This window comes from Rattus norvegicus, chromosome 1, assembly GCF_021556685.1.
Source record: "Rattus norvegicus strain SHRSP/BbbUtx chromosome 1, alternate assembly SHRSP_T2T, whole genome shotgun sequence".
Lineage (NCBI taxonomy): Eukaryota > Metazoa > Chordata > Mammalia > Rodentia > Muridae > Rattus > Rattus norvegicus.
Window position 1 is genome coordinate 113,540,302 of NC_141534.1, and position 72,089 is coordinate 113,612,390.

The 72,089-nt window shown below is 38.6% G+C and overlaps 1 pseudogene; it reads right to left on the reverse strand.

Moving 5' to 3' along the window:
• Positions 1 to 31,537: 31,537 nt before the first annotated feature.
• On the reverse strand, positions 31,538 to 32,486 carry Trim25-ps1 (tripartite motif-containing 25, pseudogene 1; annotated as a pseudogene).
• Between the last annotated feature and the right edge of the window lie 39,603 nt (positions 32,487 to 72,089).

Sequence of the window (72,089 nt, forward strand, 5' to 3'; positions counted from 1 at the left end):
GCTAAAGAAATAACAAATCCTGGTCTCACATTCTGCGGAGGAAAAGGTTGTGACTGTGAATTAAAGACACACGTGTGGATGTTTGATGTGTTCTCTTGTACCACAGAGCATTCATGTGCCTGCTATCTACTAATTGAACATGACTGACCAATGAGATCAGTTGTGAAAATCACACACCAAACCCAGAAATCCACTGGAGTGAGATGAATCCAAGTAGGAACTTTCTCTGTAGTCATCTCCTTGGAGCCTGTTACTCACCACTTCTTTATATATTCTGTAATTAGGCTCAAGATTCCTCTCTTGAACATCTGAGACTAAATGAGGTTTCTACTATTAGAACCTGAAAAGTTTCTTTTTTCTTTTTCTAATTGTAGCCTTTACTGCAGTTTTGTTGATTTCCTTTTGTTTCTTTTTTCTTTTCTTTCTTTCTTTTATAACATCTGTCTCTATTATTTCAGGCTTGTGAGCTAGACCAAAGGGTTTCTACAAAAATTGATCCAAAAGCAAATAAGTGTGTTGTGTGTCACAATAAAATTGGAACATATTTGCTTTTAACACATCTCAAATCTTATTTAAGAAACTTTCATTATTTTTCCCTACTGAGGCAACATAAGTAATATGACCTATACTGTCTTTACTTCAAATGGTCCTTATCTAACGACATGTGGATTCTATGTATCCTGTCAGTTTTCTGTAAATATACTTTGAGAGAAAGTAACAGAGCTCGTTTATATACATCTGAATACTACCATTGAAGGTCTACATTAGGAAAGTAAAAGGGTCACATGATAAACTTGGAGAGGCACAACACGATAAGTAAGAAGAGATGTCTATTTTAACTTATTTCTATTAAGGGTAAATTAATTGAAATGCAATTGAATAGATATTGATGATGCAGATGATGTACAATTAAAGAACAGATTACAGCTGTTTAAAAACAGACTGTGCCAGGTGCTAAGCAGGGACACAGAATGAAACTTCAGAAGTTAATGCTTTAGTACAATTCCAAGTCAGTTCATTTTCTTATCACGTGAGCAAACCAAGGATATTTCCACCAGATTGTCTCCTTAACTCATATTCTAGATAACCACCTAGTGTCACTTTCTTTTTAGAAATGCCACTGGATGTTTGCCTGAGCTACTTGATATTATGTCTGAAAATACCATATTGTGCTGGATTCTCTGGTCTAATTCATGACCAAAATACCTGTTACTATGAGAAATATCTCACAAATTTAAAAAATCATTGTGCTTAAGGGGTGCAGAAACAAGTGTGGCCAACACAAACATATAGTATAGCATCCCTACTGGATGAAATTAGCCAAGGAACTATGAATTCACTTTACCACTGAAAACATGGAGACTCATCACTGTCCTAATTTTGCCTGATGTAGCTTGTCTCCTGGCCTCTCTTTCTAGTCTTAATAGAGTTATATGACACTCTGTCACTTTTCACCTTTATCTTGGTTAAAATTTCCCTCCCTACATAGCCTGCTTGTTGCTCGTGCCACAAGAATAAATTCCAACACATCCCAAAGCTTCTGAGAAGGATACAACCTGATCATTTCAATTTCAGACATTTCACACATTTTCTTTAAGCATATATATCTGTGAGCCCCACAGGAAAGCCCAGGGTCAACATCAATGGCTAACTAAATGCAGGGAGTGCCTGTCCCCTCACTTGTATTCAGCACACCTGGATAATGTCTCTATGTATCATACTTCTGGTCACATCCTGAATATCTGGGTTTGGCTTGAAATCTCTTTTTTCTGCTTTTGGATATATTGTTTTCCCCCTCCTTATGCTCTCAAGAGTAGCTTGCTTTTTCTCTGGCTGGAATATTTCCAGAAAATTGTTATTCTGGCTATGTTGCATTTGAAAGCAATGTCAAGTCCCACCAAGACAGAAATTACAGCAATCAAATGATTACACCCAAGTTTTATACCAATATTTTCAAATAACAAACCGTCACTGATAATTGCATCTATGTGAGAGATGAACTTGCATTCTGTGGATATAAAAGCAAAACACAAATTGAAATACTTACTCAAGAAAATCCTATTTCCTCAGAAAAGGCGGATAATAATGTGCATTAATGAATGAAAACAAGATTCACTATGAAGAAATAATACACATAGAAAAAAAAACCCAGAATTCAGGTTTATCTGAGGAAAGCACACAAAAACAGACTTATATTGTGAGAGAAAAATACAAATATTTGGGTTATTTTATTTAAAAATGAAGATTTTATAGATCATAGGTGAGAATGTGTGAAGGCGTGGACCAATCAGGAGTCCTTAGCGTGTGGAGGAATGTGTGGTGTGCAGCAGCAGCTGGAGATTTACTGAGGGGGCCAAGTGGAAAGAGCAAAGCCAGAGGGTGCATTGGACTCAGATTTACTCTTTCACAACTGCCTTGTGGGTGAGAGCTGGAATGTTCCCTGTAGCACCCTGACTGAAAGCTTGCAGGTAAATCTGTGATAATATTAAGAGACAAGACAACCTTCAGATGTTCATTGTCCTTCCCACAGTCTATACCTGATGGCTCTGGACTGACATCCTCTGTTATATTGGCCATTATCTTCTTTTTACATGGCCCAGCCTCTATTTAGATGAATGCATCCTCTGCCCACATATAATGTCCCAAAGTAAGACATCCCCTGTTTCAATTAGTACTGTCCTCTCTCCATACACACTAGCTAGTATTCTGTTAATAAATACTAGTCATGGGAAAACATCTACTTTTCCATGGCTACTATCCTCTCTCCACATGCACCAGCCCCTCTTCTGTTGATCCTTGGTCTGTCTACACACTCATTAACCTTATACAGGGCAAACCCTGTTCCAATGACCACTGACCCTCTCCACAGACACTGTCTCTGCCTGGTGTAGTTGCTTTCTGGTGTTTGTAGGCAGACATCTTTAGTCAAGATCCCGCTACTAATATATTTGGTTGGTTTGTTCAGTGTGTGGCCATAGACTCTTGTATTCATTAGGCAGAATGACAACTAAAACTAGACAGTAAGGTGTAATGACAATGAACCTGGAGTTTATAAACAGAGAGAAGCACAGGAGAAAAGCAACAAGAGAGTTTTATATTTTATATTCATGTTTAACTGGTTCTGTCTTGTTCCATTTGGTCTGACTGTGGTCCAGAGCGGTGCGCTCTGAAAGCTGTCAGGGCACACTTGCTTCTCTACAGCTCTTGTTATCAGGCAATGAAAACTTCTCATCATTAAAATGACAATGAGTTGTCCCCCACTATTTTCTTATATTAAAAAAAAAAACCTGTGCATTGGCTAAAATTTCATTATATAATGATATATAAAGATTTATTAGGTATGTATATTCCTAACCCTTCTTTGATTTATATTGACTTTAACACTGTATAATCATTGCTATATATTTTTATTTATCTTCTGTCAAATGTTAAAAACATATCCTTTAATATAAGAATGGTCTTCTCACCAATGACTTGAGTTTCCTGGGTGTGCCTTTCACTTAACAGCATCTGACTTCTTAGGACAAATAGCCATTACTGTTCCACAAAACATCATCTCTTCCAGTAAAACATTTCTCTCTTTCTGAGGGAATCTAAGTTACACATCAACATGTCCATATGAAAATGTCATTCCCTCTCTTGCTACAATGACAAGTAAGTGTATAGGGTATATTTTCTACATAAAAATATAAAGCTAAAAACTACAATTTATGTGTGTGATTTATTGGTTTTTTTCACAATTACTTGGATCCATGATGTCTGTATTTCAACAGAATAAAGAAGTCCCTTTTCTACAAAGTAATTCTGTGTCCTTGCAAAGGTCTTTTATCAACATAGCTTCATTAGGTTTTTTTCTATAATTTAAATAAATAAGCATAATCTTTCAAGTCTACTATAGTCATGCAGCATTAAGATTTCAAGTTGCCTAAAATTCACTAATTTATCAATTTCTTTGATAAATATTTGCCATTCACTTTAGGAATTTATTGCTATTATTCAATTAATATCCTGCTGAGGACTACCCTTGCTATATGGGAACTATTATGAATAACGTATCAACGTCTGTGTATAACAGTTACTGTGAGTCTATAGTTAAATTATCTGCAGCATATGGCTGAGTTACAGCATAGATAACTCTCGAGTGAGAATTTTACAGGCTCTCTAAAAATGACCTCATTTTCCTACTGGGATGTGCAAACATCCTTGGATGGCATACGAGTGCACAGGAATCTTTCTGTCCCAGTAAAACCTTTTTTATAAGAAAAATAGATAGCAGGCAAACTTAGGCAGCATGTTCACATGAATCACCACGTCTCTACATCTAACATTGGAAGAGAACACCTTCTTTCTTCATTTACCTAAGTAAATAGACACTTCATTTTGCTATGACAACTGAAAATATTGATTGTGAAATCATTGTGGTTAATGGCCAGTCACATAAATTCTGTCTCCATTATCAGTTCAAGTTTATTTTCAATTCTAATTGTGTTGTTTACTTATTAGGAAAATTAGGAGAAAATAGACAAAGTTTTCTTTGAGAGTATATGTGAAGGTTCAATTTCTTTGTTACCATTTATTACTTTTAATATTTTACAGTCCACTAATTACATACTCTTGGTCTTCCCTCCCACAGTTTCTCATCCTATTCCTCCTACCCCATTCCCAAGAGGATGTCCCCACTACCCACTCTACCCCATCAGGCCTCCACACTCCCTGAATCCTCAAGTCTCTAGAAGGTTAGGCAGACCTTGTCTCATTGAGGCCAAACCAGGCAGTCTTCTGCTGCATTTGTGTTGGGAGGCCATTAACCTCCAACCAGCTAGTGTATACTGCTTTGCTTGTGGCTCAGTGTCTGCTAGATTTCAGGGATCCAGGTTTGTTGATACTGCTGATACTGGAATATGGGGAAGCTTCCTCCAGTCTTTCCCTAATTCAACCACAGGGATCCCCGACTTCAGTCCATTGGTTGGGTACAAGTATCACCATCTGTCTCAGTCTGCTGCTTCACAGGTGTCTCTGAGAGCAGCCAAGCTAGACTACTGTCTGTAAGCACACTATAGCATCAGTAACAATGTTAGGCCATATAGCCTCCCCTTGAGATGGTTCCCAAGTTGGGACAGTCACTGGAACTCCTTTCCGTCAGTCTCTTCTCCATTTTTCACCTGCAATTCCTTTCAACAGGAATAATTCAGAGTCAGAGTTTTTGACTGTGGGATGACAACCTCATCCTTCACTTGATGCCCTGTCTGTCTACTAAGGGTGGACACTACAAGTTCTCTCTCTCCACTTTTGCGCATTTCATTTGCGCATTGTCCCTCATTTTGAGTCCTGAGAGTGCCTCACCTCCCCATTTTCTGTTATATATTCTAGAGGGTCCCCTCACCACCCACTCCACCCTGAGATCGCATATTTCCATTCATTCTGCTTGCCATCAGGGTTTCTCTCCTGTTCCCTGATACCTGATATTGCTCCCTTTTTCTCCATCTCCTCTCCCACCCAGGTCCCTCACTCCCTCTACCTCGCATGATTGCTTTCTTGTCCTTCCCAAGCATCCTCACTTGGGTCCTTTAGCCTGTTAACATTTTTGAGTTCAGTGGATTGTATCCTGGACATACTGCACATTTTTGCAAATATCTACTTGATTTTATTAGTGGTAGACCCTCATTAAATTGCATTAATATTTTAATATTTTTGGAATTATAATCTAATTACATAATTTCCCTCTTTCTTTTCATCTTTATTTACCATTTCTTAAAACAAATCACCTTATACCTTCTCCTGACTCTATGTAGAATTTATGCATAGTAAAAGGTAGAGACTCTGTAATGATTTTTCTATAATTTTATAAGTTTCCTGTTAATGCAGACTTACTTTAATATTCAGTATCTGTTAGAATGGCTCTCCATCTTCTACTTTAATTTGGAGGTCAATAAAGCCTTTTTGTCTAATTGTGATAATTTGGAAAATGACAAATTCAAAAAATTTCTACTAGTTCTCAAGATGTTGATATGGTTTTAAAATATGGAATCAATGTCGGATTTTTCTGAATGTTTTATCTTAGTTTACCAAATAGCAATGTGTAGGGATTGATTAAGAACCAGACCTACAACTAAAGTATCGAGTCTCTAGAGCCCATGATCTTTATGACTGTAATGTTCTATAAGTTTAAGAATAAATTAATATATGTCAAAAACACATTGATTTGTTTCTGCTTATAAATCATAAAACTTGTAAAAAGATAACATCTCTTGGTTCAGCATGTAAAATGATTTGGATTTTATTGGGAAATTTAAATATGCTGGTCACTGTCTGATTTGGAGTCTTTGTTTTATAAGGAAAACCTTATAAAACAAAGGGATTAATCATTTTCAAGAGCTTCTGCAATGAGCAAACACTGGAAAGACATGTGTGTCAGTCCCTTTCCTCTCATGCGATAAATGAGCAGACATTAGGAGGAAGCTAAGACCCTGCATCTCTCACTAGAACAGACTTGCTAAGGCATTAAAGCTCTCCAATTTGACACTGGCTACCAGCCTAGCCAGCACTTTCATATACTTTCTCTGTCCAGACCTTAACTTGGTTATTTCCCAGTTGTAGTGATAAAATTCACTAACACAGTTTTATGGATAAGGGTTGTTTGTTTTGGCTCACTGTGACAGAGTAATCCATCATGGCAGGGAACTCCTGGCATAGGTACTGCAGGCAGCTATGGCATTGCCTCCAAAGTGAGTGAACAAAGAAAGGACAGCTGGGGTCACCTTACTTTCTTCTTTCAATCAGTTCAGGGCCATGGCCCCATGGGAAGGGGGTACCCACTTTGGATGTAACATTTTCTCACCTCAGTATCCTGATCTAAATAATCCTTCCCATTTTCAGTGATTCTATCTCCTGCCAAGTTGACTATGTTAATAGCAGCAATCTTCTTATACTCTCTGATTACAAACAGCCAGTCAGTGGCAGAGGCTGACAACAGTGAAAAACTTTCATGTTGAAAATTTCATGAATGATTCCTAGTTATTAAGATGAAAACTTGCCCTTAAGTTAACGCCTTCAATTTCCAGTTGAAGTAACTACCTTCACAACATAAATAAAGATGGCCAGCATATTTACCCTATATAATTACTGTGTCCATAGATAAAATTACCTTAAATCTGTAAGTTACTTTCAATACACATGCAATATATTTATCCCCTTAAAGAATTATATATTTCCTGGTGGTGGTGGTACATACCTTTAATCTCAGCACTTGGAAGGTACTCTGTGTGTGTGTGTGTGTGTGTGTGTGTGTGTGTGAGAGAGAGAGAGAGAGAGAGAGAGAGAGAGAGAGAGAGAGAGAGTTGAATTCATTGGAGATGTAGATGGATGCTTGAGGGATATTTTTCGCATTCACAATATCATGCATTTCTAATACATATCTCTGAAAATACATACAAACTGTGCACCAGTCAGTATTGCTGTATTCAACACAAGTGAACAGTCTAGAAAAAAGAAAGGAAGGAAGGAAGAAAGAAAGAAAGAGAGAGAGAGAGAGAGAGAGAGAGAGAGAGAGAGAAAGAGAGACATGGGAAGATGCATATCTATTAACCTTCACATAAAACAATGTACCAAGAATAATAACAATAAGGGTGGAAGACTGTATTGAAAAGACAAGAAATCAAAGCATTAGTGGAGATATATTTGCATTGTTATTTTTTCAAGACATAAACAGAGCTTGCTATGTAAGTGTTCAATTAGAGGTAAAGTAGTAAAAGTCATTTCCACAGATTAAGAGTACAGAGATAGGAATATGTTTAAAAACCCAACTGTTCTACAATGGCCACGTTAATTACACATCATCATCCATTCATCCATCATATAGGTTACACAGAATTGAAATTTCACTTGCCCCACACTTTGACATTGTGCTACTTAGCACATACTCTGCTTGATGGCCTTGACAACTGCACACATAACTACTTAACCTTGAAAACAGACTTCTAAAAACAATGATATTTCATTTTTTTCTTAATAATGAGAGGCTCTGTTCAAATTACTATTCATAATAAACATGGAAAATCATATTTAAATTATAAAAAGTCATGGAATAACTGAAGAAACATTTTGCTAGATGATTTGGGAAATTTAAAGCTAATGATTTTCACGTGATTTTGTTTGTTTGCATAACAAGTTGCTATTTTGTTAATGAAAGTCAAGATTAGCATTGAGGCTTCTGATGCTGGAGCTAAATGATGTAGCCTGTTTATACTATGATTGTGGCTCCCAGAAATGCTTGGTCTTGAAATGGGCAGCATGTGACTTTTCAGAATACTAATGGGAACAAAAATCCATGAGTTGAGGTCACATAGGAGACAACTGACCTTGAAATCACTTTAGCCAGAATGAGTAAATATTCCATTCAACAATCATTAATCATAAGATCATGAAAATTCTTTAAGTATACCAGCTCATCAGGACAGTTTCCCATGGTTAGGGCTCATCAGGACAGTGTCCCATGGTCAGGGCTCATCAGGACAGTGTCCCATGGTCAGGGCTCATCAGGACAGTGTCCCATGGTCAGGGCTCATCAGGACAGTGTTCCATGGTCAGGAAGGGGTAAGCTACGACTCATATTATCTTCACTCTAACTTTGTTACTAGAAGCAGACACAGGAAGTATTTTTGTAATTTAAAGGCTTTTTTGTTTTTCGTGATAGAATGACAATCTAAATCAGAATGTAGATTTAGTCTATTTTATATTTGGATTTCCCTCGCTGCCTTAAAACTAATATTTACATATGTTATAAAACCACTGAGTTTTGCTACAAACTCTGCAAATCAATTTGTGAGTGACAAACAAAATGACTTTTTGAGATAGATAAGGAGGAGCTAAGACACAGCACAACTGGACACAGTGATTGCCTATGGCATGTTCTGCATTGCTTCCATGATATCAACACTAAGTAAATGTGTGTGTGTGTGTGTGTGTGTGTGTGTGTGTGTGTGTGTGTGCGTGCGTGTGTGTCTGCTTGTTTGTTTGCTTTACAGGCTTGCATTGAGTTAAACTCAGTTCTTCTGTAGAGTCCACATTTCCCTTTGCCTGAGTGAGCAGCAGATACTGTTCCACACTAAACTACTCCAGCGTGTCTTGTGTGTCAAACATCATATTTTAAATCATGGCCTACATTTGCCTTTGATTTCTATTCTAGGAGTCTATGGATGTGTTTAAAGTTATTGACATTGGTCCCCTGTGTTGGCAGAAAGAAAGAAATAAAACTATCCTGCCTTATTTAATGTTCAAGGTTGTAGAGGAATCCGGGGGAAATAAGTGCAAGCACTTCAGGACTTTTCAGGACGTTCTTGTAGAGATTGCAAGAACAACATTTCTCTCCTGGGGATGATTCACTGGAATTAAGTGTTGTCTAGGAAGTTCATACTCGTCTTGCCAAGTCTCCTTGTTGAGACAATCTTTTTTCTTTCATAAATGGAACTATCATGTCTCTCTGACCAGTGCTTTTTGAGAATTGACAGGAGATCTGTTTTCAAGGATAGCTATAATTTTATTCACAATTCTTTAACAATCTAAAATGACATCCTCATCTACAATCATTAATTGGCCTTAAAACTGAAAGACATTTAGCTATGAAGTGTAACTTACTCACAATTTCTAGAGATTAGAAATGAAATCATTAGAAATTTCAAGTGCCTCCCCACAAAAAAGACCACAGGAAAAGGAAAAAGAAAAATCTAAGGAATAGTGATGGTATTTACCCTGGTGTTATATTCCCCTAATCTGTGCACAGAAACTTTAATCCAGAAAATGATCCCAGCAATATGCTATCTCTAACAGGATGATTGAGGCCAAACAGAGTTATGCTGGCAAAAGCTAATCCATGCATATAATGTCCAGGAAAAGCAGAGAAGAAAGAAAATTAAGGAGGAGAGGGTGAAGAATAGAGCCATAGAGAGCATGAAAGTTTGTCATTCTAATTTTATGAGTGTAGATGCATGGTCACTTCAGAATGTTTTATAAATATGCTTCTTTTCTAAGATGCTTCATTTGTTCATTTTCATGGATTTGAGACTCTTAAACCTTAGTACTTCAATTACTGAGAATCAATATGTGGAATAAAAATAGTTTGCCATGAAACAAATTTTAAATGGTATTGTATCATCATTGACTTTGAGCCCCTGTCTCCTCACCTCCATTTCAGTTCCAGTGAGAAGTACTTTAAAAAAGAAGGAAGAAAAGAAAAAGAATCACTGATGACATTTTTTTCTAAATGTCCACTGACAGTGTGTTCCTATTTTTTGGTATGAGTTACAGACAGCCTGGGTGTGACATTCATAGCAGTCAGACTCTTTCAGCATGGATAGATTTTGCTCTTACTTGGAGTTTCCACAGAACAAATGGGCAGTGAGAATATCTGTAGAAATACTGGTCAGTTATTTCTCCTCTACTATCCATAGATGGTGCTAGGTTCTCATCAAAATGAGTCCTCAAGGCAATAAGAAAAATTATCAAAGACTGTTATATGAGAACAATGTAGCTAGTGTGTAACACACCAGGAGAGGGCATCAGATCCCATTACAGATGATTGTGAGCTACTATGTTGAGGCTGGGAATTGAACTCAGGATCTCTGGAAGAGCAGTCAATACTCTTTATCGCTGAGCCATCTCTCTAACCTGACAGTTTAGATTCACAGATGGAAAGAGAATTTTCCCAACTTGTGTTCCCAAAATGGGCAGACTTCACAGGCCTAGGTGAACTTAAACATTTCTCAACTGTACTAAGAAATCAATAAACACTCAGACACATCCCCCTGCATGCACATACAGCAATGATGGGAGTGAATTGCTACATTTGAGAAATGGTGATTAGTAATACATTTCAAAGCCTAAAAACTTAGGAGAGATGAAAACCTAATATTCATATGTAACAACAAGTGAAACAGACTAGTAGCTTTTGGACTTGACTGAATTCTTGATACCTGATCAATGTTCTTTGTAACACTCTGAGGAGCCTGACTAACTGGATACAGACTTCCTTAAAGTGTATTCATAACCACAATTTGGATATTTTATTAATATTGCCAGGAACAGGGTCAGAAATAGATGTGCTTCACATAATGTCAAAGACAATTTGATATCCCAGCACTATTTTTAAAATTCAGTTATTTTTAAACGCTGTGGCACCAGTGCTCTCATATTGTGTGACTTGATGAAGATATTCATGTCTATGAAAAGAAATATACTTCATGATTTTTATAACTCATAGAAAGTCATAAAAAGACTCTAAAATGTGACAGTTTAGAAATAATTTGCCAGACTTATTTAGCTAATATTTTTTGTTTTTCTGTACATGTGAGTGACATAGATAAAAAGGAAGACTAAAGCAATACTTACATCAGTACACTTATCTAAATGTTCATAGAGATAGATAGATAAATAGATAGATAGACATTGATAGAGAGATACAAATATACATAGATAAATGACACATAGATGATAGATAGATGTCATTCCATGTAAATGTATGAAATGGAAACTTGGCATAATATAAAAGTCAGATTTTCTATTTCTTATGTAAATCACAGGGCCTAACTCAAATTTCATTCTTTCTTAGATTTTTTAAAATACAGTAATTTCTCTTTCCAAACCAAACAGTTGAGATTAGATACTTAAATATGAAACACATTAATGACCTGTATATCTGGCCTATAAATTGCAACATCTAAAGTATTTGAGATATCTAATAGGAGAAAGTATTTGCAAAACATACATCACATAAGGATTGATATGCTAAGTGTAATGAGTATTATTAAACATGTTCAACATCTTTAATCTTCAAGGAGATGCAAATCCAAACTGTATGAGATGTTGCCACATGGCTGTTGGCATAAATGTTACTATAAAAAACAAATTTGGGTAAAAATTTAAATGAAGCCTCTATATTGTTTGGGAATGGAAATTGGCACAGTTGTAACCCAAAATGATCTGAAAGTTCCACACACAATCAAACCTCCATGTATAGCTGCCATCTAATCTGGGACCTACTTCTGAGTTCACATCCCAAGCAGTGAGATGAGGATCTTTAGCAGACAATTGCACCCATGATCATTTCCACTGTACAGGAGACACATGAAGTTCATAAATCTACCTGTAATTGAATACAAGAAAGTTCACATATGTAGGATAATCAGAAAGGGCAAAGGGAAAAACCAGAAAAAAATGAAAAAAAAATGAAATAAAATTACCAACATTTCTCCACTCTAGCATATAAATACCTTGTATGTTGGAATATCCCACAGCTCTAAAGAAAACTTGAGTCAGAAGATGAATGAAAATGCACAGAATCCTACTATATAATACTAGTGAGATCACACAATCTCAGTGGAATAAAAACACATGGTCTCCTTCACACACAGAACCTGGTCCATAATATATGTTCTTTTGTGAATGAAAGTACATGTGGTTAAGAGTAACATAGAAACATCTACACTATAGATGACAATCAAAGACTAAACACAGGAATGGCTTGGGTTATGAAAAGTATGTAAGGTTTAATTGTTTTCTTCTAGTTCTAACTCTAGTGGATTTTTCACTACTGGTACCTCATAAGTGCAAGAATATATATTAAATGGTGAAAGTTTAAAGTCCAGCTTGAAGTTCCATGGCTTCTATTCCTAATGGATCCTCTAACTGATGTTCATAGTCTCTGGATCTGGTTAATTTTAGTGTGTGATTATAGATAGATGGATAGATAGATAGACAGACAGACAGACAGACAGATAGATAAATGATAGATACACATAGTATTATTTATATTATATGCATAGTTTTTATGATGCCTTGAAAAGTAAAGTTTAAAAAACCTGAAGAGGAGGATAACAGTGAAAAAGTAATTAATCATCTGACTGGTCACATTTAGACTAAAATACCCTCAGACCTTTTTAAATTTATTTGCATTTGCATCACTGAGTTTGACCCTTCAGACATACTGGAAAGCTACTCTGTCATTGATCTTCAGCCTGAATCTTGAAACTGATCTCAATGCTATCTTTAGAGAGCAAGGAAACCCCAAGAGTACTTGGAAAAGGATTTCTGACATGAAGAACTGAAGTCATGAGTAGCCCAATATGCTGAAAAAGTTTCCCAATCCAGGAATATTTGCTATCTGTTGAAATGTTCCCAAGAAAAATATCCAAGACTGAAATATCCAGAGTCAGAATCAAGGTTTCTGGCTAGGAAGGTAGGTCAGTAGAAGAGAGTTTGCAGACTATATGTAGTACCCCATGGTGTACAACTCAGTCCTGCTGAAAGCATTACCCCATTTTAGCTATGATGCCTTAGGTTGTTTTCAGGACTTCTATCCACCTCATCACTGTGCATGATCATGTTTCGTTTTTGTTTGTTTTTGTCTGTTTGTTTGTTTTGATTTGAATATAATCCTAGAGACCCCATAGCTATAGAAATGATGATACACATCCTCTCTTTCTTGAATATCACACAGTTTACTGGAGGGAGTGGCTCTAATTCAACTATTAAGCACTAAAAAAAGCTTGAGATTACTGCCTTAAATGTAGCAAAATTACAATTAACATTGTGCTAGCAAAGTTTGCAAGAGGAACAATAGTGTTCAGATCCACTTTTACCCACATAGTTATGGGTTCATTTTGTAAAACTCACATTTTGTAAGGGGATGTAAAATGACTGCTGTACCACCTCCCATAGGGCATAACTTCCTAGTCTCCAGAATTAGTTCCTCTAGTTCTCTAGTTGGTTCCCCTCCTCTCTCTCTTTCTCTCCCTCCTTCCCCCTCCCACTCCCTCTGTCCATTCCCATCTACATACTCCCTTCTCTCTGTCCCTCTCTCTATCCCTTACCCCTTTTCTCTCCTCTCTCTCTCCTTTCAGATACTATTTAACTATTTGTATTATTGCAGTTATGTATTTTAATATGGTCAATCAGGCATAATGTATTGTAATTACATTTTAAAAATTTATATTTCTTATTTTCACTTGTGTGTATATTTCTGAGTGTGTGCACATACATAAATGTGCCCGTGCCCATGGAGTCCAGAAGAGGATGTCAGATCCCTTGAAGTTGGAGGTATGGGCAGTTATGTGTTGCCCAGCATAAGTGCTGGAAAATGAACTTGGGTCCTGTGAAAGTAGTAAGAGCTCTCAACTGCCATTTCCCCACATTTTATTTTGTTATATTTTGAATGAATTTAAGCTATGAGACAAATTATTTCCTTTGCACTCACCTCTCCTGGTATTCTTTCTTCCTTCCACTCCAGCCATAGTTTACCTGTTGTCATTTCTTCTGCTGGTATGTTTGTTCTAAAGAAAGTCTTGTGGAAAGAGCAATGCTAGACACAACTGCACCACACACTGTCACCCAGGTTCTCCTCAGTTACTGTAAACACCTCACATGAATGAAGAACTTACAAATGGTGAAAGGAAAATTTTCAGAGCCCAGAGTCAAAAAAAAAAAAATACTTGAGTCTGGCACAGTCCTTCTACTAGGAGATCAAAAGCACTCAGTACCAGTGAGTCCAGGTTAAATGAGAGAAGCAGGAGATTTGAGCTTTAAAAGGGAGAGTCACCAGCTGCAACAAGACATCAAACTAAGACATTTATGGGGACAAAATTTTCTTGTCTTACAATAAAAATGCATCATTACAAAATTAGTAATAGCTCATATACTGTCTTTCCTTTGAGTCAGAAAATGATTTCACTGTGCTTTAGAAAGGTAATTATATTTTCTTTTTTTTTCCTTTTCTTGTTTTCGGAGCTGGGGACCGAACCCAGGGCCTTGAGCTTGCTAGGCAAGCGCTCTACCACTGAGCTAAATCCCCAACCCTATATTTTCTAAGCTAAGGCAAAATTCTCGGTTAAGGAACCACATCTCTGCTTGTATAAACAACACAGAAGATTCTGTCTTCTGCCTGCAGCACTGAGGTAAGCCCTACATCTGCTTCTTCTCTGAAGTCTCCTGTTTAAGCAGGTTGAGCTCACAGCCTTCCAATCATCTCTCTGTGCCTTTTCAGAGAGCTCTTTCCCCCCAGTGTTTGACAGATTTTAGTGATACACGGCTCCACCATGTGAAATAAAAAAAATCAAATACAGATGTGTGCTTCAGTGTGCAGAGGAGAATATTTTTGTTATGTCTCAGTTTTCTTGCTGTGATTTAATAAGCTATATAGAACCTAAATTTTATCAACAAAATGGAAAGGGTCAGAATAGAATGAGGCGCTGTAGATGAGGTAGTGGATACATTGTATATAAAGGCAAAAGAAGTAAAGATACATTAACAGCACATTTATGTTCATTGAAGTCAATGCAGAATAATGGTCTTTCCACTTTCCAAAAACTTCTTTCTCTTGACAATGAACTAAAAATATGTGGTCATCATCATAGTATCTATATTAAGGATTGAACTGTATACTTTAAAAGACACCATTTTATAAATGAATTATCTGATCCATTCTTATCACCCTGCACAAAGCTTAAGATCAAGTGGATCAAGGACCTCCACATCAAACCAGACACACTCAAACTATTAGAAGAAAAACTGGGGAAGAGTCTCGATCACATGGGCACTGGGAAAAATTTCCTGAACAAAACACCAATGGGTTATGCTCTAAGATCAAGAATCAACAAATGGGATCTCATAAAGCTACAAAGCTTCTATAAGGCAAAGGACACTGTGGTTAGGACAAAATGGCAACCAACAGATTGGGAAAAGATCTTTACCAATCCTACATCTGATAGAGGGCTAATATCCAAAATATACAAAGAACTCAAGAAGTTAGACTCTAGAGAATCAAATAATCTTATTAAAATGGGGTGTAGAGCTAAACAAAGAATAATCAGCTGAGGAATATTGAATGGCTGAGAAGTACTAAAGAAATGCTCAACATCCTTAGTCATCAGGGAAATGTAAATCCAAACAAACTTAGGATTCCACCTCACACCAGTCAGAATGGCTAAGATCAAAATCTCAGGTGACAGCAGATGCTGGTGAGGATGTGGAGAAAGAGGAACACTCCTCCATTTTTGGTGGAATTGCAAACTGGTACAACCACTCTGGAAGTCAGTCAGGAGGTTCCTCAGAAAATTGGACATTGCACTACCTGAGGACCCAGCTGTACCTGTCCTGGGGATATACCCCAAAGATGCTCCAACATTTAACAAAGACACATGCTCCACTATGTTCATAGCAGCCTTATTTATAATAGCCAGAAGCTGGAAAGAACCCGGATGCCCTTCAACAGAGGAACGGATACAGAAAATGTGGTACATCTACACAATGGAGTACTACTCAGCAATCAAAAACAATGACTTCATGAAATTCATAGGCAAATGGATTGAAATAGAAAATATCATTCTGAGTGAGGTAACACAATCACAGAAAAACACATGATATGCACTCACTGAAAACTGATTATTAGCCCTAAAGCTTGAATTACCCATGATAAAATGCACAGACCACATGAAGCTCAAGTAGAAGGATGACCAAAGTACAGGTGTTTCACTCCTTCTTAGAAGGTAGAACAAAAATGTTCATAGAAGGGAATATAGAGGCAATGATTGGAGCAGAGATGGAAGGACTGGCCATTCATAGCCTGAACCACATGTGGCCCATATATATACAGCCACCAAAACTACATAAGATGGATGAAGCTAAGAAGTTCAGGCTGACAGGAACAGGATATAGATGTCTCCTGAGAGACACAACCACAGCATGTCAAGTACAGAGGTAAACACTGGCAGCAAACTACTGAATTGAGAATGGGACCCCCGTTGGAGGAATTAAAGAAAGGATTCAAAGAGCTGAAGGGTTTTGCAACCCCATAAGAACAATGCCAACTAACCAGAGCTTCCAAGGACTAAACCACTACCCAAAGACTATACGTGGACTGACCCATGACTCCAGCTGCATATGAAGCAGAGGATAGCCTTGTTGGGCACCAATGGAAGGAGAAGTCCTTGGTCCAGCCAAGCTTGGACTCCAGTGTAGGGGAATGTTGGCAAGAGGGGGAGTGGGAATGGGAGCTGGATGAGGAGGGAAATACCTTTATAAAAGAAGGTTAGGGTGATGGCATAAGTGTCTGATGTCCAGGAAACCAGGCAAGGAAATAATATTTGAAATATAAATAAAATATCCAATTAAAAAATAAATTATTTTAATATAAATAAAACCAGTGAATTAATCTGGTGGTTGCTTTTTGTTACCTTATGCTAGTCCCCAATAACCACACAGAGAAACCAAGATATATTGCAAGCTACACCTCAATAGCTGAGCACTGAAATGATCTTCCTTAACATCTTATGCTAATCTGGCCCCATTCCATCTCTATTTCATGCTGCTTGCATATTATTATTGATCTGGCTCTTTGGGCTTCAGGTGTGTTTCCAGGATCTCTACCTTGACAATTCATGTGACACCTCATGGTTCCAATTCTTCCAACTTCCTGGCTGACTCTCTCTCTCTCTCTCTCTCTCTCTCTCTCTCTCTCTCTCTCTCTCTCTCTCTCTCTCTCTCTCTCTCCTCCTCCTCCTCCTCCTCCTCCTCCTCCTCCTCCTCCTCCTCCCCCTTCTCCTCCTCCAAGTTGTCAAATGCCCTAATCTCTCTCCATTTGATGACCTACATTCACTGACAAGGCAGAGAATAAATGTTAAGAATTGTTTACACAAATTAGGGACAAGAGATTATTGGTATAATCATTACAGTGCTGTGTCAGGATTAAAATAGTATATGAGTGAAGAAATTCAGCATTTGAATAATAGAAGGGTAAACTTTACACAGTGTATAAAACCATTATGGCTACACCATTTGCTTCTGAAGACAACTGAACTTAAAATCTCTTTAGATTCTTAGGTTTACTTTGAAATGATTCATAAAATGTCTACAATTTTCAAACACAATATTTAAAAATTTTAGTATGATATGTATTTCTGATTATTAATATTGACTGTCACCTTGAAATGACCTAGAATCAGGTAGGAGTCAAGTCACTGGAAAAGTCTATAAGGGAAAATCTAGATTAGCTTAATTGAAGTAAGAAGATCTACCTAAATGTGAAAGATATTATTTCATAGGCTGACGATTTGATTAAACAAACAGAAGAAAGCAGAGGACCAGAATTTTACTCTCTCTGCTTCCTGACCGTGGGTGTCATGTGATCACCTGCTTCACTGTCCTGCCTGCCATGCTGATGTCTCTCCTCCATGATGCATTACCCCCTCAAAGTATGAGCAAACAAACTTCCCTTCCTTGCATTTGTCATGCACTTTGTCATAACAATGAGGAAAGCAATTCTGTCATTTGTCATTAACCCACAATGAATGCCGTAACACACTTAGGCAATATGACAGAAATATGATTAATGACATAATTTTTCCTTTAAAATGAGATTAATGAAAATTGCAAAATGTTGACTCTTAAAGTATGTGTATTATTCATTGTTTTGAAAAATCCACTACTGAAATTTTCTGTTCTTTCATTCAGCTTGAGAGAAAAACCACTATACTGACATTGCCCTTACAAGACAGATTAATTTTCAGAGCAGCTGTGCAGAACAGACCTCTTCGGCAAAGCATGTAGCTGCAGGCTGATTTTGAACTCTGGGGTAACGGTATGAGCAGTGGCACACACTTCAGATGACAGAAGTGTCAACAAGTAATGAAGTCGTCACATGCCTCTGTGATTAGTAAGGCAGTTGGCCCACAGGATTCTCTAATCTTATTTGTGAATGAGGGTTGAGCAATGTACTTCCCACTGAGATGCAAGGCTAAACTTCAGATCATTGATGGTGCAAAGTTCAAAGTACTATGATGATGGGAGGACAAGAGTCTTCTAAGGCGTCATTGTTTGAAGGTATGGTGACAGATGGATAAAGACTGAGAAAATAAAATAAGGAATAGCAAACATACGAGAAAGAAACAACTAATCATGGATATACATGGGCTAAATCTGAAGATACAAAAATGTCTGAAGATGAAGAAAGCCAATGAGTAGTGACTGAGAGCAGTTGGGGAAGGCATTTAATATCACTTTTATATTGTACTCCCCTTTCATATTCTCATGGTGTCTACATGCAATGGAATGCAGCCTATGAGGCCAGCATCTAAGACATCAAGACCTTTCCACAGTCACATAACTTCAACTGTTAATCATGGCTTCCTTTTACTCACTTTTCTTGGAATTGTTATCATTAGTTTTGAGACATGGTCTTACTATCCTACCAGGATAGTCTCAAACTTGGGGTGATCCACCAGCATCTACCTTCTGAGAGCCAGTGTGAAAATCAGGCCCCAACATGCAGGAGTTTTTCTCTTCATCTTCTTTGCTTCCTCCATTTTAATGTCAGATGCAACAAAATGAAATTGGATTTCTAACAAAAAGGATACTATCAAGTCAAAAAATAGAAAGCATGGATATTACAGTCTTTCCATAACACAGCCTACTGATTAACTCAGAAGCTGCCCTGTCTCAGGTACAGCTCCACTCTCTGTTGCAGGCAGAGGCCAGTGCCCCAGCCTATGGCCTTTTACCACATTACAGAGCTCAGGAAAATAGATCAAAGTAGGAATAGAAACCTCAGGTCATTGACTGGATGTGCAATCTCAAACTGAAAAGGCTTCTAGGAAATGCATTTAGTTTTCATTCTTAAAGAAGATGGTTCTTGTCATTTGTGAGGGGATATTATATTATCTGAAAATGTGTTCTCACAAATCCTCAGACTTATGTAATCATTACACAGCCTTACCTACAATTTCTCACTTCACTTGAAAGACTGGACATCACCTTCCCTGAATTTGGAGGACTTGAAGATTAAAGAACATCTGCTTGGGGTCAGGATGTTATTATGAGAGATTAATCAGTGTGTGGTGTCACATTCTGCTTGAATGTATTAGATAATACATTAATCAATGCATAGTGCCTGACCCACTTGATGCACAAAATTATTTTATTCTCTGACCCCACTTTTCCTTCTTGCTGCCTTCATCTCTCTGCCTGCTTTGATGTTGTTTATGTTACGTTTTGTTTCATTTTATTTTTTCCCTAATTCATAAGCACAGACCCTTACCAGAAGACTCAGAATAACTTTGTATCCATGGTGTTCCAATTTTCTCAGGTGTGCTATGACCCATATTTCCAAACATGGGGAATCATTTTGATCTTATTAAATGCAATAAGGAGTACTAGTACTGTTAGCTCACTTGGCAGAATAGTTCTTTAATATGTACAAAATCCTGACTTCCATCCCTAGTACTGTGTAGAACTTGCTTCATGGTGGATGCTTGCAATTTCAGCATACAGATATGGAGTCAAGAAGAGCAAAGAATCTTTAATCCTCCTGAACTGCTTAATATGTTACCCTGTACTACAAGGACTCCTGTTCAAACAAACCATTGCTTAGTCAAATATTAACATTTATGAACAGATATCTGACCACTCAGCCATATGACTATTTTAAAGTCTACAAACCTTTGTAATAGCATTCTAGATGTGTAAGCTGAAGTGAAAGAAAAGTGAACAAATTTTACTTCTTTTGAGACACTGCAGATTGAGACATCCTGCTCTCTCTGATTTCAAACCTATTTCCTCACCTTCTTTCCTTGAAGTCTTGAGTTCACCTTCCCTTCCTGCTGGTACACCTAGAGTCCATTCTTTTAAGCAAGAGTCCTCTTGTGTCAGATTCCTTTCTCAGATGACTCCTTGTAGCTTTCCTCAGAGTTGGTAAGAAGCACATTGTGAGATCTTTAGGGGCTTTTAAAATTAGTTGTATCTTCCTGTGGATGCAGGTGTGCTCATAATCCTACCACCCAGATCCAAGGTGGACTTAAATTATAAAGAGTCCTTATACATATCATCCTGGCTTCTAGTACATAGGCTTTGTCACTACAAGGAGGCCCTCCTTCTGCTCCTGCATCCATGAGAACAAACCATGCCCTCTGTTTCCTCAGGATTCATGGGAACTCCAGGTGTCTCACCATCTCAGGATCCTATCATGTCTGTAAACATGGCCCTATAGTTTCCCTAATGAAGTACTGAAGGGACTTGTTCTCAGTTTCCTTTGTAGAAAGTGGTGCCACCTTAATAAGTTAAAATAGTCACTTCATGCTTTCCGTCAATGAACAAGCACCATGAATTCTGATGCTGTAGAAGTCTCTTATTTATTCAAAGCCAAGAATCAAGTGCCTTTCATGTTTGAGTTTGAGTCCTCAACATCAAATTCCATCAGCAAGCCCTGAAAACTTTTTTTCCTAAAAATTAAAATTGACACTATCCTAAGTCTACGTGGTTGTTTTCTACTCTGTCATCTTCTGAGTCAATGATCTTTCTTTTTCCTCTGCACCGAGCATCTGTCTTTGCGACTGCTATCGGAATTCCTGGCACTCCATTCTCTACATCACCATCATCAGCCTCATTCAGTCATTTCTTTATCTTGTTGACATTAGAAAGGTAATGTTTGAGGATTGTGGCCCTGTGGCTTCTCTTTCTCAGGTGCCATTGCGAGATTAGGACTTAGTGTGTTTTTATTTGAAATAATTACTCTTTTTTCATAGTCCTCTTTATGTTCTGTCCAGTTGTTCCACCCTGCAGGACAGTCAATGAGGATGCAGAGGGTACCTGGAAGAGAATGGGGGACAAAAGACGTGAAGAAGGATGCCAAGACAAGAGTCTGATCAAGGTGACAATTTTATTTTTTCCCAAGACTGAATTTATACCATAACAGGGGTAACAGAGAGAGGGGGTAGTGCGAAACATTTACACAGGCCAAGGACAAAGTACTCACGTGGTCAGCTGATGTCCACAGAATGTTGGTTTTTCAGAAAGGTCACAGGTTTGTCATATCACTGGATATCATGACCACCAGATTTTTATTAGTCTTCTGCAGCTGGGTGGGGATTTTCCATGAACCCAGTCATACCTAACTTATAATATTAACATCAATAATGGAAGGTTTTAAGGGCTTCGCTGCCAACATCTTAAATCTTAGATGTTCCTTCTCAGTTGTTCATTATGTTCTTGGCAATCTCCATGGAAACCTCTTATTTTCTTTGTCAATAAGAGTCCCTAGCTCTCAGAGCACTTGTGTCAGAGCCTGCTGCTGCTTATATCTCTAAGAACTGCCTTCACTCAGCACCGCTCTGTCTATTGTCCATTATATGGTCAGCACTGTGAAGCTTCACACCACAATTCTGACCTGTGCTTGCATCTCTACAATCTGAGTTTCACTTTTAAAATTGGTTTAACATTTTTTTAAAAAATTAAAAGTAAATAAAAATATCACACTCTAAAATTAAAATACCAAATCCATAAAAAAATTAAAAATAGGAGTTGTCATTCAAATCAAAGCTAGAAAGGCTCACATTGAACTTTTCCCTCCAGTGTTGAATGTGTTTATACACATATTCACCATCCATAACAAAAATTCCAACAGAACTGAAACTAGAAAAGCAATTAGCTTTATATCTTCTTTAATAACTCACACAAATTATTTGCATTCAGCCTTTCCTCAACCGTTTACCTTTAGCTTTTCTTGTTCTCTATTCTGCATGTTATATTGTACCCACACGTGCATCTGTTTACATGTGTACTGTATTATCTATTTATCTGTTGGCGGAGGACTAGGTTGATTCCATTTTTTACGTATTTAATAAAGCATAGGAAACAACAGAAAACTGGGCTTTCTTTCTTCTAAATAATTCTGCTACAAAAAGATATGTTTCTTTTTCTTATTCTCGATACCCCTTTTATCACTTATTTTTTAATCAGATTAAATTATCATGGGGTACAATAACATGATGCCAAGAGCTCATCTCAATCCTCATGCATGACAGCCTTGCCTCTAGGAGGACATTGTGTCACCTGGTGCTTCTTCCCTTTAAGCATGAAGTGGGCATGAAATCATCTTCAGACATGAGTTTGAGTTTTACTTCTGTTTCAGTTGGCATTGGTATTCCAACAAGTTTCCTAACTCTCTGAATTTTACTTTTCCTTTTGACTAAGACAACTATCTTCGAGTTGAGCTTACAAATTACCATGAGATTAAAGTGACAATGAGAAGAAGCTTCCTAAGAGTAGTTGCTGTGGCACTTTTGTTTTACTCTCAGGATCTACGCAGGCAGTGTCACTAATTAGGATGGGGAAAGCATGAGTGAGTGAAGAAATTAATCAAATAATGGTGACAGGAACATACACTAAGAAAATGTAATGCTCACATGTAAACATCAAATTGCATAATGGGCACAGTGGTGGTTGGTGGTGATGCTATAGATGAAAAATGAGCTTAGGAAGTGACAAGCTACATATGCATCCTTTTGAAAATGGCATTCAGACACAAATGTTTAATGAGGTAAGGATTATAGTTATAAATCTAATGACAGGGAGTAATGATGAGATTTAAATTCTATCCAGTATTTATAAAAATAATCTGTGTATTATTTACATTATAGAAACATAGGCATTTATATGTACGTGTGTGTAGATATGCGTATATTAATAAGGGGTAATAAGTATTTAGAATGGCTGTATGGTTGTAATATTGATTCTTTTAGTTATATAATGTTACTAAAATGTGTTTTTCTCTACATCACATATATATTTATATACTATATATATGACATATGTACATTTCCATATATATACACAAACATACATACATACATACATACATACATACAAATTGCTTTTGAGTGATATTAATACAGAATAGCAGGTGTACCAAGAACTTCCAAGGAGTCAAAACCAAGTTACTCCATGTAACTTGTGCCTTCAGGAATGTACCTGAGAAGCTGAAGGTGCCTAGCTGGGACTTGTCTGCCTTATAAACATATATAGAGCAGACATAAGCATATATATGTATATGTGTGTATACATATGTATATTGTATATATCATATATCTCATTTATATATATATATGTGTGTGTGTGTATGTATGTATGTATATATGGTAGATAAGAAGTAAATTAGTATTTAGAATGGCAGTATGGTTAATAAATCACATCTGATCTTTGCAATGAAAGTCATTTATCCTCCTTTTATTCTGTGACTCCACCATACTGGGTCTTTTTCAACATATATTGTAGCAATTCAAGATAAGCATAACCCTTTGGGATGAGTTCTTTTGTTGTAATCTGCTTATGATTTTTGAAAAAAATTACTTCCCTGGAGTATTTTGCTGGCATCTATTCACCACAGAAATAGTGCCACAAACCTGGTGCAGCCTCTGACACTATTGTAATGAGTACTGCCTTGAGGCAGGTGCGACATTTAACACCTTGTGGAGATGGTGTGGGACAGGGCTCTCCATATCAACTCTGTCCTCTTTAAGATGGATGCTTTTCAGGTCACTGAGTGACAGATGCCTGCCTCTCCTCTGTTGTCACAATGCTTTCATATTTGGTCTGATTTCATGTGAGCTATTTCACTGTGGAAATTTTATGGGGAACAGATTTTCCTTTTATGGAAAAATAATAGCAATTTCATGGCTTAAGTTTTTATTTCAGAGTCAAAAAACTAATGCGGTTGGTAAGCCACTCACAGCTAAATTACACATTAGCACTCCAGTCTTACTTTTTCCCAGTTCCTAAGATATAGAATATGACTGTAATCAACTGTTTTACAGTTAATTTTGTAGCAATGTTCTGGTGTTACGGAATAACAAAGATGATCTATCATTTTTGATACAAAATATTTAGAAACTGAAACTCAACATTGCATGTTTTATCTTGGGGGGAGGAGTATTGAAACTTCACCTTGAGGTCAAGATGACTGTCATGAGAACACATGAAATTTTAAATACGTAATATACATCCATGGTTTCCCATGTACATGAAGCTCACAGAGAAAGTTTTGTTGTATTATTATGAATATTTCTGCAGTGGCATGTAAGTGTCTTTTCTCCTCAACTATGATGCTGATGACACACCAAAGAAAAAATTTCATTCAAGTCCAAGTTGCTGAACTAGAATCTATTGAGGTTCTTTATATGAGCATTATTCAGAACTAACAGAATAGCCACATGGGTGACAATTTTCTGTAGCTATATTCTGGAAGCCCTCTGCACAGTTTGCAGGCACTTAACTCGAGTCTCTGCCGCCATAGCAACTGTTTCCTGTTACTATAATCTCCCAGAGCTGCTCCTGATTCATGTAAATCCCTTGTGAGTCCTTGTAACTTGTTGCAATCCTTCCTTTAGGAGGAAATGCTTCAGGGAGACAAAGAAGTACAGCAACCGTAAATGGTGAAATGTGAAATCCATGACAAATATATGTGTATAAAGAGCTCAACAGTGTTTTGAAAAACATGACATAAGACAGAATATATATAGATAAGTAAATATGTCAAACAAGAAAAAATATGCTAAACAAAATTGTTGATGGATCTAGAAGCATTACAGAATATTCACTATACACCAAAACAGAAGTACACATTCAAGTTATACGCATGGCACTAAGAAATGGAAGGCACAAACAATTGATATTTAAAGTTATTATGCATTTATTCTTTAAATAGTATTTCTGGGATGTGTGATTTTTTGAGAGAGATGTAGATAAATGATAGATAGATAGATAGATAGATAGATAGATAGATAGATAGATAGATAGACAGATAGATAGATAGATAGACAGACAGACAGACAGACAGGTAGATAATCAAGAAAGCAAGAGCAAAGAAGAAATAAACACAAACATTAAGGTTTCCATTGGAGATGTTACTTCATGGACTGTGATAAGTGATGTTTCAGTGTGGTCCCAGTACTGAGGTCAGGAGTAAATGAGACAATATGTCAGCATTTCTCAAGCAGGGGACACAACCCTAAATGCAGCTATTTATAACACAATTCATAACAGCAGCAAAATCACAAATATGAAGTAGCAAAGAAAAAAAAATTTATGGTTCTGGGCCCCTGTAACATTAAAGGGTTACAGAATTAGGAAGGTTGAGAACCACTGCAATATGGAATTGATAATCCATCATATCTCACAACAAATGTTGTTCTTAATTTCACTGGACCACGGACTGTGCCACTTTAATTATCTCTGTTATCCCTGTCAGTTTTCCTTTTTCTTTTCTTTTTTTTAATTTATTTATTTTTTTATTAACTTGAGTATTTCTTATATACATTTCGAGTGTTATTCCCTTTCCCGGTTTCCAGGCAAACATCTCCCTCCCCCCTCCCCTTCCTTATGGGTGTTCCCCTCCCAACCCTCCCCCCATTGCTGCCCTCCCCCCATAGTCTAGTTCACTGGGGGTTCAGTCTTAGCAGGACACAGGGCTTCCCCTTCCACTGGTGCTCTTACTAGGATATTCATTGCTACCTATGGGGTCAGAGTCCAGGGTCAGTCCATGTATAGTCTTTAGGTAGTGGCTTAGTCCCTGGAAGCTCTGGTTGCTTGGCATTGTTGTACATATGGGGTCTCGAGCCCCTTCAAGCTCTTCCAGTTCTTTCTCTGATTCCTTCAACGGGGGTCCTATTCTCAGTTCAGTGGTTTGCTGCTGGCATTCGCCTCTGTATTTGCTGTATTCTAGCTGTGTCTCTCAGGAGCGATCTACATCCGGCTCCTGTCGGTCTGCACTTCTTTGCTTCATCCATCTTGTCTAATTGGGTGGCTGTATATGTATGGGCCACATGTGGGGCAGGCTCTGAATGGGTGTTCCTTCAGTCTCTGTTTTAATCTTTGCCTCTCTCTTCCCTGCCAAGGGTATTCTTGTTCCCCTTTTAAAGAAGGAGTGAAACATTCACATTTTGATCACCCGTCTTGAGTCATTTGTTCTAGGCATCTAGGGTAATTCAAGCATTTGGGCTAATAGCCACTTATCAATGAGTGCATACCATGTATGTCTTTCTGTGATTGGGTTAGATCACTCAGGATGATGTTTTCCAGTTCCAACCATTTGCCTACGAATTTCATAAAGTCGTTTTTGATAGCTGAGTAATATTCCATTGTGTAGATGTACCACATTTTCTATATCCATTCCTCTGTTGAAGGGCATCTGGGTTCTTCCCAGCTTCTGGCTACTATAAATAAGGCTGCAATGAACATAGTGGAGCACTTGTCTTTTTTATATGTTGGGGCATCTTTTGGGTATATGCCCAGGAGAGGTATAGCTGGATCCTCAGGCAGTTCAATGTCCAATTTTCTGAGGATCCTCCAGACTGATTTCCAGAATGGTTGTACCAGTATGCAATCCCACCAACAATGGAGGAGTGTTCCTCTTTCTCCACATCCTCGCCAGCATCTGTTGTCCCCTGAGTTTTTGATCTTAGCCATTCTCACTGGTGTGAGGTGAAATCTCAGGGTTGTTTTGATTTGCATTTCCCTTATGACTAAAGATGCTGAACATTTCTTTAGGTGTTTCTCAGCCATTCGGCATTCTTCAGCTGTGAATTGTTTGTTTAGCTCTGAACCCCATTTTTTAATAGGGTTATTTGTTTCCCTGCGGTCTAACTTCTTGAGTTCTTTGTATATTTTGGATATAAGGCCTCTATCTGTTGTAGGATTGGTAAAGATCTTTTCCCAATCTGTTGGTTGCCGTTTTGTCCTAACCACAGTGTCCTTTGCCTTACAGAAGCTTTGCAGTTTTATGAGATCCCATTTGTCGATTCTTGATCTTAGAGCATAAGCCATTCGTGTTTTGTTTAGGAAATTTTTTCCAGTGCCCATGTGTTCCAGATGCTTCCCTAGTTTTTCTTCTATTAGTTTGAGTGTGTCTGGTTTGATGTGGAGGTCCTTGATCCACTTGGACTTAAGCTTTGTACAGGGTGATAAGCATGGATCGATCTGCATTCTTCTACATGTTGACCTCCAGTTGAACCAGCACCATTTGCTGAAAATGCTATCTTTTTTCCATTGGATGGTTTTGGCTATTTGTCAAAAATCAAGTGACCATAGGTGTGTGGGAGTTTTCCTTTTTCTTAACAAATTTTTTAGTCTCCAGAAAGATGATTCTGCTTCTCCTACTTTCTTGAGGTTTTTGATTTGGATTTTATTTGGTGGTAAGGGGGTCATCGAGACAGGCTTCCTCAGTGTAGACATTGCTGTCTTGAAACTTACTCTAATGACAAGGTTGGCCTGGAATTCAGAGAGCTGCCTGCCTCTGCTTCAGAAATGCTGAGTCCCTGATTTCTTTGCAAAGGAGTTTGTTGATTTTTAATTTTTTTTCTTTTTTTCTAACTACTACAAACAGAAAGGAACCAGACAGCAAGGATACACTCCTCCACTTACAACTCCAAAGCATTTCACACAGCTTTGGGCTTTGGTTGCCTGCTTGGCTAACTCATAAACTAAAGGATGCATGCCTTCCTAGCCTGAGCCACACACTTCCTGGGATGAATCTTGACTATCAGTCTCTGTTACTTCAGAAGAGCCCAAGGATGACCTCTGATTTAATCCTTCACATTCTACTGCACTGGACTTAGCTATTCCCAAGTCTGACTTGGCTTCAAACAAGGCTTTGTTTCTGAAGACCAATAAAGATGCTTTTGGACATCTTAAAATAAGAAAAGCCTCATGAAGAATTTGTGTGTGGGGAGAAAAACTTTCAAAGCCTACATGTCTTCAGGGTCATGTCCCTTACAGAGATATTCCCATGGAAGAGAACACTCCTCTGGGAAAGGAAATACATCTGCCAGGAATGCCAATGCTAAGAGCCTGAAATTCCATAAATACCTGAGATGTATTATGTTCTCAAATATCCATCAATATGAAAGTTCTAGGGGTCTATCTTCCTTATGGTGACCTCTCTTTATAATGCCCCCCACTTAAGAAAAGAGAGTGGGTCTTCTGTCACAGGGGCCAAATCCTCACATCTTCTGGATTTGACATCAGGGCAGAAGGAGATGGGGATATCCCAGTCATCCATCGCTGCCCTTTAGTGGCCTGGGCTATTTTCATTGTTAGAAAGGCCACAGGGAGAAAAACAGCCACTGGCTGGACCCTCCTTGCTTTTTCTTAGTCTTAAAAGTGTTCCCAACCAATAGTTTGGTCTACTGAGGAAGAGAGCAGAAAGGGTCAGGGAAAGTTTCACTCATCACTGGGCCTGCAATATGTGGCTATGGATAAACAGGAATACAGCCATCTTCCTCTGGTCTATTTAAGGACCCTTCATGCCATATGTAGTCACCCCAGTAGGTGATTAGTAAGGTTCCTGAAACAACCACACACAGCCCATCTGTATGATGTTAGGCTTTGGGAATGTAGTGTGGCTGTCCACTTAACTGTGGTAGCCATAGAAGACAAATGGAAGCCTTTATAGTCATCAGCCCAGTATCTATAATCCAGAGGAGGCAGCATTACTGCTGAGAACAGCTGTCTAGGCAAGAAAACATTAGGAGCAGAGCCACCAGCCTCCCATTAATCCAGCAAGGGCTCTGCTCCCCAAACCCCACTTCCAGCCCAGTCAATGCTAAGAAAGCCCTCTAACTCTGTGGCCACAGCCAGCTCTCAGGGACCTGCCTTTCCACGCTGCGGTAACAGATGCCTTCACTGCAGAAGTTCTTCTTCTGCAGCTCCACTTCCCAGTATTAAATTCCTTTGTTATAGCAGTGAACCCCTGGAGATGTGACTGATAGCACTGAAGCACATCAGCCATGGAAGCAGTGGTCTATCAGAGTCACTTTGTTGTGGGCAGTACTGTAGTCACAGATGACTTTAACAAAATACTCGAGAAGCTCCATTCTATACTTCGTTAAGGAATTTTCTAGTATCTCACCCTTGACTATTATAGTGTTTGGCTGTGGGGTGTTGATTTTGCATGTGGCATCATGGACAGTTTATTTTTTAAAATGCAGTGACTGTCCAGAAGCCCCAAGATGGTCAACTTGTTAGAGGAGGAGAGAATGGGAGAGGGCTGGCAAGATTGGGGGTTTCCTTGTTCCTCTTATTCTGTGGGGTCTTCTTCACAGGGTGTGTGTAGGTGGCAAATGGACCATGCCACCAGATAAAAGAACTGGTAAGGCTGAATGAGCTCAGACTCTATGAAACTCAGAATTGAGTACAAGTAGGTATGGGCTAACTCTCTTCAAAAAGCCTACTCTGGGACACATAACCAGGAAACCCCACTGAGAAGACCATGACAATCAGTCAAGTAGGAAAAACATTTGAAGTCCTTCCCTATGCTAACAGAGCATCACTGGCATCTCAAATTGAGCCAATAAAAAGCATAAAAGGGTACCCCTGGATCCCACCCTATCCACGTGGAATAAAGTGCACAAGGTATTTCACCAAAATTCATTTGAGTGTAGCTGTTTTCCTTTTGGGGGAAGAATTTTCTCTCCCAAAACATTCATCCCTTGACCCTAAATACACCTAAAAGACCAGGTTAATGGCTCAGTCATCAAGGCTTGCCATAGCTGCTGTTCTTGACCCTTGTATTCGTGTTGCATGGTAGCAAGGGAGACCTGGGACCCTGGCTACCTGCACTGCAAGGGCTTCCCTTCTAAGACTATAAGACTTTGGCCATTACTGGCCAGACCAGTCCTGTGGGCTTCAATTCTGAGACCTGTAAGACTTTGGCTGTTTCTGGCTAGACCAGAGACCCACTGAACGCCATGGAGGGCAACATCTGTCACCAAGATGTGGTAGATAAGCAGCTGGTGCATACTCTAGCTGAAACCCACACAAATTCATCCAAACCTCTGGTTCCATAGGAAGGGTAAGTACCCCCAACTCTAAAGGCAATCAGCCTGTATTTTTCTTACCTTGTTTTCAGTAGGCACCAGTGCATGAATTCACTCAGGCTCAAGGACAACTGATGCCTTCTTGCTAGAGCTAGTCTCTTGGTGTGGGCTGAAAGTTCCTTAAGTCCCTGTATAAAACCCAACAGTCCACAAGGGGCATTGTCAAAGACCCTCTATCTAACTTCTTGATGCAACAACACCAAAAATATAACCTGGCGATACATAGTTAAGTCTCTAGGACAGTTGCTAGTTTGTAAATGTGTGGGAAGGCTTAGCATTTTGGACCTCTATGGAAACCCCAACATGCATAGGCCAAGGGCACATTCCCATTGAACAAGGACTTTCTTCACTTTTCTGTCATGAGCAACTTGACATCACTTAAGAAAAAAAAGTTAGGGAAATAAGTGCTTTTTTAAATAATCTCACGGGATAAAAGTTGCCAAAAGAAAAGCCTTCTTGTTTTGAGAGGAAGTCCTTCAGATAACACCATTCATGAACATGATATTTATAGTCCTGACTCATGGACCCAAGTAGCTTCCATCATCCATAGCATGGACACCCAAAAAAGAAAAAGAAAACCATCAACTCTGATCTCCATTATTCTGATTTTCTTTCTTTCTTTCTCTTTCTTTCTCTCTTTCTCTCTCTTTCTTTCTCTCTTTCTTTCTTTCCTCTCTCTCTCTCTCTCTCTCTCTCTCTTTTTGCCAATTTTAGCTGCAAACAGGCAATATACAGGACCATTTAAAATAGGACATGCAGATAATACCACAGTCCCTGCACCCCCTCAGCCAGGTGAGCTTAAAGATCAAAGTCCTAAAAAATACCTTATTTCAGATCTCATAGCTCTTACCCAATTAATACAGGATGGGTTTGGGTGTGGACTCTGTTTGGTCTTCCATGTTACCTGAGCCAAAGGGCTCCTCAGCCTTCTTCTGTAGCTGCTTGAGAGGGAGCTTCAGCTTGCTATTGAGGTCCAATGCACCTTGGTAGACCCCCTTTATCAAACCATGATCCAGGTCTATCTTAGGGAGGCATACTGGTCTTAATGACACTCCTTCTATTGCAGCTTTCTCCAGAAATGCAAACTTCCTCTTGGGCCAGGACGAGCTCAACCTCTGCCTTCAGATTCTGTATTTCATTCTTCTTCCTGACAAGAACCTGATGAATGGTGTGACACTTTCCACAGACTCTCCTCTCCTCTGCCTATTTTATCTCGCATGTGGAGCTGGTCTTTTGCTGAGACAAACAGCCTTTATTTCCATATATTCTTGTCTCAATTGTTCCATTTTCCTGTCCATAGAGTCCTGCACACTCTGCTACTTGGCTCTCATGTCCTCCATTGCTCTGGTTGCCCCATTGATGTGGATGTACATGATGAGTTTAAGGTCTCAGTTTGTTCTCTAGCTCAGTGCTGGCCTGGCTTAGTAGTGTAGGGGACCAAGCCTTGTGCTCTACCAGGCAGATATGGCAGATGCCCTCACCATGCGTAGGACAAAACAATTCCAGAAGGTGGTTGTGCTGGGAGCAGAATGGGTGGCTGCAGGGGGAGGTACTGGAAGGTGGGACTGTCCAGGTGAGGACGCAATTGCTCCTGGGAGAAAGATGCCAAGAACACAGGCACAGTGAGAGACCTCATTCAGGGAAAGGTTGCAGGCCACCTGGGTGGCTGAGCTCTTGAAGTACCAGAGCAGGAAAGCAGGGTCCAGTAATCCACCAGGTCCTTGCCTTCTGAGGCTGCTGGAACTGTTCTACCATTGAGCATAGCAGCGTGTTTTTGAGCAACGGCTGATTCACCTGCTCCATGGTATGGCACTACAAAGAAGCAGGATGGCAGGTTCTGGACAATCTATATTTCATCCAGGCACAGCCTATAGCCTACAGAAGTGATGGGCATACCTGGTGGTGGTGATGGGCTCCTAGAGGAGTTCTAGGCATATGGAGACAGTTCCTCAGCCAGCAGAAACAGCCCAACCATAGTACTCCAGGGGGCACCTGACAGACACACCAAGTTCCAGTGCTCAAAGAGCTGGGCCTTTCCTTCTTTCTTTCTCTCTTTCTTTCTCTCTCTCTCTTTCTTTCTCTCTTTCTTTCTTTCTTTCTTTCTTTCTTTCTTCCTTCCTTCCTTTCTCTTTTTTCATTCCTTTCCCACCCTTTCACTCCTCCCAGCCCCCATTTCACCCAACTTTTCTTTCCCCCAGATCCATTTCTCTATTTCTCTTCAGAAAAGAGCAGAATTCCCAGGGACATCAATCAAACAAGATATACCAAGACTGGGCACCAACTCGACTCTCATATCAAGGCTGGATGAGATGATCTAGTAGGGGAAAAAAGGTCCTCAGAGCAGGCCAAAGAATCAGGTACTCTACACTATTGGGAGTCCTACAAGAACATCAAATCACATAACCATAACATATATGCAGGGGACATAACTCAGATCTATGCACGCTTCATGGTTGTCACTTCAGTGTCTGTGAGCCTCTATGAGCCCTGCTTAGGTGATTCTATGAAGGCTCTTCTTTTTTGTTATTATTGGATATTTTAAGAATTTACATTTCAAATGTTATCCACGTTCCCAGTTCTCCCCTCTCCCATCCCCTTCCCTCCACTTCTATGAGGATGCTCCCCCTCCCACCCACCTACTCCCCCCTCACCAAACTGGGATTCGCCTACACAGTGGTAATGAGCCTTCACAGGACAAAAGGCTTCTACTATTGATGCCAGACACTGCCATCCTCTGCTACATATGTGGCTGGAGACATGGGTCCCTCCATGTGTACTCTTTGGTAAGTGTTTTAGCTGTGGGAACTCTGGGAGGTCTAGTTGGTTGACAATTGTTGTTCTTCCTATTTGGTTTCAAATCCCTTCAGCTTCTTCAGTTCTTTTTCTAACTCGTCCATGGGGGATCCCTATGCTCAGTCCAGTGGTTAGTTGCAAGCATCCTCATCTGTATTTGTAAGGCTCTGGCAAAGCCTTTCAGCAGATATTCATATGAGGCTCCTGTCAGCAAGCACTTCTTGGTATCAGCAACAGTGACTGGATTTGGTGGCTGCATATGAGTTGGCTCCCCAGGTGAGGTAGTCTCTAGATGGCCTTTCCTTCAGTTTCTGCTCCACTCTTTGTCTCTGTATTTCCTGAAGACAGGATCAATTCTGGGTTAAAATTTTGAGAAGGGTGGGTGGCCCCATCCTCCAAATGGAAGGTCTGGATATGATTTCTACAGGTTCTCATTCCCCATTGTTGGACATATCAGCTAATCTCATTCTTGTTGGGTCCTGGGAGGCTCTTGCTTTCCTGGCATTTGTGACTTGCTGGAGGCAAGCACAAATTCCCCATTTCCCATTGCTACATACCTAGATTCAAATTCCCCACCCTCTATATTTTCCAGTGTCGTCTCATACCTGATCCTGCCACCTTTTTGTTCCTCTTCCTCCTCCTCCCTTCCTTCCAAGTCGCTTGTACCCTCTAGCTCCTGTGACTATTTTGTTTCCCCCTTCTAAGAAGGCCTGAAGCATCTACATTTTTGTCTCCCTTCTTCTTGAGCTTCAGAACCTCTGTGAATTTTATCGTGGGTATTCTGAGCTTTTGGGGTCATGTCTGTTCATCAGTGAGTACATACCATCTGTATTATTTTATGATTGGGTTACTTCACTCAGGATGATATTTTCTAGTTCCATCCATTTGCCTATGAATTTCACGAAGTCACTGTTTTTAGTAACTGAGTAGTTCTCCATGGGTAAATGTCCCGCATTTTCTGTATTCATTCCTCTGTTGAAGAACATCTGGGTTCTTTATAGCTTCTGGCTGTTATAAATATGGCTGCTATGGACATAGTGAAGCATGTGTCCTTGCTATATGTTGGAACATTGTTTGGGTGTATGCCCAGGAGTGGTATAGTACTATGTCCAATTTTCTGAGGAACCTCCAGAATAATTTCCAGAGAGGTTGTACCGGCTTGTAATCCCACCAATGATGGAGGAGTGATGATCGTTTTCTACATCCTCACCAGCATCTGCTGTCACCTGAATTTTTTATCTCAGCCATTCTGATTAGTGTGAGGTGGAATCTCAGGGTTGATGGTGACTGAGGATGTTGAACATATCTTTAGGTGCTTCTCAGCCATTTGGTATTCCTCAGTTGAAAATTCTTTGTTTAGCTCTGTACCCCATTTTAATAGGGTTATTTGCTTAGTCTAACTTCTTGAGTTCTTTGTATATATTGAGCCTACTCTAAGATGAAGGATTGATTAAAAACCTTTTCCCAATCTGTTGGCTGCTCTTTTGTCCTAATGAGGGTGTCCCTTATTTACAGAAGCTTTGCAATTTTACGAAGTCCCATTTGGGTGTGGACTTTTATCATAGCAGTTAGAAAGTGAAATTTGCAAATTCACTTTGAAGAATGAAAAACCCAGAATAGAAAAAACTATTCTCAACAATAAAATGAACTTCTGGGGGAATCACCCCGGAAACTGTATTACAGAGCAATAGTGATAAAAACTGCATGGTATTGTAAGGAGCCTCTTCTCATAGTTACCTTTTCCCCCTCTGGCTCCTATAATCCTTCCTGTCCATTTTCCACAGGGTTCCCCAAGACCAGTCTAATGTTTGGCTGTGGACTCTTTCTTTGCCCCTATCATTTCCTCTCTGGTGATGATTAGGTGAGGCACTGATCTATGACAATAGTAGAATATCATTTCATTGACTTTTTTTCAACTTGGTAGATCAGTTTAATAGTGAATTTAGGACAGGTAGCCAAGCACAACCTGTTGCAGCTGCTAGTGACAAAGTCATAACTCTCTATCAAGTGGAAGGTAATGTTTGATTTAAATCACAATGTGAGCCGAATTGTGGTTTTTTCGACACACTTAATAATTTAGATTGGCCGGCCACTTCTACAATTTCTGCTGCAGTGGAAATGACTGGAATCTACAAGGCTGAGCCCAGGCAAGCCCCCTAGTAATGGGGGATGTGGAGCCTGAACCAACCATCTTCTGCAACCAGGCAAGGCTTCCGGTGATGAGATGGGGACACCAAACCCAGCCAGAAATCCTTAGACCTACAATTTGTCCTGTCCATAAAATATGCTGGGATAATGGTGGTGCAGGTTTCCCTTCTAATCTCATTGCTAGCTTTCCCCCAAAAGACCAGGCTAGGGTGAAAGGAAGCTATGCTTCAGATCATAGATTAACTGAGGAGTGTTTGTCTCCATTTCTTTTATCCAGTTTTCTATCTGTAAATTCCTGCAGGAAATTATTTGGAATGATCAGTATTGAAAAACCAAATACTGGATTTGGCACTCAAAGAATGAAAAATAGCTTTAAAATGCTGACAGATGGCATGTAGTAAATTCACATTAGAACTCTTGTCAGTGGAAACCTACTCAACTCTGATGAGCTGTCCTGTTCCTAAATTCCTGGACAATCTAAACTGTGATTTGGGACTCGAATCTTTCCACAGTCCTACAGTCAACCCCAGTGAGATGAATTGAGTGGCATTCAATTAAGCAGTCCTAGTAGCTGCCAGGAATGGGTAATGGTCAAAGCACTCTTTCAATGCAGGGAAGGAATAGTGAAAATAATTTTATTATTCTGCTGAAGCCCACGGCTGTGCTGGAAGGGATGGAATTAGTTGAGCATGTTCTATTGTTGGTCATTTTGCTGTGCAATGTGTAGACCCCATATTCTCAGCTTAAGGGATCTAGAGAATTCAACAGTGTGTCTACATTTTTTAATTGGATATTTTATTTACATTTCAAATGTTATTCCTTTTCCTGGTTTCCCAGCCATAAGCCCCATATCCCATCCTCCTCCCCTTCTTCTATAAGGGTGTTCCCCCTCCCCAACTGTCTCCATTCCTCCCTCCTGACATTTCCCTGTATTGGAGGGTCCAGCCTTGGAGGACCAAGGGCTTCTCCTCCCATCGGTGCCCAACAAGGACATTCTCTGCTACATATGCAGGCAGAGCCATGGGTCTGTCCATGTGTAGTCTTTGGGTAGTGGTTTAGTCCCTGGGAGCTCTTGTTGGTTGGCATTGTTGTTCTTATGGGGTTGCAAGCCCCTTCAGCTTTTTCAATCCTTTCTCTAATTCCTCTATATAAAAAGGAACCAGAAGTGTCAGAAAAAAATTTCTTTCAAAATCAGTAAGTTATTTTTACACTATTTGGAACAGAAAAAAGAATCTGTGAAAATATTCTAACATAATTTAAATTTAGCAAGCTTTATTGGAACATATGTGAAAATATAAACAATATGTAGATAAAAGGAGTTCTAGTATTTTCAATACCGTAATGATCCCCCCACAATTCTCTCTATGGGCAGAGAAAACAGAGGCCAGAAGAGAGTATTTTTTCTCCTGGAGTTGGAATCACAGTTGTGAGTAACCCAAATCAGCATGTGGTTCAGAACTCTGCCCTCTGTAAGAGCAGCAAGAGCTCTTAACTGCTGAGCCATCTCTCTAGGCCTCAACAGTTTATGGTGAATTATAAAAAAAATTAATATTCAAAATAAATGTAGCTTTTTTTCTTTTAAAAAATTGTTCTACTGGTATGGCTTAGTATATGACCTAGTCAATTAAGTTTCAAAAAATTTGACAGCATTATTAAAAAGAATTTATAATGAAAGATAGGAGGTGGTCATTTCACTGACTTGAATCTAAAACTTTGATTCAATATATTATGATTTTTTTCAAGAAGAAACAGAATGAAGAATGTCAGTTTCTTCTTGAGCCTCATGCCCGACACATGGTTATATTAAACATTTGAAGAGAATAGGAATCAATTTACAGACATAATGGAGAAGATTAGTTTAACTGCACCCAGAAGAGAAAGAAAGAAATGTATTTCCTCCCTACAGAGCAGTCTATTTCCTGTGCCTCCCTTAGCATCCACCTGGCAGATCCGATAAGCCCTATGAGCCTGCATGAGCTGAAGGAGAGGCAGTTGCTCCAGCCCATGAATTCCTACTGTGGGGTCTGAACCTGTAAGTCCTCACTAGTGTTGCAGGCAGCATGCAATCATTGAGAAGATGACTTTAGCATCTCCTGAACACAGGATGCTGCTCTGTGTCTGGAGCTGGGAATCATAAACAGAGCTATAGTCCCAGGCCACAATATTAAACTAGCTATTTTCTTGGCACTGAAAGTTGATTTCAAAATGTATTTATGGTTTGTAAATTGATTTAATACTTTTTATTTTAACACTATATATAATATAGATAAAATTCCCTTGCTTTTATTTGCTCTGATTTATTGACAGGGAAAATTGAATTCTACCATGAAACAGAACCTTAAAAATCTGCAATCATTAGAACTCTGGAGACCTTGAATTGATTTAATTTCTGTCATTTTCAGCTATTATTTCTTTAACCCACTAATTATTAAATCAAAATTTTCTCAATAATTTATAAAGGATTGGCTATATTCTTCCTTCTAATTATTGTGTTTGTATCTTAACTACATTTTCTAGGTGTAAAAGTATAAAGTCTTACTTATAAACATCCTGAAATTTCAATATACCTGATACATAAATAATATTCTTATGACTTCATAACTTAAATTTTCAGGATAGTCCCCCATTGGTATTGTAAATATGTTAGAGCATCATAATCTCTTAATTTTCAGAATAAAGAGCAGCTCGTGAAGATTAGATCTGTCATGGCAAAATGAAAGGAATCAGTAAGGATTTTAAGGTGATTTTGCTGATGCTATTGGTTTTTTATGGTGAGTGTGTGTGTATGTATGTGTGTATATGCATGTGTGTGCGTGTGTGTGTGTGTGTGTGGTATATGAGAAGCAACATATGAGCTAATCACATTTTTTAAATGTTTTTATAACAGGTTTGTATTGTTGCTTTTATTCCCTAGCCAGAATATTCTAGCTTCTCTTTTCACTCTGAACCACATTTGACTGAACAGTGATATAATAGGACATTTTGCCCTTCTTTCTTTTAAAATTAAGCACTCTGCTTATTTTATTCAGTTATTGATATGCTGATTGATGTATTATGACATGAAGGTAGTCAGTAATTTTCATATTGATTAGTGTTATATGAACAAATACTTGTCCACATATGAACATTTTTCAAAACCTTTAATTTTTGTTTAAATGATGTGATAGCATAAGAATTTAAGCTTACATAATTGCATAGCTTTGATTAAAATTAAGTCAATACATGGTCTCTAAGAACATTTGTAAAGCACTTTGATTTTGTTTTCTTAAATGAGTAAAGGAGAGGCGTACATCATTGAAGTATCCATGAGCACAGACATGGAGGGAATGTATTTCAGTTAAGGACACCACTCACTTAATTTAAGAGGTGCATTTCTACAATGAAGTTCAGAAATGAGAGCACTGAATCATGAGGACTTCATTATGCGAGAATCATTAGACAAACTCTATTATGGGCAACCTCCAGAGAGAATTTTGCTTATGCCTTTCACTGTGATGTGGCTGTCTGATAATGGTCAGTCCTTCTCTAAAAAGGAACATAAAACTCTGCATAACCAAGGCATCAGCTGTTTTCATATGCAAATAACACAGCTCTCCAGAGAGAAGCATAACAGCACGAAGGTTAGTGGAAACCAAATCTAAACTTCCTCCCTGATCTGACACTCAGCCTTCAGATGGCCTATGAGCAAGTGGACTCATTGAATAGAGTGTGAAGGGAAAAGCAGCCAAGCCATATGTCCTAAGGAGTAATGACTTAGGAGCACCAGTGATCAAAGAAAGAGACACACGTGGTATTACACTCTTCCTGCACTGCCTATCATCATATTTACTAATGTACTTTTGAATATGACTTTTGAGCACCTGCAAGGAATGTAATAGCAAGCAAGGAACACTTGTCACATAATGCTCATCTTCTGACTCAACAGCACTGAATGTCTCCTGGGTACAGAGTCTCTATCAGAGACACTAGCTATGTATAGATAGCCTCACAGAGACGGGAATGTAGGGTGCTTTGGAACTGAGGCTTGATTGTATTAGAAATACCATTCTGGCCAAAATAACTTAAAGAGAATCATGTTCCTTCCTCTATGTCTCCCAAATATTCCAAGTGTTCTCCTGTGAATGAATGAGAAAACTGGAATGAATCAGCTTTAGAGTACAGACTTCTGTAACTGGCAGATGCTGCAGCAGGCACTATTTAGACAGACAAATATTGTATGAGATAGAGTTGACATGACGATGTTATTAGACATCGCTTCCAGAGGTGATAATAAAACGTCCATTCACTTCCATCTTACCCATGTGCTTCTCAACTGAATGCCAGAGAGTGAAGAAAACAATCCAGAAACTGGATACAAGCCAGATGTCCCATGACAGAAGAATGGATACAGAAAAAGTGGTTCATTTACACAATGGAATACTACGCCTCTATTAAGAAGGAGGACATCCTAAGTGTTGCAGGCAAATGGCTGGAACTAGAAAATGTCATCCTGAGTGAGGTAACCCAGACTTACACAGACATGCACAGTATGTTCACACTAATAAGTGGATATTAGCCCAAATAAAAAGTACAGAATTAGTGCAGTTTCCTCTCCAAAACAAGTAAGCCTGAACAAAGTAAACACAACTCGATTAATATGAATACAAGCTTGTACCTACATTGGGCAGATTTATGACTACACTACTCTATTCCCCAGCTATGAGATCTCTTATAACTTGCAATTCCTCCAAGACATGTGCTTCAGCTCCATCTTCCTTCCACCTCCTCTTTTCCTATAGACCATTTCTCTTCTCTTCTCTCTCTCTCTCTCTCTCTCTCTCTCTCTCTCTCTCTCTCTCTCTCTCTCTCTCTCTCTCTCTCTCCCCCCCAAGTCTTCTGCTCTACTTTCCCTTCCCCTGCCCAATCACTGGCTTACAAGGTAAAATGGAGAGAAGTTTCTGATGAAGTCACCTGAGTCCTGAGTACCTGACAAGGCAGCCCTTCTTGGGGAAGCAGAATTAATATCAAAATACAAACAACTCCAGAGCAGTCCACAACACAGAATACCCAAGATACAGTCCACAGAATTCAAAAAGTTCAACAAGCTGTAGGGCCCAAGTAAGGACACCTCAGTTACACTTGGGAGGCAGAAAAAAAACAACCACAAGTGGGGAGGGAGGCAAATGGGAGGGAAAGCAGATGGGGTCTGGGGAGGGGGGAACATGATCTGGTATTGGGTGGAGGAAAAGGACGAAAGCCCTGAAGGCCAACAGAAAGAATGGAAACAGGCAACCTCAGGAGGAAGGAGGTTAGGAGGACCCTCTAGAATGTACCAGAGACCTGGGAAGTGAGAGACTCTCAGGACTCAAGGGGGGGTGGATACTAGATGAAACGTCCTACAGTGGGGAGAGGGAACTTATTGAACCCACCTCCAGCAGAAAGACAGGGCATCAAGTGAAGGATGGGATTGCTATCCCACAACCACAGCTCTGATCCATAATCTTCCTGTCTGAAAAAAATGCAGGGATGAAAATGGAGAAGAGCCTGAGAAAAGAAGATCCAGCGACATGTGGGATCCTGCATAAGGAAAGGTCCCAAGACCTGACACCCTTACTAAGGCTATGGGGTGCTCAGAGAAAGGGACCTATCATGACTGCCCTCCAAAAGACCCAACAAGCATTTCAAAGAGTCAGATGCGGATATGTGCATCCAAGGGATGAACAGAAGCTGCTGACCCCTCTCCTTGAATTAGGGAAACTCTGGAGGAAGCTCAGGAGTGCAACACTGTCTGAGGACCAGCAGTCTCAGTTACCCTGGATCCTTGAGATCTCTCAGACACCGGACCACCAACCAGGCAGCAAACACCAGGTGAGGTGAGTCCTCCAACACATATAGCAGAGGACTCCAGGCCTGGGTTCAGTCAGAGAAGATGCACTTAACCTCAGGAGACTGGAGGCCCTAGGAAGTTTAGAGGTCTGTTGGTGTGGGTGCGGTGGGGACATCCTTGTAGATACAGAGGAGAGTGTGGAGATGGGGGTAGGTATGGGATGAGGGGAATAAAATCTGGAGCATAAAAATAAAGAAAGAAATTTTTTAAAAGAGTGCAAAAAATTAACTAGTGTTAATTTACATTAGAATGTAGGGCAGAGCGGTTTCTTCACATTGTTCACTTTCTCTTTCAGGATGGTTTTTAAATACTGAACTGCTTCCTTCCTCATAAAAATGAAGCATGTGTTGGTCATCATGAGAAGCCGTTGTTCCTGCCAAGGCTAAATACCCCAGTGTAGGGGAATGTCAGGGCAGGAAGCCAGGAAGGGGTGGGTGGGTAGGTGTCGGAACATCCTCACAGAAACAGAGGGAGGGGAGATGGGATAAGGGGATTATAAATAGGAAAGCAGAAAAGGGGATAACATTTTAAATGTAAATTAAAAAATCCCCCCCAAAAAGAACAAAGCACATGTATGTTGGCTCACACAAAAGAACATACCAACATTTTCACATGTGGATAATTTTGAAAATAAATGATGTTTCTCTAAGAGTGTCATATATCTTGTGTCCTTTGCTAAAACTGTGATTGTTTCTTACCAGTTTATTCCTATGACACTGTGTGAAGGAGAGGGAAAGAAATGCCATTCACCCCATATAGGAAGGTCACTGATGAATCCACTAAAGCATTCCCTCCAAGTGTTGTGAAAGTGATGATGTAGCTGGGTTTACTTCCAGGGCCACACGGGTGTGACTGAAAGAACACAGCAGCTCCAGAAATCCCTGGGTAAGGAATGGGCAGCTGCACTATGGAAGAGTCCCAGGTTCTCTGTTTCCTGGTTATATAACTTCACAAGGAGAGGAAGGAAACACTTGGTGATCTCAGGAACTTTCTGAGCACCACAACCCTTGCCTGTTCCTCTGTGAAAGGAGCTTATAATCAGGATTCCAGGAGGGTGACCACAGCAGCGCTGATTTAGGCCCAGTGGCCACATACAAGCTGGGTGACACGGATGTGTAATACACTCTGTGTCTCACTTGAATTTATTCCACATTGTGCTCTTCATGGCTGTTGTCTTCATTTCTTTGTGAGTGGAGAGACCCTCAGTAGCTGAACACCAAGTAATGTCAAGTAACCCTGAAATTTTACATTTAAAATCACATTTGCTGTGCTTTTAGACAAACTGGCCATTTATTAGTTGAATTATCCTTTCTATGAACCAAACACAGAAGTCAATGTCAGATTGAATTCAGGGAATTGGGGTTAGGAGGTTCTACACATATCATCTTTTCATATTAAACCTTGATCTGTAAGTTTGATCAAGTCAGGAAGAGAGGGATGGAGCACATGTTCTTTTGTACATTTTGCCCATTACTCCTTCAAAATAAAATAAAAGTACTGTTATGCATCATTATGTAAAAGTTAAAGCGGTTTGAAACTAAAGGGAAATTGCAAAATAAAATACATTTAAAAGATCTCATATTACGTACAATCTTTCTTAAAGTTTTAATATGTATTACTTCATTCATTTTGATGTGAGTTTTACCATGAACCGCAGGCTGTGGTGGAGCTCATGAATATCTTAGCTGTCAATCCCAGGACAGGCTTGGGGGACCACACTTAGCTTTCTTAATTTTTATTTAACACATAATAATTGTATGCTCTTGCCGGTAAAAATGTTATGCTAGGAGATATCCATCCAATGGTTCAATCTGTATGATTAGCATCTCTGTCATCTCCAGGTTTTGTTGTGAGACTTTTCAGCATCCTCCACTGAACGTAAACCACACTAAAGATGGAAAATGCCAGAGGAAGTTTTGTACAGAGTACAGGATATAATTTCCTCAAATTTAGTCAGAATGTGGTTCTTACAGCAAAGTCAAGTCATACTCTTGCAAATATCGATGGATTAATGTTAATTAAAATAATTAATAATTTAAAAGCATGTAGGTACATAGCAATTAAATTATACAGTTTAGAAAAATAAAGCCAGACATAGGAACAGAGATCATTTCAGTCTCTGAGAATTCAGAAACTGAAGTAGACCACTGGGATTTCCTGTATCTAAGTATATGTGTGATAGACTTGCGGCTATCCCTGCCAAAGCTGATGACCCTTGAAGCTCTCCCTCCTGTAGTCTCAAATCCCACCTAGTAACAGAACCCTATGCTTTTTCACTTCCTTTATTTTCTTCTGAAATACTTGGTCTGACTTTCTCCTTTCTTTCTCTCTCTTCTTTTCCACTAAGCTTCATTTTATCCTTTCATATTTGCTTGATACATATGTGTTTATGTGTGTTTGCTTTTATATGGGTAGAGATTGTGAGTAAAAGTGTGCATATATGTGTATATATACGTATCATATATACATGTGTGTGTGCATGCACGTGGGGATGATATGTTGGGGTTTCTGTTAGCAGCATGTTCAAAAAAGGTATAAAGTAAGACCAAGTGGTTTAGTTTTCTTACACATTCAAACAAAGTAAAAACTTAGAAAATTTTTTTCTTGTAGACATGGCTACATAGAAACTCTGTTGTAAAATTTATATCTTTAGCAAAGCATATATGACCATATGAATGGGTTCTTATTCACAGAGAAAAAATGTTCAGGGTAAGGGATGGTACAGGAAGGATTTACAGTAAGTATAAGAATGGATTCTATCAATTGGGAAGACAAAGTACATGGGGCCTCTTTCATATGGATGGCTTTTATTCACGGAGAGACAAAGCTCACAATTAGAGCATAAACAATGCTCAGAGTTTGGGAGATTCAAGTGAAGAAAAGCAAAAGATCACCAGGTTGCTAAATAGCATCTGTTCCAGCCCTCCTGGTGAACAGGGGTCAGTCATTTCCTTCCCTTAAAGAAAAGAGCCCTTGCTTTTAACAATTCTATATCTTCTAATGCTTTCTGTGAGCTGTGCCTCCTACCTTCTTCTATGATATATGTCCATATACAATTTGGAATTTCAAAAGTAGGTTTAAAACTTGACCATATAAAAGATAAAAAGTTAATATCTAGATTTTAATTTTTATTCTCAAAAAATTTATCATCAATGAATTGATAATTAACAATTGAAAATATGTAATCCTGTGACACTTTTACTTGTGGCTATATAAGGGGACTCGACTGATATATGTAGTATTAATTGAGTTCTATAAACACACATTCTGATGCAGGAAAACGCTGGAAGTAAGTTGGATATATGATGTATTTAATCTCAAGAGTTCATTAAATAAGTTAGAAGTGCATTCTTATTCTTCATTTTTCTGTTCTCCTTTCTTTTTAATACTTTGTTATGACGGGCTAATGAGACTTGGCTAATCCCTTCAGTCTGACAAGTGGATCCAAAGAAGTAAAATTAGAATCCTTTTTTCCTATAAGTAAATTCTAGAGATGTCACTGCCAAGTCTTGGTCTGTTTTGATGCAAAGTTGTTTTTTTTTAAATAATTAGCACTGTATCGATTGTATTCATGAGAAGCTAATTGTAGGCTCTTGTATACTGTTTACATTTAGTCACTGTGAATGTCAATAAGTCTTTATAAGAAGTGTCAAAATAAAGAAGGACAAACTACACAGACACAGGTGAATGCACTTGTACCCATGAACTTGGGATGTGGTATGCACACACTTTTATTTAAATATTCAGTACTTGATTAATTAAGTACTGATTGATTTAACTGCATTTGCAATCACTTTCTTCTGTTGTCTCTGCATCACTCTCTGGCTCATTTTCAGGACAGCAGCCTACCCTACTCTGAAGCTTCCTGCTGTGAAGGATTCTGTGCTCTTCATTCTTTGCTCTGCCATTATTCTCTCTTTCTTTTCTTTGGTATTGCTCAGTGTGGCAATGAAGAAGCATTTGTTCCTCATTTTTAATGCTCCTTTCTTGATGCCCCCGTTCTATTATTATTGCGAAACATTCCTGACTTTCTGTGAGTCTGAATTCTTAAGTATTCACCTGCTCTCCCTCCCTCTCTTTGTCATCCCCTCTCTTTCTTTCATTTATCTTTTCCATCTACAGCCATTTCTTCTCCAAATCCACAATTTTGCTGTTTCATTTTGTGTTTATTATTCATGCTTGATCTTTTCATATTCTCTCTCGTTCTCTGTCTTTCTCTCTGTGTGTGCATGTGTGTGTGCGCACATGTGTGTGTTTGTGTGTGTGTGTGTGTGTGTGTGTGTGTGTGTATGTGTGTGTGTTCAATACAATGTCTTTAACTTGGTTAATAGTAAAGGACTGACCAAGCTTTTTCTGTTTGTTTCCCTAAGATGGCTTATTTTTTAAAGGTCCTTTTTTTCTTTTAAGAATTATTTATTTTATGTATAGGAAGGAGTCCACTGTAGCTGTCTTCAGACACACCAGAAAAGGGCATCAGATCTCATTACAGATGGTGGTGAGCAACCATTTGGTTGCTGGGAATTGAATTCAGGGACTCTAGAAGAGCAGTCAGGGGTCTTAACTACTGAGTCATCTCTACAGCCTGAGAGGTGGTTATTTTTTTCACAGAGTGCCAAGAAGGCAAAAGGAACACTAATGATCTCATGAGTACAAATTTGAGGTCTCATTGCTAACTCTTTGGAATATGGAATTGAGAAAGCAGAATAAAAGTAAGCAGTCCATAAAATACCTTTTATTCTCACGGTTTCTCCCCATACCTGGGTCTCATCCTACATATCTCCTAGGGTACATGCCCTCTCAGGATGGAGAGGTAGCTGACCATTGCCTGCATTTATTTATGTAGAACTAAATAAATCTAAAGATTTCTCAGTTTTCTTCATTTTTCACCAACACTACATCTCTTACACATTTACTTAGCATGCTCAGTGAAAATATAATTATGTTTAAGATCTTCTCAAACTTCAATCTACCCTCATATAAATAGCTACAACTATAATTCCTTTTTTGGCTCATTAATTCTAATAGAAATCAGAACTTTTGATTTTATGAATTTTCTGATGTTTTAAAATAATTTTTGTATTTCTATCAGACACATTCTAACCAAATATCTGATAGAAATATTTATTCTGACTCTTGGCCTCAGAGGTTTAAGTCTGTCATTGAAGGCAGAGTTTGACAAAGCAGACAAGAAGCTGACAGAAATCATGCTTGAGGATTTAGGGGAAGACACAATCTAAGAGCAAATCCATAATGAACTATTTCCTCCAAAGAGACCCTTCTCTCACATTGTCTTCATAATGCTATCATGTTGGGAATCCCTCAAAGGACTCACTGCACCATGGCCTTTATCTAACTACACCAGTGACATTCTAGCAGACACACACACAGAGGAGTGCTTTCCTGCCTTTTGGTCATATCTCAATAGGATCAAGTTGAAAATCAAATTAACTTTCACTGTGCTTTGCATGAACAGTAATCCTAGTGACCCTTAAGATGTGCCTCCTTTGAACCAGCTGGAGTACTGTCAAAAACCAGGGTCAATCATTTTCTCCTCCACATTTTCTAATAAATATCTGAGTGGAGTCCAAGATTTTGAGTACCCAGATCCTCATTTGCTGGGCAGGGAAACATTGGTTTGCTTGAAGTTGTTTTCTGTGCATTTATGCAGTAGTTGGTAATTTAGTTTTCTCCACTGAAAGACCACTCTGTAGAGCATTCTTTTATTCATGTGTTGAATGGAGAACATTGTCTAAGCCAAGAAGATACCCTGTGTCATAGTCACAGAGAGTGCCATACTTGGAAATGCCACAGTTTTGAGTCTGTTATACATTTCACTAAAATAAGCATAGATCAAGTTAGATTAGGTAGAGGAACAAATTGAAATGGTAGTGGATCAGGAAAAAAGTACTATGTAGTTGAGGAGTAGAACTTATATGAGATCACTACCACCCAGGTTTAAAACATTTGTGCAAACATTTACTTTTATACTAAAGTAAGAACGATGGCTTCGTGAAATTCACAGGCGCATGAATGGAACTTGAAAATATCATCCTGAGTGAGATAACCCAGTCACAAAAGAACACACATGGTGTATGTACTCACTGTTAAGTGGATATTAGCCAAAAAGAAGCTCAGAAATACCCACAATGCAACACACAGACCATATGAAAACCAAGAAAGAAGATTACACCCAAGTGTGGATGCTATAGTCCTACTAAAAGGGGAAAAGTAATCTTTGGGAAGTAAAGGAAAGGAAGGATCTGGGAGGGAGAGAGGAGGGGGTGGGGAAAGTGGGCCAGTATAGATATGGGATGAGATGGGGAGAAGTACAGAGGGTCAGGAATTTGAAAGTAGATATGCAGCAGTGGATGAGGGGAACTTTGGTTATCCGCTAGAAAAAATGATTTCTGATAGCATTAATAAGCATTTATTGGTTTGTTTCAAGGAAAAAAGATTATTGTCATTATGATATGCAAAGTATGTGTTTCCTTTCCCTTCCTGAGTAGTTTCTATATGCCTGTGATTTTAAAATCCACTTTTCCTGTGAAAGGCACAGTGGAGACACTATATGAGCTTCCTTTAATGTGAGATTCTCTGACTTTCTGTCTTTTGCTACACAGAACTCTTGAGTGAAGACACCTAGAGAGAAGAATTATCATCTTCAATAGCTAGGAATCACCCTGCAGCCATCTTTCAGAGACAGCTTCTATTGTTTCCCACAAAGTCTTAACAAGGTCAGTGATTAAATGTGCCCACCTCTGCCCAGCAGGTCTATAAATTAACAATTACATTCCTGTCAGTAAATCATTCCTTGAGCTGATCTGCCAGAAGACACAGGAGGGGAAAGGTTAGATGAATTTCTCAGACATGGACATGAAGAGATTAGCTGAATGGAAGGAAGGAGAAAAAGCAAACCAAGTTTGAACTTTTCTCCTGGAAGGTGCCAGCTCCCTTCAGAGAAGAATGAGATCTTCCCAGATTCTGAGGGCTTCCCGGGAGAAACCACAACCTCTAAGAAACAAATTTTGTATTTTGTTCCTTATATGGTACACAGTAGTATGTAAAGCTAAGTCTTTAAGTTATCTTTTCTAATTTCTAACACCACCTTTCAAAATAAAATCTCAAATGTAAAAGAGTGACAAAAGTGGCCACATTAATTCTGAGTCCTCCCTTAATAAATTGCACAAAGCACCTTGAACCTGATCAGTGGCCATTGTGTCTGGAGAATTTCAAACATCAGCACTTACAGCGATGGTAGAGATCCCTTTTGTGCGATGATATATATAGATGGGCATGAACTAGAAGAACAGAAATCATGAGGTTGCAGAGATGCCTCTGCAGTCAAGAGCATCACAGCAAGTGCTCTTCCCGAGGACTAGGATTCAACTCCTAGCACCACAGAGCAGGTCACAATTCTGTGTAACTCCAGTTCCAAAGATCCTGTCAGACTTTCTATTTTTACTTCTAGAAGACAAACAAACAAACAAACAAAACCATGTTGTATGAAGATATGCATACAGACAAAACACACATGCATAAGAGATAATAAAATAATAATTAAATATATATTTTGAAACAATGAAAATGTTTGTTTTAGAAATATATACCTGTGTTTTTTTATAACTGTCAAATCTTAAGTCTGTTTTCTGTTTTTAACCTTCAAATTATTTTTATAAGGGAGATAGCTATGCCTTTTTTTGCATAATAGCCGGAGAATTTTTTGAGTCAGTGCTATTTTTATGTTATCATAAAAAGTTAAATGCAATGCAGTTACCATTGTTTCTCCTTCGGATTAGATTGGATAGACGTAGCTGTTTATGTTCTAGTGTTCATGAGGTCCCCCAATTAGCTTATAAGAGGGGGAGTCTGCACATAGCCTCTGGGAACCTATCTCTAATTAATTCTGACTGATCAATAATGATGTCCACAGCCAATAGCTGGGAATGAGAGAAGGGTGGGATTTAGGGTTCAAGGGTTTGAGACCGTGGAGAAGCAGGAAAGAATGAAAATGCCATGTCTGGAAAGAGTGTACGACAGGGAAGGAGAACTGCCATGAAAATGGGCCAAGATAATATAGGTCAAGAGCTGCTCAATTAGGTTTACAACAGGCAAGATGGAACATAGAAATTAGTAAATAGTTACTCGACATTATCAGCGGGAAGTAGATTCTAACAACATGGAGGTTAGACAGTTAGCCAGCTATTGTGCTGCTTAGGGCATATTAAAGTATAAAGACTGTGTGTGTGTGTGTGTGTGTGTGTGTGTGTTTGTGTGTGTGTGTTTGTGTGTGTGTGTTTGTGTGTGTGTGTGTTTGTGTGTGTGTGTTTGTGTGTGTGTGTGTTTGTGTGTGTGTGTTTGTGTGTCTTTCATTCTGGAACATGAGGCTGAGGCAGAAATTAACCCTGCAGTGGAATTTTATTAAAATATTAATGCTACAGATAGACTTATTGTATTTTAATTATTTCTTTTACTTTTGAGATTATAATTACATCATTTCCCCATTCTCTTTCCATCTTCCAACCCCCACTTTTACCCCCACATATAACCTTCTAGCTCTGTTTCAAAATCATGGCCCCTTTTTTCTTTAATCATTTAATACATGTTTATTCCTACAAAAAATCAGCCACTTCTGTACAGCCAACCACAACCAATCAAAATGCAGAGCTATAGATCCCAAAACAAGTCCCACACCTAAGGCTCAGGGAATACTTTAGACGAGGAAGTGGAAGGATTCTTTGATCATGAGAAATATGGCGTGTGTTGTGATAATATGTGTCTCCTAGTACTGTCAGAAGCTTCATCCATTAAGTCTCACCAACAGGATTGCTTAAACGTGAGATTAACAGGGATAACATCAAGAAACATGCCAAAGTACACAGAAGAGAGCCTATCGGACTTCAATCCTTCACCTACACAGTGAACTATAGGCAAAAAAAGAAATGCTGGGAGTGGGTGAAGCATTCTTCTTCTGGAAGAGACACACCAATTGGTATCCAATAACAAATTATCAGCCCCAAAACATGCATGTGTTCAACATTGCACAGGCTAATTGTTTCTAATCACTCTGTTTGAGCTATTTTCCCCACTGCATAGACTATTGTCTGATTTAGACAACAGGTTTCTTAATTCTTATTTTATAACTGCTTGACCAGTCATCCCAAACCAACTGCAGTGAAATGCTTATCCTTCACTACTAGTTTCACATTTCTTTTTTGAAAGTAATTTTTGTAATATAAAATACAAGGTCGAATAATGGCAATAAAACTGTACATTGTAAATATGGTGTTAATACTCTGAGAAACAGTCTAGAAGAGGCTGTTATTGTGTAATTGATCTCAGCAAATACCCTCTTCTCAATTTCCTTTTCAGAAAATTCAAAGCTAATTTTCCTTCATTTTGATAATTTTCGACAGTCACTATGTTTTCTTAGAGATATGCAAATAACCACACTTTTTAAACATGTAAGTAACTGTGGCTCAACTGAAAATTATTGTTTTTCTTCATATAAAGAACTAATGTTAACATATAAATATAAAAGCTAGATAAAATTTTTACATTGTTATTTACTCTTATGACAGAGGACAGTCATTTATTTCAGTATATAAGGTTAGTATTATTATTAGAAATATGAGCTGTATTTGAGACAGGCTGTCTAAAGATATTCTTTTGTGTTGCTTTCAGGTCAGAGTCAAGGTGAGAGGAGTAGAGACAGGCTGGATATTTATTTCTAGAAATACAGTCTTCTTATAATGAAGGACTCTAGTAATGAAGGAATCTAGAGATTTTAAAAACAATCTGTATCTGTGCCCACCATGCCCTTGTTTCTAGATCTATGTCACCAAGTGACTTCTCACAGCTACAGAGACTTCTCTTAACAGGCTAGGTAAATGAAGGCTGTCTGCTAATGTGTGGAGTGCCAGTAGTAAGAGTAAGTTGTGATAGTCTGATTTAAAGAGAATGGACTCCATTCAGTGGGGAAATTATACCTTTTTCTGATTAACTGATTTGTTAAAATCAATATAGTTTTCAAAGTGAAAGAATAAAGATAAAATATTAGTTTGTTGTGAAGTTTTAATCATGCGTTTAGTAATAGTCCAGGAGTGGCCTTAAATCAACATAATGACAAAGGGGCCCCAGTACACTCAATGCTTAGAGAATACCTATGATCAAGAAGAAAGATATCAAGTAGAGAGATGTCAATTCCTATTTAAAACCCAATTTCAAATTTAAACAGAATGGAAAAAGAAAGCAGATTTCTTCTTTAGTTTTAGAAGTGATTTGTGAGATTTATGAGATGAGATAGAAGGAAACATTGTATTTAAAATTATGTAGAAAAAAAGGGAAAGACAACATTTTCAACAAATGGTTCTGTTTCAATGTGAGATCAGTCTGTAGAAGAATGCAAACGGAACCATTCTTATTGGCCCGTACAAAGATTAAGTCCAAGTGGATCAAGCATCTCCACATAAAACCAGATACACACAAACTAATTTTAAAAAATGTGGGGAAGAGCCTCAAACATATGGGGACTGGGGAAATTTTCCTGAACAGAACACCAGTGGTTTATGCGCTAAGATCAAGAATCAACAATTGGGACCTCGTAAAATTGCAAAGCTCTGTAAGGTAAAGGACACTAACATTAGGACAAAATGGAAACCAACAGATTGAGAAAAGATTTGTATAAATCCTACATCAAATAGAGGGCTAAGATCTAATATATAAAAAGAACTTGAGAAGTTAGACTCCTGAGAGTCAAATAACCCTATTAAAAATGGGATACAGAGCTAAACAAATAATTCTCAGCTGAGGAATATAGAATGGCTGAGAAGTACCTAAAGAAATGTCCAACATCCTTAGTAATCAGGGAAATGAAAATCAAAATAACCCTGAGATTCTACCTCAGACCAGTCAAAATGGCTAAGATCAAAAACTCAGATGACAACAGATGCTGGTGAGGATGTTGGTGAAATTGCAAGCTGGTAAAAACACTCCGGAAATCAGTCTGCAGATTTGTCAGAAAATCAGATGTAGTAGTACTTGAGGACCCAATTACACCACCCTTGGGCATATACCCAAATGATGCTCCAACACAAAAATGACACATGCCCCACTATGTTCATAGCAGCCTTATTTATTATAACCAGAAGATGGAAAGAACCCAGATGCCCTTCAACAATGGAATGGATACAGAAAATGTGGTACATCTACACAATGGATTTCAGCTATCAAAAACAATGATTTCATGAAATTCATAGGCAAATGGATGGAACTAAAACATATCATCCCGAGGAAGGTAATCTAATCACAAATAAATACGCATGGTATGCACTTAGTGATAAGTGAGTATTAGCCAAAAATCACGAATTATCTAAGGTAAAATCCAAAGACCATATGAAACTCAAGATGAACCAGAGCAACCAGAGTACAGATGCTTCAGTCCTTCTTTAAAGCAAGAATAAAAAAGTCATAGGAGGATATATGGAGACAAAGTTTGGGGCAGAAACTGAAGGAATGACCATTCAGAGAAAACCACACATGAGATCCAGCGCATATATATATATATCTCCTTTTGGAGGAGTTAAAGATAAGATTTTAGAAGCTGAAGGGCCTTGCAACCCCATAAGAACAAGAATACCAACTAACTAGAGCTCCCAGAGAATAAACCACTACCCAAAGAGTACACATGAACAGACTCATGGCTACATCTGCATATGTTGAAGAGGATGGTCTTGTTGGGCACCAATGGGAGAAGTCCTTGGTCTCACCAAGGCTAGAATCCCCCAATATAGACAAATGTCAGGACAGGGAAGCAGGAAGGGGAAAGCTGTTGGGGAGGTGGAACACCGTCATAGAAGAAGGGGCTAGGAGTGATGGGATAGGGGGCTTATTGACAGAAAACTGGGAAAAAGAATAATATTTGGAATGTAAATAAAATATATCCAATAAAAAATAAATAAAATTCAAATTTTTTATCAAGTTTAGACAGAATAAAAACAGAAGAAGATTTACTTTTTGGTTTTAGAAGTGATCTCTGAGATTTATAAGATGAGGAGCTAGGAGGAAACATGGTATCTTAAATCATGTAGAAAAAAAGAGAAAGAGCATTTTCAACTTATGCTCCTTCAGCTGGAAGTCAGCATGCAGAAGAATGAAAATCAATACATTCTCATCACCTTGTACAAAGCTCAAGTTCAAGTGCATCAAGGACATCAGCATAATACCAGATACACGGAAACTAATAGAAGAGAAAGTAGGGAAGAGCTGTGAACACATGAGCACAGGGGAAAATTTGCTGAACGGAATAAAAATGGCTTAGGCTCTAAGATCAACAACTCACAAATGAGAACTCATAAAATTGCAAAACTTCTTTAAGGCAAATGACACTGTCAATAGGACAAAATGTCAAGCAACAGAATGGGAAGATATCTTTACCAACCCTACATCCAATAGAGGGATAATATCCAATACATACAAACAACTCAAGGATTTAGACACCAGGGAATCAAATACTGCTCTTAAAAAATGAACTACAAAGTTAAACAAAGAATGCTCAACGGGGGAATACCAAATGGCTGAGAAGCACCTAAAGAAATGTTCAACATCCTTAGGCATCAGGGAAATGCAAATCAAAACAATCCTGAGATTCCACCTCACACCAGTCAGAATGGCTAAGATCAAAAACTCAGGGGACATCTTACACTGGCAGGGATCAGGAGAAAGAGGAACACTCCTCTGTTGAAGGTGGGATTGCAAACTGGTACAACCACTTTGGAAATCAATCTGTGGTTCTTCAGCTATGCCATTCTTGGGCATACACCCACAAGATGCTCCAGTATATAACAAGGACACTTGCTCCTCTATGTTCATTGCAGTCTTATTTATAATAGCCAGAAGCTGGAAAGAAACAAGATGCCCCTCAACAGGGGAATGGATACAGAAAATGTACATTTACACAAAAGAGTACTACTCAGCTATTAAAAACAATGACTTCGGGTTGGAGGGATAGCTCACAGGTTAAGAGCACTAATAGCTCTTCCAGAAGTCCTGAGTTCAATTCCCAGCAACTACATCGTGGCTCGTAACCAGCTAATGAAATCTGATGCCCTCTTCTGGCATGCAAGCATACATGCAGGGAGAACATAATACAAAATACATAATAATTAAATAAATCCTTAAAAAATAAATAAAAAACAATGGCTTCATGAAATTCTTAGGCAAATGGATGGAACTGTAAAATATCATCCTGAGTGAAGGTAGCTCAGTCACAAAAGATAAAAACATTGTATGCACTCACTGATAGGTGGGTATTAGCCCAAAAGCTCAGAATACCGAAGATAAAATTCACAGACTACATGAAGCTCAAGAAGAAGGAAGACCAACGTGTGGATGTTTCAGTCACTCTTAGAAGGGGGAAATACTCAAAGGAGGAAATAAGGAGAAAAAGTTTGGAGCAGAGACTGAAGGAAAGGCCCTCCAGATACGGCCTCACCTGGGGATTCATTCCATATGCAGTCACCAAACCTAGACACTACTGCTGATGCCAAGAACAGCTTGCTGGCAGGAGCCTCATATAGCTGTCTCCTGAGTCTGCCAGGGCCTGACAAATACGGATTTGGATCCTCACAGTCAACTATTGGACTGAGCACAAGTTCTCAAATGGAAGAGTTAGAGAAAGGACTGCAGGAGCTGAAGGGTTTGCAACTTATGAGAAGATTAACAATATCAACCAATCAGAGTCCCCAGAGCTCCCAGAGATTAAACCACTAAGCAAAAAATACACATGGAGGGACCCATGGCTCCAGCTGCCTATGTAGCCGAGGATGGCCTTGTTGAGCATCAATGGGAGGAGAGGCCTTGGTCCTGTAAAGGATCTATATCTCTTGTAGGGAAATGTCGAAGCGAGGAGTTGGGAGGGAGTGGGTGGGTCGGTGGGTAGGGGCACACCCTCATAGAAGCAGTGGGAATGGGTATGGGATACAGGATTTCCAGAAGGAAAACTAGGAAAGGGGATATAACATTTGAAATGTAAATAAAGAAAATATCCAATAACAATTACTTATAAAAAAAAGAAAAAGGAAATATTCTACTAGTCTACTTCAAAGTCTACAATGCTATTAACTCTTATGCTTGTCAATGTAACCCACAGAGAATAAAAGCATATATTAAATGTGCAGCGAGAAGTGATGCAATGACTCATGAATGATAAGTGCATTATACTGGCCGGTCGTTCACACTCCAAGAAAAATTTTTAAGAGCTTTAACTGAAGGAAATTCTTAGCTGTAATTTTAAGTTGTGTGCTTATCTGCTGAGGACTCAATAAAGAACTTCTTTATTTTGGCCTTAATATTTCTGGGTGACATGATCAGTAAACCCATTTACCTAAAACAATGCAAAAAAAATGGATTCAAAATCAAAACTTGCAATGAACAAAGAAGCTCATGGATCAAAAATTGAAATGAGTATGCTAAACATTTGAATATTAAGCTACACAGTGATTAGATTACACAGATAGCTCTTATGAGTCAGCGCCTGGCTCAGATACAGTACAGAACATTCGGTGAGTAGGCTGGAGTTGCACAGAGCACTCAAAACAATCTGCACAGCAAATTTCTTTTGCATATAGTGAATTAGAAAGCTTACATTACTAAAGATAGCATGCAAAGGGTACCTCTGTGTCTACTAGCAGATGGTCATGTGGCTTGGAATTTCTCTTTAACGATGGAGACAACAGCCTGCATCCTCCACAGCAATGAATGCAAGCATCCAATGAATCTGCACCTGATATTTAATTGGATATTTTTATCTATTTACACTTCAAATGTTATCCCCTTTCCAGGTTTCCTGTCCATAAATCCCCTATCACACTCCCCTTCCCCCTTCTTCGATAAGGGTGTTCCCCCACCCATCCACCAACCCCTTCCCACCTCCCCCACCTTGACATTCCATTCCACTGGGAGGGTTGAGGGTTGGCAGAATCAAGGTCTTCTCCCATTGGTGCCCAACAGGGCCATCCTCTGCTACATATGCAGTTGGAGCCATGGGTCTGTCCCTGTGTACTCTTTGGATGGTGGTTTAGTTCCTGAGAGCTCTGGTTGATTGGTATTGTTGTTCTTATGGGGTTACAAACCCCTTCAGCTCCTTCAAGCCTTTCTCTAAGGTTAGCTGCAAACATCCTAATCTGTATCTGTAAGGCTCTAGCAGAGCCTCTCAGGAGACATCCATGTCAGGCTCCTATCGACAAGTACTTCTTGGCATCAGAATGGTAACTGGATTTGGTAGCTGCCTATGGGATAGATCCCCAGGTGGGGCAATCTCTGGATGGCCTTTCCTTCGATCTCTGCTCTGAACTTTGTCTCTGTATTTCCTCCTATGGATATTTTTGTTCCTCCTTCTAAGAAAGACTGCACTTTGACTGTCCTTCTTGAGTCTGTGGATTGTATCTTGGGAAATCTGAACTTTTGAACTAATATCCACTTATCAGTGCATGCATACCATGTGTCTTATTTTGTGATTGGGTTATCTCACTCAGGATGATATTTTCTAGTTCCATCCATTTGCCTATGCATTTAATGCAGTCATTGTTTTTAATAGCTGAGTAGTACTCCATTGTGTAAAGGTTCCAGACTTATTTTATCCATTCCTCTGTTAAGGGACACTTAGGTTGTTTCTAGCTTCTGGCCATTATAAATAAGGCTGCTATGAACATAATGGTACATGTATCCTTGATATATGTTGGAACATCTTTTGGGTACATGCCCAGGAGTGGTATAGCTGTGTCCTCAAGTAGTGCAATGTCCATTTTTTTAAGGAACCACCAGACTGATTCCCAGAGTGGTTGTACCAGCTTGCAAGCTTATCAACAATGGAGGAGTGTTCCTCTTTCTACACATCCTCACCAGAATCTGCTGTCAACCTGAGTTTTGATAACCTGGTTCCATTTGCAAAGGAATGAAAAATGTGAAGAACCAATGAAGTTACATTGTTGTTTGCTTTGTGTGTCTGTCCTCTCATAAAAAGAGAAGGGAAAAGAATCAAAGGATGAAAACTTTGAGTAGACAAGAATAAAATTATAGCTGAGGAGGGGGGGGAGTATATATGGTGTTGACTTTTGAAAGGAAGGATAATGATCACGTTACCTTCTATGTATGCTTACAAATAGCCATTTTTCCCTTAACTGCTTTCATTCCTGTGTAGACATGGTATTCTCATCTGGAGTCATCTGTGAGGTGTGTCTGTTACACTGAAGCGTTTATGAACAAATACAGCAGTTTTACATTTTGCCCCAAATCTGCAAGCTTTCTCTGTTGCAAACACCCTGTCGGGAAGGAAGCCAGTGGAGACTAAATACCTAATTGAACATAAATGAAAGCTCAGCAGTCACAGTTCACTGCCATCTCTTTATCTGGCTGTCACAGACATTACCTGTATTGTGTGCATAAGTACCTATGCATGTTCAGATATGATTACATTAGAAAACTGAATATCTAGAAAAACATTGTTTGTATGGATGGAGGGCAATAGTTTAAAAAAAACTGTAAAATCTGTAACCAATGTTAATGTATGAGTTGTGCCCATATTTCTGTGATTTCATATTCTATTTAGAGAGCACATGGGGAATCCCTCTTGTATAATCACAGTGTATGCAGTTAACGTTTATGCATTTGTCACTTCGCACGGAACTGAACATTTAAGGCTTCCAAATACACTTAACAAATAACGCTTAAAAGAAGATAAAAGGTGTATTAGATAAGGCAACTTTGAAAAAATACAGAAAATTTCTATCATTAAATAAGTCAAGCTGGAATAACATTGGATTCGTAGTATAAGGTGAAACTGTCTTTTAAAAGATTATACTGAGGAACAAGTCATACTGGCTCACTTTAGCAGAGACCAGGTTTAAAGGAAAAAAAGGAAGTCTTAAGTGTTTGAAAAAAAACAAACAGAAGTAGAGGGTAAAACAAATCAGGAGACAATGTAAAAGAGAACAATGTAGAAAGTGCACCTAGAAGACACAGTTACACACTGCTTGCAGGTGGGGAAGTCAGCAAAACCCAATGGACAAGGACCTGGGATCAGTAAGTCCACACTTGGCAGTGGAGAATATAGGTTAACCTGATCCGGTGTAACTTCCAATGTCTCATAGAGAAGCAGAAAGTTACACTTCCTGAGGGTGCAATTAGTCTGAATTAGAGACTCTAAAAGAGTCCGAGATTTAACTGGCTTCATCATTCTTCCCTTTTCTGTTTTTCAGTGTGAAGAGTTCTTGTTCCTATGTTTTGTGATTCACCCATTTTTTGCTCAGGATTGTTTTATCTTTCTGGGTATTTTGTAATTCAAGAGATGATGTAATTTTTTCTTAGATCTGTGAAAAAGTAGGTAGAGAGTTGATGATCACAGGGAATATGAACTGATCCATGGAGATCAGTATGGATGTGATTGATGAACTAAGAATAAAGATGAAAGCTGGCCCAGCTATATTGCCTTTTCATTTGTGCTGAAAGGAATCTTTAGTTTGCTGTCCACAGAGAGAGAGAGGCCCATCTGTTTAGTGCTCTACTGTTTCAAAGAGCTGGGAAATAGATGAGCCGGTAGGCCCATAACTGAAGAACAAAAATAAAATGTGCTCATTGGTTTTCCTCGAGGGAAAATTTGAGCCAGCCTAGAGACACCTGAGAAGAGGGCTTCAACTGTGGGATTGCTCAGCTTAGAAAGGCATTTTGGCCTGTGTTTGAGCAATTGGCAATTGATGTGGAAGGCCCCAGCCTACTGAGCACAATTCCTTAGGAAAGGGGTCCTGGGCTTTGTTCTAAAGTTAACTAAGCATGACTTGGAATCTGGCCAGAAAAACAGTGTTCTGCCCCGATCTGCACTCTGAATCCCTGCCCTAGTTTCTATGAACAGTAGGCTGTAAATTGTAAACTGAAATAAACTACTTCTTCCCTAATCTGCTTTTGGTCCAAATACTTTATCCAGCTACAGAAAACGTGAAGAATAAACAGCTTTAAACCCAGCAGTTGGGAGGCAGTTAGTAGATTCTCTTTAGTTGGAGGTCAGCCTGGTCTATGTTGCCAGTTCCAGGAGTGCCAGGAAAATTCTTTCTCAAGAACACACACACACACACACACACACACACACACACACACACACACACACACACCACTGAGCGAGAGAGAGAGACAGAGAGAGAGAGAGAGAGAGAGAGAGAGAGAGAGAAAGAGAGAGAGAGAGAATGTAAAAGCTTGACATTTATGGGAAAATCGATGGAACTGAAAACTATTATGTTGCCAAATAAGCCAGACTCCTCATAAAGAAGTGTGTGTGTGTGTGTGTGTGTGTGTGTGTGTGTGTGTGTGTGTGTGTATGTGCAGGAAGTGAGGATGACCCAATATGCTTGACACAGAAAAAACAGAGGACTATTGTTTAGGGAGAGAAATCAGACAAGCAAACAGGTTGTGGGTGCACAGATAGTTACTGAGGAATAGAGATAAATAAGAAGAGCATTGATACATGGACAAATGCCATAATGAGCCATTGCATTGTGTGCTCATTTAGAAAAGTAACAAAGGGGAGAGTCATTAAAAGGTAGTGTAGCACAGGAGCATGTAATAGGTTTGTAGAACAAAGCATGGTTAGCTGATAAGAGAGTTGAAGGGGAAGGAGACAGTTGGCGAATGCTGGTCGGAACTAAGTGTCAGTTTCACAGGAGGCCACCCTACCACTATTGTACTGTAGGGCAGCTGAGAGGAGTTTGGGGAAGGCAAAGAATGTGATATATGTGAGTGTGTGTGTGTGTGTGTGTGTGTGTGTGTGTGTGTGTGTGTGTTTGTGTATAGATATATTTAAATTTTATAAATAGAATTAAATATACATAAGTACATAAATATATATATGTATATATATATAAATTTAAAAGTTGACAATAATATCACATTGTTTGCCATCCCACCAACTTTTACTGAATTATATCATAATAAACAATCTGGTTATTATATAAGAAAACAACATGGAATCACAATGTTCAAAGTTATATAATTTTCCCTTTATATCTGTTTTAGCAATTGTTTTCAAACCCAGTTCTTTGGTCACATAAAATTATTTAGTTTTATGTTTATTCTCAATAATGTACAAGACAAGGAGGTTACTATAGCATTCGTCCTTGTAGTGAAGATGGTTTCACTCCACATCCACAGGCCTGCCAAGGCCCTGCTTTCCTGACTTTATGAATGAACTGATTGGAAATGAACAGGAGCTGTAAATTTCATAACCATCTAGGCTTTCAATAATTTTATCTGATACAACATAGTATCATTTAAGAAGTAAGGTTATTTCTGAACCTGCAATTGTTTTGTGACAACCTGATATTTTCTCAGAAAAATACGTTTCAGACAAACATGTGGATTTGAAATTTGCCACAGCTTGTCATAAAAGTGAGATAAATTACCACTTCTTGGTAATCTGATGGGACAGTAAAACCTATTTGTTTTAACTTCATCTTTCATTGCTCAGTTTTGTTGGGATTATCCAGGAGTGGGAAAAACACTGGAGCAGTATAATACCGGGCAGCACTCCTCCCCCTGAGGCATCATACTTGGTATGGAAAGTAACTACATTGTCCTTAATACTTACATTCCAAGGGAATACGATCAGATCAGAGAAGACTGGTGTAACAAAGGAAGGCCAGAAAGCATTTATCACACTACAGTGATTCCAAATAAAATGGCTGAGAGGAAATATCTTCCTTCAGTAGATAATCATATGCTGCTTCACATTCACTAACCCTAGATTCAGAACAGTCTTCAGGTTTTTGAAATGTGTTGTTCAACCACAAAGACAAACATTCGTCACGTTAGAAGTTAAAAGATTTCAACCAAGTGGGCTTTTGAAAGATTATGATATGCTTCACACTTAAGTTATAATTTTCTTTTTGCTTCAAATGAGAACTCACTTAAGAGAGCATTGTGGACCACCCATGAAAAAGATTACATATATATATATATATATATATATATATATATATATATATATATATATATATATATATATACACATACATACATAGATGTGATAAGTAAGCTATAATTAATAACCTTTCTTAACAAAGTTAGGTTAAATGACCCTGAAGACAAGGCCAAAGATACTATTATCTTCTTCTGAAAAATCTCCATGAGACACTAAATGCATCTTTAAGAGAGTAAAGGAATTAAAGCAGGTTCTCTAAAAGTCTTCCTTGGCTCAAGAAACTGGGGACTAAGGTTGTACAGCATTTCAGTATTACAGTTTCATAAACTGTAGTAGTGTTTTTGAATACAGATTAACCATCATGTTCAAGGCACTGTTTGTTTATTTACTGTTAACATAGATGATTAAGTTTATAGTAGTTTCCATTAGTACAAAATTCTGGTTCATGACGAGGATGACATTGGAAATATCACTTTTTGTTCTATTTAATATGCATGCATTGAAGCCATGACTCACATACAATCAGTTTCAATGCTGAGATCACATTTCTGGCAAATTTTGTTTAATGAATGGTCTTATTATTGATATAACCATGTGCTCACAGTTAGACGCCCAGGTTTTCAGTGGAGGCAGACACTGTTCAATGGACTTATCATTATACTTTATTTACAATTCAAATATTTTCCCCTTTCCTGGGTTTCCCTCTGAAAACCCTTATACCATCCCCTTTCCCCTTGCTTCTTTGAAGGTGTTTCCCCCACCCACCCATTCACCAATTTCTACCTCCTCACCCTGGTATCCCCCATACACTAGGTCATCAAGCCTTCACAGGACCAAAGTCCTCTCTCCCATTGATGCCAGACAATGGAATCCTCTGCTACATATGCAGCTGGAGCCCTGGGTCTGTCCATGTGTACTCTTTGGTTGGCTGTTTAGTCCCTGGGAGGTTTGGGGGTTCTGGTTGGTTGATATTGTTGTTCTTCCTAAGGGGTTGCACACCCCTTAGCTTCTACAGTCTTTTCCATAACTGCTCCATTGGGGTCCCTGTGTTCAGTCCAATAGTTGACTGTGAGCATCCAGATCTGTATTGGTTAGGCTCTGGTAGAGCCTCTCAGGAAACAGCTATATCTGGCCCCTGTCAGCAAACACTCTTGGCATCCACATTAGTGTCTGGGTTTGGTGTCTGTTCATGGGTTGGATCCCCAAGTGGGGTCTCTTGATAGCTTTTCCTTCAATCTCTGTTCCATATTTTGTCCCGGTATTTCCTTTAGACATGAGTTATTCTGTGTTAAACATTGAGAGATGAGTGGGTGGTCCCATCCCTCAAATGGCACCCTTGTCTAACCTGTGGTTATGATCACACAGGTTCTCCCTCCCTTCAAGTAAAGGGCAGAGATTGAATTCAAGTATCTTCCCTTGTCTTCTCTCTATCTTGGTGGTAGGGTCTCTTCTTCAAACCTAAAGCTAGAAGTTCCTGCCTAGCTCTTCCTGCTTAGTTCTGGGATTGCAGACTTGCTTTTCTATATTTAACCTTTCTGTGGAAGCTGGCATTCAAACTCTGATACTTAGGCATGTGCATTATATACCCTCTCCAAAGCGCCATCTTACTAACCTCACCTCTGAATGCTTTACTAAAAATATGTATTTTATATGTCTGTGTGTATGTGTACATAAGTATGCCACAATAGAGCAGGTGCCAGCAGAGGTCAGAACAGTGTGAAGTCTGGAGCTGGAGTTACACAGAGTTTTCTGTCTCAGGAAGTAGGCTACGGAAGCTGAACTTGAGTCACCTTGAAGTGCAATAAGTGCTCTTGATCACTGAGCCCCCTTTCTGACTCACATGCCCCATAGTTGACATTTCAGTTAATTATATCTCACTTTTAGCAGAAGTGTAGTGACACAAAGATACAATGCAAACATCCTGAGGATATCCCAAGCATTCACTATGGTTTTCTTCTCGTTACTTACTTAGGCTTTTCTTTAACTGAATAGCTGAAGGAAATTTCAGTAAGATGTCTATCAGATACAAGCCTTTATATTTTCTCTAAGGTGAAGTAAATATAATAAATATGAATATTTGTTATAGGTAGTTTTCTTTCAGTTAACAAATTAGAATTGCATACTGTGTAATTATTTTCTTTCAATTAAGGACAGAAAAGCCTAATTCCAGTGGGGTTCACTGGATTATTTATTAACCTCACATGTCTATTTGTATGAATAAAACTTCCCTACAAGAGGAACATTTGAATTCATTTCAAATGTAAACAAAGGATTATTTATTTTAATAATAAATAACAGCTCACCTTCTTGGCAAAATTATAGGTGTAAGATTCGAGAAACATTTTACTTGCTTACAGCATACTAAATTTCATTAAATGTAGTTTCATGTACTCAGGGTCAATTAAAATGAAAACTTCCCACAATCACATTTGAATTTATATAAAAAAATCTACATAATCATTTGAAGGACAAATTAAGTTGTGTTAGTACAGACAACAGGGATTGTCATTGCAAAAGGATAAAAGGTATTGTGGGCCCAGATATGAGTGTCCAGGAACTGGAAACATGGTTTGCTCCAAATTCCCAGTTCTACCATGCAGTGATTTCATGAAGCTTTTATACCAGAAGAAAGGAAGGTCATGAATCAACATGATTTTTAAAGCCTGGAAGAAGTATCAGGTACGTGGATGGCAGGAGAGCTGGTAAATCTCTGATGCAGGCACAGACTCCATCACGGGACATTCTTAGCTTTTGGTTTAGTGATAATTCATGACAATCAGGGGATCGTTAAACATTCCAAGGATTTACCTCATAGTCACAGGATGTTAGTCACACATGAAGGTTGGCAATAAATGGATGGCTAATAAAGAGGATAAAGATGGGCAAAGATGACTGGCCTGTGACCTGCTATGGTCCAGGTTTTTACATCATTGCAGTTATAAACAGCTGAGCAGCCTTGCACAAGGGTTAATGACAGGGACAGGCTTTCCTGGAACTTTTGTTAATGATGTTTCCCTGAGAGGTGTCAAGTGACTGCTTCAAGATCTAGCACACAAAGAGCAACCGAATGTTCCAGAGCTGTTCTTACCTTGACCCTCTTTAAAAGCAGGTGGAAAACTGACCCATGTTCAGCTCATCTTCTGCTCTAGATATTTGCATCTGGAACGTTGCAGGCCACTTAAATTACTGTTGTTTCTTGAGCCCCACTATCTCCCAAATAATCTGGCTAAATCTGTATTAAGCAATAAGAAATCTGTCCTACCACTGAAACTTAAAGCTGAATTTTTACCATGAAGTAAGTAGGTTACCTGATTATTGGAGGGCTCACAGTTCAGAAATTCTGAGCAAAGAATACTTCATAATAAAGTACTTAGAGTGTTTAGGTTTTACAACAATAATTTGAAAGTCTAGTGTAACAGTTCAGGACTGTAATCTCAGCACGTGTGTGGATGTGAGCAAAGGAATGAGACCATGTTTCAGAAAATAATAACAGACAACAAAAAATGAAAAATCAAGGAAAAAAAACGAAAATCAAACTAAAGATTTCAGTTCAAGGGAATGCTCCTGTAATATTTATAAAGAAATTACAAAGCAACTATAAAATGCATTATTCTGTATCTTAAGTTCCATATATCTACATGGATAACTTTGTGCATTTGTTACACTTGTGACAATATGATAGAATGGCTGTGATGATAACTTACTAAGTAAATTGATTTATTGTGCTCATGGTTTCAGAGGGTTCAGTGTACATGGCGGCGGCCCTAGTGCAGTAGAATGTTCTACCATGTAGCCAGACAAATTAGAAGAAGAGTTGCATTCTTCTTGTGGCCATCTCTGTTACTGCTATTTATTCCACCCCAGATCTCATGTCAAAAGACACATACATCTCACACTGTGGAACTTTTCAATCTGCTAATCATTTCTGAAAATTCTTTCACAGATATAACCAGAGGTATAACTCTATAATTTCTTAGGCAATGCTAAATCAAGTCATCTTGACAATGTATTGATTATGAAACCTTGTTAAACACTCCACTAGTCTACTGTTCTGCCTTTCTTCAATGTTGGCTTGAGAGTTTTCTAGACAATGTCTCCTGGGAGCTATTACCAATAGCAACAATGCCTACCCTAAGGGGTAAGATAATTGCTGTCAAAATGAAGCCATATGACTTAAAAACCCCAATGCCCTAATGCCCACATTTAAATTTATATCCTCAGTTTCTTCGTTATAAGCTTTATTTTCATTTAAATGAAAACCACAGCCCTAAATAGTAATATGCCTTATTATGGAAAGTTTAAATGAGTTTAATTCGCAAATTGCCTCAGCTCTTTGCAAAGATTTTGTGTGAAAACATTTAAAAGCTTATTTCAAAATAAACAATGAAATGTAATGTTATTAAAAATAGTTGCATCGCAGCGCAATATAACCCAGAATGTAGATATTCAAACTAAGACATTACATCCTCTGGTAAGTAATCTTGATTTTCAACTTGATTCGATCTAGAACCCATCAAGGCACACATCACTGAGAACTCTGTTCTCCTGCATGGCCACCAGAATGTAGCTTCTTTCACCTTCCAACTGAAGGGTTGAAGACCAGTGGACCTCTAGGATTGCTCGAAGACTTGGGAGGCAGATGGGCTGTGCTAAGCCTGGATGAAGAAAATTGTACCTAAATTTTTGAAGGTGGGTTGGTGGCCCCATCCCTCCATGCGGGCCGTGTCTAACTACTGGAGGAGGTCTCTTCAGGTTCCATCTCCCCACTGATGGGCACTGAGGTTAAGGTCACCCCCATTGAGTCCTAGGAGCCACTCACATTACAGGTCTCTGGGACTTTCTAGAGATTCTTCCCTAACCTCCCCACCTGCAGCTACACATTTCCCTTCATTCTCCTGGCCCTCTCACCTTCCCTCTCCCCCATGCCTGACTCTACCATCTTTCCCCCCACTTTCTCTTCTCCCAACCACGTTCTTCCCTCCCTTCCTCTGCCTCCCAGAATTATTTTATTACTATTAATTGGGATTGAAGCCTCCTCACTTTGGGCTTCCTTCTTGTCTAACTTCTTTGGGTCTGTGAGGTATATCATGGGTATCCTGTACATTTTGGCTAATATCCATTTATCAGTGAGTACATACCATGCATGTACTTTTGTGTCTAGGTTACCTTACTCAGGATTATTCTTTTCGACTTCCATGCATTTGCCCGCAAAAGAATTCATGATGTCCTATTTTTAGTAGCTGAATAGTATTCCATTATGTAAGTGAACCACATTTTAAGTATCCATTCTTTGGTTGACAGACATCTGGGTTCTGGCTATTACTAATAAGTTTGCTATTAACATGGCAGAGCACATGACCTTGTGATATAGTGACTCAAAGAAATGCAGAGACTATAATGGAACAGAGACTGAAGGAATGGCTGACCAATGACTAGCCCTACTTGGTATCCATCCCATAAACAGGAACCAAACCCTGACACTACTACTGATCTATGTTGTGATTGCAGTCAGGACCCTAGCATGGCTGTCCTCTTAGAGGCTCTACCAGCAGCTGACTGAAACAGATGTAAATATAGGTAACCATTGAACTTAGGTCAGAGACTCCTATAGAAGAGTTAGGGAAAGGACTGAAGAAGCTGAATGGGATAACCACTCCAAAAGAAGACCAACAGTGTCAACTATCCTGGCCCCCTGGGAGCTCCCAGAGACTAAGCCATCAACCAAAGAGCATGCAAACCTGATCAGAGGTCCCCAGATTGTTAGACTAGACTAAACTAGACCATGGATTTCTTATGGAAGCTAAATTGTGAGGACGAATTTAAAAACATACAATTTGAGATACACATTGGAGAAGTTAAAATGCTATGAGCACGAAGGATCAAATAGGAGCCCAGAGAACAAGATGCCAACAGCAATATAGACAGTGAAAGCTAGAGACTTACTCAGCAGTTAAGCTAAAGGTCTTTTACATCTTGTCCTGCAGAAAAGTTCCTCTGAATTTTATTAATTCCTTGAGGTTTTGAATTCGATTGAGATGAAAGAGGACTGACTAATTAATCTGCTGGAGGAAACTTTACAGATTGTTTGTCACTCATGTGGTGGCACTGTTGCTGGTAGCTGCTATTTGACTGGTTTAGAGTTGTTACCAGGAGCAAGGGAAAAAACATTAGAAATGCTTGAAATACGTACTGTTTGATCAAAACCTAGGTAAACATGGGATCAAGGAAGTCATGGTTTCTGAAAAGATTAAAACTATGAAGGAATCAACTACTTTGCCTTGGAATGATAGGAAAGATTTCTTAAACAGATACTGAGAATTCATCAAATCTTACCTAGAAAGTGCTATAAAAATATTAAGGTTATTTGAAGACCTTTCCCTGGACAAGAGAACACATTTGACAGCTCCGCTAAGAGCTGTCCCTATGTGGGTACTGCAGCTCTCTCTGATTGCAGGGCAGCCTAAGTACACCAAGACTAGTGTGCACAAGATCCATGTCTAGACCTTGCATCAGAACTTGGCATCATCTACCAGTTCTGAGTTGTGAGCATGGGAAAAACTACAGTTTCTAGACTATGAATGTTCCTGACTTGATCATAAAGGTAACATTGTCTGCTAAAGCCCTGTGTGCCTGGGTCCAGATATAGTTCCTCTTTTTCTGTGTTCAGGTTAATTGTGACAGTGCTGTAATGAACGTGAGGCAGCTGGCATTGCTTCAGCAGCCTGACCTCTTCTGTGAGCTAATAGTCAGGAATAGAATTGATGGACAATGCATGGGAGTTTCTCAAATAAATTACATTAATATGGTATGAGTTTCTTGTTGAAAATTGGTGTGTATAGGCATGAGTATACACACCCACAGTAGCTTATATGGCAAGATTTTAACTTCCAAAGGCTAATAAAATGTCTGACAATGTCACATTAAGAGATGAGTACAAACTTTCTGTACTGTGAGAATGACACATTTTGCTGAGGCATCTGTACGCTTCCTAGATACTTGGAATTGTTTTTCCCTGTAGAAATAAAAGCAATTTACTTTCATCATTGTGAGTCAAAGCTACTTCCTTAGAGACTGAACTTTATCTACATCATTCCCGTGTATGAGATAACATAATGCACTTAGAGAAGACATCATTAACCTACAACATTCTTATCACCCAGGGAACTGCTGGAATGGGTAAATATGTAACCTGTCCTAGTAAAATTATGACCTGCTTATTGGTTGTTAACCTTTATCAAGAGATGAAAATAAAGAGTGGCTCAAGCCTGCTGACCTGGCCAGAGCTCTTCCACACTGTCCACTTACATAAATGAAGTCTCTGTGCAGAGTTTTTAGCCATCAAGTGGAAAATGTATGCAAGGAGACTTTCTCAAAGTATAGACTGTTCTTTCTAATTAACATGCTAATATCTCCTAACAGTTTTCCTTTCTAATGTTAATACAGAGTTGTGTTAGTCTAAGCGAAGATTTGACATCTTAGTGCACCTTTTAAATACCTAACAGCTTAACTGATTCAAAAGTAAGCTAATATGAAGATGAAAACAAATGAGAGCCTAATATGTACCCCAATATCTACCTAATTATCATTACAAATGTTCTGTAGAACATTGTAGAAGCACAGTTTTCAGTACCAGTTTCAGGTTCTCTGTATCTCTGTCTTTCTCTGTCTCCATCTCTCTGTCTCCATCTCTCTGTCTCCATCTCTCTGTCTCTCTCTGTCTCTCTCTGTCTCTCTCTGTCTCTCTCTGTCTGTCTCTGTCTCTGTCTCTGTCTCTGTCTCTGTCTCTCTCTCTCTCTCTCTCTCTCTCTCTCTCTCTCTCTCTGTGTTTGTGTTTCCCTAGTTACTTGTTTATCAACTCCCATATTCTAATGAAATTTTAACATACAAGTAGGAGCGAGTGCTCCAACCGTAATTTCATTACATTGTATGTAACAAACTTCATATTTTTGAGTCAAAAATTTAATGTAATATTTGACTTCTCAAAATCCTTTAAGAAAAATACTTCTCACTTTTGTGTAGCAATCTATTATTTAAGTAATTCTTACGTGTCCAGGAATACTTAAATCATCATTTCAGTTATTCAGTAACTAATTTCTTTTAAATTTTTGCCACTTTACCTTTATTAAATTCCTTTGCAAATGTGGACAAGCATGAATAAGCTTCAGTGAACTTTACAACAATCCTAGCTCTTGCTCTATGTCTAAGTACCATCATCACTATGGACTCCCAGGATTAGAGGATGTTACAATTTGGCTTACTAAAGAGCAGTCTCTATGATCACAGTGCAAATCAAGGAATGTTCTTGGGATTAACATGATAGTATAAAGAATAAGGAATCATAATAGGAATATAAATAGATGATCGATAGATGGAAGGATAGATGGATGGATGAATGGATGGATAGATAGATAGATAGATAGATAGATAGATAGATAGATAGAGAGATAGATGATAGATAGATGAAGCTGAATTTGATTAACTAGGAAAGACTAAACCTATGAGAATAATATGATTTGATCAGTGTTGGGCTTAGACTCAAATCGAATATAACTTTACTGTCAATCCACTATGATACATTTCTACAAGACAAAACATGATTTCAAAGGTTACAGAATCTCCTGAAACCACACCAGCTGGAACCTATGAGGCTCTGCATCCAGAGTTTTCACATTTCATCAGTGACACCAGCATACTGATGCTGTTTGACTCTTAGTGAGAGCTTTGTGATGGGGTGAAATGATTCTCAATGAGGTTTAATTCTCTTCCCCTGCAGATGCCTACAGATGTTGAACATTTCAAAACATCTTAGAAGGCTTTTATTTATTGTTTTAAAAACTACTTTTTAAATTTGGATCCTCATTTTGATCTTGATTATTTAAGGATTGTTCTTTCATGTTCTTTATAAATTTTAATGTCAAAATTAAAACTTATTTCCAGATCCTTGTCTTGAAAAACTTCTGTGATTGTTTTCATATATCATTTTAGAGTGCAAAAGTGCAGAGTAGAAGATGAAAATCTGAACCAATAAAATCAAGATCGACAGTGAGAAGCAGGTTTGTTGAAATGATGAAGGGTTGAAAAACTAATGCTGGGTCTTCATTTCTCAATTATGCCCGCCTGAAAATTTTCCTTTTCAGAAAAGCACAGTGTTTATTTTTCAAAATAGAAAACATATTATTTCTTATTTAAATAACGTGCTGTATATTTAAAATAATTGCTTACTATTATACAAAATAAACAAGGGAAATGTTGAATTTTTCAAAATCATGCATAATATTTTAATATAATAATAATAAATACCATATGAATCGGGGAAGTTATTATGCCATAATACCTCTAGCATTAGATACCTTTCTATAACATTTTAGGTTAAGTATTTGGGTTGTTTTTAAATAAGTAAGAATTTTTATTAAAAGGTATTTAAAGTATTTTATTAAAATGTATTTAATTTGCCTCTGCCATATCAAAAGGTAAACATTTCTTTTACTCTTTATAACAGGTTTTTGATACATTTGAATACATACAATTGGGTTTCATTTCCTTTCCAAACAACAACACTTTTATTCCAAATTCAGATGCATTTTGCTTCTGAATGAATTGTCTGTGGTCTTTGAAAGAGCTTTCTTTTTACAAACTTGAAAAAAATTTTCTAGTGCTATCTTAATTTTTTTAATTAACATATACCCATTAAGGATGGATTAAGGAAGCATTAATGGGACAGATACATGAAAACACCAAGAACAACCCATGTTGTTTGTACTCTAACGACTACAACAACAAATGCAATGGATATTGATCTGCAATGTCTTGTTTCTTGTAGATTTCTGTTGTCATTGATTATGTGCATGTCCGTGTTTCTGTAAACATGTGCACATGAGTGTAGTGTCCATGATCAGAATAGGGCAATGGGTCATCTGGACCTGCAGGTAGAGGTGGTTGGGGATCTCACAATTGGATATATAAATCTGAACTGTTGTCCTGCATAAGAGCCCTGCATGCTCTGAGCCAATAGGTTGCATTCCAGCCCACTGCTTTATTTTTTATTAATAAACAATTAGATAATGATTTTCTGTTTGATGATCACAAGCTTGGATTGCTTAGTGTGCTGTAAGTCTGACAGAAGAACACTCACTGTCCATGAGAACACCCTGTTCCCACAGGAGAGTTTTATGCCTTGATAATAACTTTTCTCCTACTGTAAAACCTCCATAACACGCATGATGCTAGACAATGACTCCGGGTCCCTCGGCAGTTCCCATATGTTCAAAAAAATCTTTTTGTTCTCAGCTTAGCTCTTGAATACAATCAGTCTCTAAGGTCATGTGTCCTTAAGTAAAACCACTCCACAGATCTCAAAAGCAGGACTTCTATCCACGTTGTTAGACTTACTGAAATGATAACAATGAGAAGTTCTCTAGCGAAGTGGTCTGAGGCAGGTATACACTAAAGCTCTGGTTTGATTGACTCTAAACTGCTGTGGAGATTCAAGATCCAAGATGAACAGCAGTTCATTCCAATTGCCAGGACTGTAACTGTGTTTTGCTAGAAAAACAACAAAACAAAGAGAATCCTAAGGCTCCTCTTCATTGGAACAAAACAGGAAACACTGACTCTGCTTTGGTAAATTGAAGAAATTAAT